The 71,109-nt window shown below is 49.3% G+C and overlaps 3 protein-coding genes and 1 long non-coding RNA gene across 6 annotated transcripts in view; 2 read left to right on the forward strand and 2 right to left on the reverse strand.

The window, feature by feature from the left end:
• The first annotated feature begins 22,082 nt into the window (after nt 1-22,082).
• On the forward strand, nt 22,083-35,205 carry LOC119100930 (cyclin-dependent kinase 8). Of its 2 annotated transcripts, none has more exons than XM_037224137.1 (12): nt 22,083-22,209; nt 26,625-26,751; nt 27,152-27,303; nt 27,905-28,091; nt 28,600-28,770; nt 29,568-29,727; nt 30,118-30,331; nt 31,134-31,206; nt 31,447-31,544; nt 31,826-31,919; nt 33,412-33,525; nt 34,165-35,205. In XM_037224137.1, exons 3-12 carry the CDS (start codon nt 27,176-27,178, stop codon nt 34,303-34,305), a joined length of 1,380 nt encoding a protein of 459 aa, XP_037080032.1. In that variant the 5' UTR covers nt 22,083-22,209; nt 26,625-26,751; nt 27,152-27,175; the 3' UTR covers nt 34,306-35,205. The 2 variants fall into 2 exon arrangements, with proteins under 2 accessions (XP_037080032.1, XP_037080033.1); XM_037224138.1 differs by having other exon boundaries at nt 31,826-31,910.
• A 278-nt stretch (nt 35,206-35,483) lies between these two features.
• LOC119100932 (uncharacterized) lies at nt 35,484-36,557 on the reverse strand. The gene is made up of 2 exons (XR_005094481.1): nt 36,515-36,557; nt 35,484-36,257 (listed from the first exon to the last, which is right to left on the reverse strand). It is a non-coding gene; the product is annotated as an uncharacterized LOC119100932 (long non-coding RNA).
• Nucleotides 36,558-36,674: 117 nt separating this feature from the next.
• Nucleotides 36,675-55,332, reverse strand: LOC119100489 (transcription factor SOX-1). Its single transcript, XM_037223580.1, has 10 exons — nt 55,227-55,332; nt 52,813-52,964; nt 48,206-48,313; nt 45,764-45,918; nt 42,434-42,496; nt 41,842-42,328; nt 40,883-40,999; nt 40,203-40,339; nt 36,999-37,055; nt 36,675-36,695 (listed from the first exon to the last, which is right to left on the reverse strand). Exons 1-10 carry the CDS (start codon nt 55,247-55,249, stop codon nt 36,675-36,677), a joined length of 1,320 nt encoding a protein of 439 aa, XP_037079475.1. The 5' UTR covers nt 55,250-55,332.
• Nucleotides 55,333-71,105: 15,773 nt separating this feature from the next.
• The window catches only part of LOC119100931 (uncharacterized), a 4,737-nt gene continuing 4,733 nt past the window's right edge, over nt 71,106-71,109 (forward strand). For both annotated transcript variants that reach the window (XM_037224139.1, XM_037224140.1), the window contains exon 1: nt 71,106-71,109. This exon is cut by the window's right edge and continues 159 nt beyond it. The gene's annotated coding sequence lies outside the window, so the exon portion shown is untranslated.

The following is a 71,109-nucleotide window of genomic DNA, read 5'->3' on the forward strand; positions in this document are numbered from 1 at the left end:
TGGTGCTTTCGTCATAAATGCGAACCATTCTTGAATCCACACAAAATGCGTATTTCTTTGTTTTGCCGTCAGTAGCAAACCAATCAAACAACGCACCGGAGTTGCGTCCTCACGTGACGTTTTCATCGCTATGGACACCAGCTCCGGCCCGTGCAGCTGTCTGGCGGGCCCGCGGGCGCGCTGGCCGCTGTCTGGCCCGGCTGGAAGTTCCCGGCCACCAGGCGGGGGCGGCAGCTCGCGGCTCACCTGACCGTGCCTCGCCCTCAAGCCGAGAAACAGCGCGCTGCCGACCTGGCCAATGAGAATGTCTTGCGGTCAGGAGTGGCTGACAGCGAGTTGGCTGGTGTGGGCGCTGCCGGCCGCGGCGATAGCGCGATGCCGTTTCGTGTTGCAGGAGAGCCTGCGCGCCGTGGCAGGGGCAGGATTGTGCCATGCACTCCTGACACGATGTCTGGGCCGACGTTTCTTGCTTTAGTCAGTTCAAGCCTCTATGTCAAATGGACGCGTGTCATCGCCCCGAATGCCTGCAGGAAAGTAGCTCACTTCATGCCGCTCCTTATGCTCACATATACAGGATGTCAATCCTTAAATGGTGAGATATGCCGTGAAGGCAATTATACAGGGTGTAAAAGAAATGTTTTGACCGATATTATCGTAATCTGAACGGGTGTGTGCATTGGAGCGCCTCAGAAAGTGGAAGATATTGCCAATTGCGAAGTCAATTGTTTCCATGTATCGCTACAGGGTTAATATAAAGCACTCTATAAGCGGTCGAGCTCTGACCTCACCGCCCCATTCCCCTGTTTTATGCCTATGTAAGCAGATCAGGTTAGATTAAGCAGTCTTCGTACTAATGGTGTATAGCAGGACCACTTATGGCGAAGACCTCCGTCCGATCGCTGAGGACATAACCCGCGGAGGGACCCCTGTGCGGGCAAAGCCTCGCCGGATGGGTCTCAAGGTGTGTGTAGTTTTGCCACACCGCTTCCCATTCTCCCTGATCCCATAGCCCCAAAACGTTTGATGACTGACCGAAAGGCCTCTTATTTTGCCAAATCAAACCAAATCGGGATAGGCCCTGCGGCTTAAGTGTGCACAAGTCACACCTGGGCGTCCTGCCAGCGAGCATGCGGTCAAAACTCACAAAGGTGCCGAAAACCCCAGACCCATACCGTGTATAGAGTGTGCGTTTGCAGGTAACTGTGTGAGTGTGCATCTCACACGAAAAGCCCCTGTGCAGCTCAAACATTGCTTGACACGCGCTCGGGTGGGGGGTTAAATTGACCTTCACGAAGGTTTTTCTAGAATGTTTTCGAGCGTCGCGGCGCAGCCGCGCCACATTTTGCAGAGCTGTAGACAGTTGAATGGCGGATCGTCTGACATCAAAAATTTAGATGTACCTTTTAAGGTCGCTGACCTACGGCAGGTCAAAGTCAGGCCATGGTTTCAGCGAAGTCAATTTCTAGGGAATCGTTCAATCTGATGCAACAACAGATTGCTGCACGAAGCCATACATATCTGTGCTGCTTTCTTAAGAAACACAAATATCGAATGAGTAAATTACGTTGACCTAAGGTCAGGTATGAACGTCCGTCCGACCAAGTTCAAAACTAGCCTGTTTTATTACTTTAGGACATGAAGGTCAGACCAAGGTCAAAACCAACCTGTTTTACTACTTAAAGGATTGCTGTATGGGATAGTTTCTGGTGCTCATTTCGAATTTATTGATAACATGAACCGCGTTATGCATATCCCGTGGACTTCTTAGAGGTCAGAATAGGTCATTGACCTAAAATGACCCAGGTCAACATTTTGTTTTTAGAAACATACTGCCTAGCGTAATCTTTGTCGCTTATTGAAATCTAAAACTCTGAGTAGTCTTGCATGATTTTGGCCACCATGACCTTCAAAAGGTCAAACAAGGGCACTGACCCTACATGAGGACGTGACCTTTTGCTTAGAAACAGTTGGTTAGGTTCTGGGGGCACTTTGGAGACCAGCCTGAGACCTTGTTTGACCTTATTTAACCCAAAGATCACGACCTAGGAACCGCAAAAAATAGACATCAGTGAGTTCACGTACAGGTCAACACACCCTGTAAATTTGGTGGCTCTTACTCTCTTAGTTCCCGAGATCTCAGGGGGGTCAGATTTACCCCCCACCCCCCACCCCGCCCGAACGAAGGGTATCTGGCCGGCCACCCGGGCGCGTGTTAAACCTGCATAGACAGTTTTACACCTCCACTCTGATTGTGCCGAGGACAATCAATCGACTGCATCTATCCGTCATATTAATTTTCGGGCAAATGGTGCACTTTCAACATCGACCAGCTTAGACAACACCCAACTGAACGCTCGGCGATTTGACCACCTGAGCCTGCGCCTGCGGAGCGTGACGCCTCACAGTGCGAGAGGCGCGACGTCTCACAGCGGAAGATGCGTGACGCCTCACAGTGGGAGAGACGTGACGCCATCGGCTCGCCGTGGCGTGGCGATCGTGACGTGCAGAGGCGTCACCTGCGACCGACTCTGCTTCCGAGCCTGTTAAGTCCCATGTTGTGACGATCTGTCTGTGAAGAGCTTGTTCATCCCCGATGCGGCCTCGGTGAACTGGACTGTATGTCCATGCAGTGCGCATGGTCACTCTCTCCCGGTCAAGGCCTCAACATGTTGTATGCAAAACCGGTTTTAAAAATGGTGGCGCGAGCCGATTTACTTTCTATTGCTGGCTCGTCGATGGATCAGACTGTGTTAAGAGCGCTTAGTGATTAAGACCGAGACCGCGAGCTGAGTGAGTCTCAATGCCAACTACTTGGAAATTTGGTCGTTTCAGCTGCCCGGTCCGGTTCGGTCCGACCGAGCCAGGCCGGGCCGGGCCGGACCGGGCCAGGTCGAGCAGACTAGACCCTGCCCGGCCAGTCATGCTGTTGACTGGCTCATATCTTCTCAATCTCTGATCACCGATGAAGCTTTCCGCGCCAAGCAGTACAACTCTGCATGGGCTGAGCTGGAATATTTCTAAGGCAAGCAGCTTTCGGGACGCATTTCTGCGACGTTAGAATATAACAACCATCTCACCTTCCCATGCGTCTCCATGGAAACGCCAAGTGTCGAACAAATTACGAAAAGGCTGACGATCACGGGTGACAAACCGGCCCATACTTCGGCACCCAGGCGTTGCAGCAACACTAGGCCCGGTAGTGCAGACGGAGGAAGGCGGGACAACTGTGCTGGCCGAGGCGTGGGCTGATGAGTGGAGAGTGGCAGGAGTGGTCGGGCGCAAGCCGTAGGTTCTCTCGTTCCGCGGCGTGCTTAAGGATTGTGCTGATCCTGGCCACCAGTTTAAGAAGAGGCGTAAAATTAGCTGTGTGGTGTTTTGTTGTCATTGTTGTTTTCCGTTGCCAACGAAGTGTCATTGTTCTTTTATGCATTGGTTATCATCATGAAAAACCATCAGCCGTCTAAAACCCGTCTACCACGTTGATTTCATGGCTGCTAGACCTCGGCTAGCCCAAAGTCGGGCAATATTCCAGCTACGTGATTTGACAACGTGCTTGCGAACACCAAAGATCGGTGTACTTCCGCCTGCTGAGTGAAGGGTGGATAATCCAATACTTTGGTAAGTCCTGCCTGTAAGCATCCCGATCATCAACACGACTGTGAACTCATCTAGCAACGGAGTGGAGAGTAAACGTTCTGAATTCGAAAATCCAGCAAGATGCCTTTTGTCCAACATTGGTGCATGATGCTTTCTTTCTTTTGATCTGAGTGCGGTTCTGGGTTTAGTGCAAATTTCCTGAAAGGTAGCAGCAGAACCCTAGAACTCTCCTGTTCAAAACTTGAATTTTTGATATTTCTCTATGTCATGAGCACTAGCAAGCATTCGCCTCATTACTGATGCAGTCATAGCCATTTACATCATTCGTCACACTCAGCCATCAAGGCAATACAATCGCATGTATACCTGAGAGTGCTGCCCAGAAGCTCCGGGAAATTGAATAACACGCGAACCGCACGCAGCAGGGGCTTCCGGTTCTAGATAAGGCGAGCAGTACCCTCTGTTAATCAGTGGGTCAGTTGCCGCCACGTTAAGTGCTCTCGTTGCTCAGCAACCTCGTTTTTGTAGCGGCCTGTTGAGGTGGTTAGGATGTTTCGCGAGGGCAGATCTCTCGGAGCACAACGCCTGCCCGCTTGTGAGACCCGAAAGGTCATCGCGTTTTCGTGTGCAAGGAGATCAAAGATCAAACCATAGATGACTTTAGCGAGGTTCCCAAGGTCATGACTGACAGTTTATTGTGGGATGTCGCTTATGACCCCGAGACAAACTAGCCCTCGTCGCGGCGAAAACTACTCCAATTCGACAAGAAATTCCTGTCCTTGGTGGAACTGGAAACCAAAAGTTTAACTGCGAGGCATAGAAACGGTTGAAGGGATGGCATCCACTGACGACGTCTAGAAAAGTCTGCGAACAACGATAAGTTTCTCCGTGACAACGCGTCCGTCCATTTATCACTTTTTCTGTGGCAGTGCTCGGCTTTCAAAACAGCCACAAACAGCCCAAAGCGATCCCAATCCTCTGGGTTTTCCCCCTGTAACTTTTTTGTTCGCCAATATTACATTCCGTTGATGGGGCGTCGTTTTGACAAAATTGGGTAGATCTAGAGAGAATCACAGGAAGAACCCAACACAGGCACACTTGAAGAATTCCAGCGAGGCGTGGAATGATGAAAAGCGATGGGCTCACTTTACATATGCCTCGAGGAGGCCACTTAGAGGGCGAATGTGCATTTAAAATCTCGGGTAGTTTATTGTCCAAAAATGATCAAATGCTTTTGCTTTTTGGAGCTTTTGTGTTGCATTTCGTGCGCTCCCGCCGGCGAGCACGGCCCATGACACATCGTATAAAAGCCTCCAAACCTCGCGCATAGTTCGGTACGTTTGTCTGGTGCGATAACGCGGTAGATGCAAAAATTTCACTCCGTAGTATGCATCTAAAAAACATCTCACAACCGGGAACGCGACAATAAACGCTTTGCTGGACGGTACTGATTCTGGCGCGTGGCACTGTCACAAGAGACAGAGCCCCGGTGACGCGCCCCGGAGCATTGGGTCCGGGGGCGTTTACGAACTCAGGTGCATCCAGTCGTTTCCGGGGAAGATTGTGTAAAGGGGCGCCACTTTGTAGGCTTTAGGAACCTGAGTTCCCCCCCCCCCAAATGCTAACTTGAGTCCCTCAATGCTAACCTGAACCCCCATCTCACAATGCATTTGTTCAAAACAGAGAATACTGGGCCAGTGAAATGTAGTATGGGTCTGTGTTGCCGGGACACTAGATCGTAAATATATCATCAGTTACATCATCTTCAGTATATGTCATCATGATCACTTTTACGCCGGCTTCAAATGAGAAGCCATTACTCAAAATCTGGAACAGTGTTGAAACCGGCCAAATATCTTTTTAGGTTTCAATTTTTAGTCGGTGCGCAAATCAAAATGGCCGAAATCGGGGCAGAAATAAGGATTTGAAGACAGGTTAAGCCAACTTTGTTGGCTCGGTCTCCCAAACGAGCTCCGATTTGGTTGTTAAGCCAACAACCAAGTGACACCCCTACATAAGATCATACTCAGCAAACCAGGACTTCATCGAACTCAGGCTAAAATGAGCTTGGAGATCGTCATAATCAATTCCTTGGTGTGGTTTGCCAGACCGTCAGACAGATAGACACGTCAAATCCTGATACACTCCAGGCGGTTCATGATGGCTGCAGCTGCTCCCGCCCATATTATACAATCATATTCCAGTGCAGATTGCGGGTTTGCGTTGTAGGCGCACACCACGCAGCTTTGATCAAGACGATAACTGCTTGGAGCTTGGGACAGCTGCACATTTCTTTTAAGTAAACCTTGTATGCGGCTTGCCATGGGGACGGTCACATCAATGCGGGGTAAAATGATGAGAGTAGTATGCATGATGACACCCAGGTCACGTGTCTCGGTGGGACGTTCCACATGAAAACTCCCTAGTGTATATGCGGCCTGCACTGACGGGGTCCGGAGGGAAAATGCAATGGCGTTACAAAAAATGTGAAGGATGGGTCTGACGCAATCATGTGCCGAGGCAATCCAAGCCACTGAAGGGCAGTGACGTCGACGATGTATCTGATCAGGTGACACAGGTTGATGTCGTCAGCGTGCATGGTGCAGTTTGTATGGATACAACGAGACAGATCAGCTGTAAAGCAGATGAGTGAGAGAGCCTTTGTGCGAGATCGAACCTGATCAATGATAGCGCCATCCCTGTCACGTTGAATGAAGTGGTTAGTTTAAAAAGTGAAGTGTGATCTATGTCAATACAGGCCAAAAAACATTCCGTCTGATCGTGTTCGTTTGCTCACCCTCCTGGACTGATCGAGTCTCATCTGTGCTTTAAGAAAGGTGAAGTATTGGAGACGTAGGAACGTTTGGACAGAAAGCTGCGCTCGCTGTGGCGCAGGAAACAGTGTGCAAAGGGACTATCAAATGTATTTCTAAAAAAAAGAAATGGAGCAAAGAGGCAGTAGCGAGATGCCACTGTACTTGCTGGGAGTCTTTTTTGGCCCCACCTTTGTGAGCCGGAACATCATTGGCCTAATTAGACATCTGTGGAAACACTACAATCCGGACATTAAGCCTTCATAAGCCAAATGTCAAGTAAGGGACACAGAAAGCTGGGTTTCAGGCTTTGTGCCAAAATAATTATGTGAAAACCTTGAACTGAATCATTTGTTGAACAAACATGCGCAATCGAGAGGACTGCAGTATGTGCATTAGAGTGTGTCATCAAGGGCGTGCATCTCTTGGAATCAACTGAGACAAAGTTTTTCCTTGGCGCATTGACTGATAATAAACTTTCAGGCCCGTCGCACCGCACCAATGTCGATAGGCATGAAACGACAGCAGTTTCAGCTCTCGTAGACCAAGAAAATCGTATTCGATACTAGGGCCAACTATTTTAAGCACTGGCGTCATCCTTGAACAAGCCTCAATCTTGCCGCTTTCCACACTACTGGTACCTGGTGGGTTAAACTTGGAGTAGACATCACGAAAAACACTACTAAAGCATTGCCAAACAGCTGTTTAGTTTACTTGTATTAAAAAAAACATAAATTTTTGGTAAAAACCAAAGCTGTGCAATTATTAAAATGCCCCAGCGAACCGGAGCAAGTCCAAGGTTACAATTAATTGTTCACGCATTAGTGCAATGTTGGTTTACAGTTTATATGCTTGATGTGCGGGCTATAACAGTTTGACGGATAACGGATAGCGGATAAGGGATAACGGATTCTGATACGGCTCCGTACATGGTAGAAGGTCTTGTCCATATCAACCATACTTCTGGAAATGTCGGGGACGGCATTGGAAGCACGCGATGACTTTTCTGTCTCCGCCCCTTTCCCCGTATATTAATAGGTACAGTGGTGTCAAATTTGGTAAATTATCGGAAGACCGAACCGAAGTCCCGACAGTGCACACTACCGTTTCTTATCACCGGATTTAGCATTCTTATCACCGGATTTAGCATTCTTTAACTTTTTTATTTTAAATTGTATTTTTAAAATTAAAAAGTCTTTAATTCAAGCAGCACAGTATAGTCATGCAGGGTATATCCAGGGAGCAGGCACTGGACGCACGTGCCTCTTCTAATCGGCACGTGTAGCCGCTCCTTTAGAAACCACCGCAGGGCACTCAAAGCGCTCCTCTATTCCGATCATGGGAGACGGCACATATTTCGGTTGTGGGGGACGAGGATTAGCCATGAGGGACTTAGGTCATCCCCATACTCCAGAGCTTTTCACTTTAACATTACAAAAACTTGCGTGTCTTATGGCCCCACGTGTGTAAAGTTCATTGCATCACTTATCCGCACAGCTGTTGCGAATTTATCTTGTGGCAAGAGCAGCCACGATCTTTTAGTTAGGACGGGAGAGGGGTCTAATGTTGAGGTAAGTGCACAACTATATGCGAGAAACAGACGTCTCAGTGGGGAGGTAAACATCAAGCTACATTACCGGATCCAGCTGTCTTTTCAAATGGTTTGGTGCCCAAGCCATCCCGCCAAATTACACAACTTTCTCCAATTGTATTGATGTCCTTGGTCACAGCGCCCCTTCCCTCCCTCCCTGCAAAACAGTGCTGCTTTATTCGAGCTAAAATTTTCTGACATGCAAGCGATGCGAGCAAATTTTGGTCTCAATTCAGTGCAGCTGCCATCTTTCAGCCCAACCTTTTTCATGGCGTCAACGAGTTACATTGATCAATGCTTGTATCGGACTTAGTCTAAAAGCAAACTGCTTATAGTAGACACTCAAAAATGCGCTGTAAAACCATGGAGATAAGTTCACTGTAGCTATGATGTAGAAAACGCGCACATTTTAAATAGGATCGCCACATGCCTACTTGTTATTAACACGCACTAGGGTCGAGGATCAGTCTGATCCTTTTACTCCCCCCCCCGTAAGGTCTAAGATTTTCCAAAATAACGTCCGACTAGCGCAGCATAGTCGTTCTAGTGTCGATATGTGCATATACAACAAACGTGCGCTTCTATAGGAACGTAAACGTCCGGTTACATTAACGACCATTCAGGCAAACTTTGTGTAGCAGTAGGCAACTGAATGACGGATTTCTAAGCCTAGAAAATGACAATGTACATGGTTAGGTCGTTGACCTATGGCAGGTCGAAGTTAGGACATAACTGTTAGCAAAGGAAATTCCTGGGGAATCGTTCAACCTGATGCGGCAACGGAATGTTAAACAAAGTCGTACATCTCCGAGATACTAACTTCTAGAGACGACTAACTTCACTGAACTTGGGTCAGGTATACAGGTCAAACGGAGTTCAAAATTAAGGTGCTTCGTTAATGAAGAAGGTGCTGTAAGCGGTTGTTTTTTACTGTTCCTTTCAAACTTCTTCATTGCTGGAGCATCGACAGCCATCTTATATGGACCTCCTGCAGGTTAGAAGAAGCCACCGACCTAAAATGATGCTTATCAACCGTTTGTTAGGAACACACCGACCAACGTATTCTTTCATGCCTATCTCAACAAAAAACAAAACGGCTCATAAGCGCGTATGGTTCTAGAGGTTCTCAATAGATTGTTGGTCACCGTGACCGTCCTAAGTTCAAATAAGGTCACTGTCCGAAATGAATTCGTGCGACCTTTGGTTTATAACAGGCCTTCATGGTTGAAGCGATTGGATGAGGATGTCTAGTCGCACTTCGAATAGTTCTAGTGGTACTTCAATCTGAAGTTTAAGCTTTTTTGGCGCCAAGATCAAACCGTATTTTGACCGCGTCTATCTAAAAAAATTGTCACAAGTTAGTTCATGTCATAAATGTCCGTGAAATGGATGCATATAATATTTTGCAAAATATGCTACTTTCATGTGGGTTAGCTCTCCCTCAGCATGATAAAGCTATAACAGATCATCCTACAAACTAATTTGTTTTTAATGCGCACGATTGTAATTTTTAAACGGTGCCATCTTCTGCTCCACACCGCAATATAGTTGCAGCCTGAAACATGAAGTTAAAATCGAATCGGTGAATACCATGGAAATGGAAAAGCACGTGGCCTAACATGTTAAAACACAAGGTTTACAGGATCCAGATGGAACTTACACTTTCGCGAGATTTTGCCGCCAAAAGTGTAGGACAAGTGCGAGTGTAAAAGTGCGTAGAGCATTGCTAGTCTAGATATTAGTGGTGACATGCATTTATACAAGTTAAGCATGGCTGGTTTCTTTCTAGATCAAAGGTGACATTTTCAAGCAAAAAGAGTTGGTGACGTGGCAGTTACTTGATGTTGCCTTTCTTCGAACCCGTGCAACGTGCGACGTGACTGCAACGTGCGGAACGTTCGCGAATACACTACATTGCCACGAAGCCACGCCAATTAGCGTTGCCGAAGCTGAACTTTAGAAGAGCGCTGAAGTTATGCTGACCACATTACTGATGCGGCGAAACGAGTGGTGGAGTCATGCAGTAATAAGCCGAGGGCCTTGTTACTGCATAACTCGGTAAAGGTCATCTCGTGCTATTTTGACAAGGGCTCAAAGAAGAAGCCGGCCGTTGAGCATTCATTACCAAAATGGGAGGGTGGTTTTGAGAGCAAGCAATAAGTTATTTTAAGCACGGGATCCGATCAGAAATCTGTCCCAGAAAAATTATCGTTTTGCCTTGTGTGCTGTATATCCCATTTCATAGCTGAACCTATATTTTGAACTCACCCTGACAATAACGGTCGGTTGCCCGATTTTGTTTTCTCATCAGACCATGCAACAAAGAGTTTCGAGTTTTAAGTAAAACATTATTAGGTTCGAAGACTTCCATTGGTAGCCGACAAAATGTCGTTTGGCATACAAATTTCCATGAGATCAGTGAATTAGTAGCGTCAATATCATGTTTAGGCTCCTGGAAAAAGCGTCTAGGGTGAAGTTTGATAGACAAAAAACGTTATATGTTAAAGAGCTAAGCCCCGTCACTACAAGTTATCCATCATTTGAAGAAATCATTTTGAGTTTGCGGAGATGAAGGCACCCCAACGCATCCTACCTCTTATCTTGCCTGAATCATCTTTGATTTGTATTGTGAGTGGATAATTGTAATTTGTTCTGTCACATCCACTTAACTACCAGGCACTGACCGTCATGTATTGTCGACACCTTGTGAACAGTGTATTTGTGCTATCGCGTATTGATTTGGACGCCATATAACCCATGGAACTTAGGTGCCTGATAAACGTATCTATATCTGGATCCTCCTTGGGCAACGCCACTGCGCAGAAGGATAAAACTATAGTTTTTGCGTGGTCAATTTTTCCAACGCTCATTCCAGCCGAAGACATTGGGCGGCGCTCAAGCCAACATTGGGGGAGGGGAGGAGTAGCTTAACATTGAGGGATCACGGCCCTCACAAAAGAGTGCAAATCGACACCGATGAGTGGGTGCCCGATGTCACAGGACTGGCTGCTCACCCTGCCACTTTTTATCAGCAGCGGTGGCGATACTAGCGCCACCTTAACCAGGAGCGCCACCTTCGTCACAACTCTCACGGACTGAGGCGACGGTCGGTTTTCGTGCCATTGCCTCTCAGCTCGCTCCTCGTGCTTATCGCCACTGTGAGGCTGTTCTGGCATCAGCAGGGCGCCGAGCCCGGCAATTCTGACTTCTCGCCCAGCTACCTCGGCCAGCAGTAGAACATGTGCACATTATATCACTCAATACCTACTATTTTTACAGCAATCCGCTTAGGGTACATACTAACACAAAAGACTACAGTTGCACCCTTCGCCGGGCAATTTCAAAATGTCAATATGAAGAGAACAATGGAAGTAAACTATGTCATCACAAGATAAACGTCGTGATGTCAACAAAACACCAATAGATAATGCCAATATCATTTAAATGTATTCAAATATTTGCCACGGCGTAAGCAATGGTAGATCTGAGAGCCAAGCCTCTTTAAGTCTGGAAGCCTTCATTGCTGGTCCATCTTACAGGCTATAAAGGAATATTGTCATGTAAAATCTGTGATGGAGTCTATCTTCATCCATAACTTTTTGTTCAGATGCTAAATGCTCCAACAGGTCTTGGATCTGGGCTAAGAGTTTGGCCGGGTTTGGAGGTGGTTTGGTTGTTTATGGAACGCATTCGTGTTCATGTTTCCTCTTAACAGACAACAGGACAGAGTTGCCGCCATCTGCTGTGTGGATATTATCTACACACAAGTGGTCTACATCTACCTCCAGCCTGCCTCCTGCACCTATAGGTGCTGGAGGTGAAACGTATATATATATATATATATATATATATATATATATATATATATATATATGCGCATGATGATGTATATATATACACTCACACACACGTTATATATATATATATATATATATATATATATATATATATATATGTTTGACTGAAAATAACTGCTGATTCAGCGTTTACGAGCTTTTGGAGGCATCATTCTAGTTTCCGGGCCTTTACCTTGGCATCATCCCTTAGATTAAAGATGGTTCGCACCAGACTACTCATATATTCATCGCTCCTTACATTCTAACGTTTTGATATCCTGTCTCATCGTTGGAGAAGACTGAATGGCACGAAAGATAAGTTTTCGGTTTTAAACGATAAAAAATTGTGCACTTTTATTGTAAACATCTTTCGGTACGGAGAACACAAATGAAGCATGACTAATTGAAGGAAGACAGAGTCCTATTTTCACTTTGATGCATATAAGAAACACTCATACTGGGAACACTACAAAGACACAATGAGAACACTTTTGCCAAAATCACATCAATAGTGCTCACCGCCTACCAACTAGTAGTTCAAAGGCTGTGCAATTTTTTTTTTTGTCTGTTTAGGGCCGAAGAAAGCTCGATATGAATATGTTCCCCCAAATTTGGAGGCTTCTTTTGTCATTGCACGTCCGTAAAATGTCAGTGTTGTCTGTCAGTTGTTGTGTAAATGTCATGTGTTCGTGTCGCATGTGGTCCAAAGGTGCCCCGTCACGTAATTGCATTGTCAGACGTCGTGAGAGTGTCGTTGTGGTCGCACCAATGCAGTGTATGGAACGAAGTTTGCAGCGTTCGTTGTTGCATTTGAATTGATACACTACATTGGTGCATTTTAGTTTGTCTGGTTTATCTGGGCTGTTTCTCATAAGAAAGTTTGAAATTTTCTTATGATAATAAATGATGTCTATGTTGTGGTCGTTTTTGCCTTTAACATGTCGAGAGATAATTCCCCGTAAAGTTTTTCGTCTTGTTTGTGGGCAGATGTCATTTCATTTTGATAATGCAGTTTGACGGTTGGTTGGATGTCTTGTCTGTGTTTGCTGTCAAATTGCCTTGTCATGTGTCGTTTTGTTTCGTTTTCAACGTCAGAATTTGAAAAACCGTTGTTCACCAAGATCTGTCTCATTCTTTCTTATCAGTTCTGAATGTAGTCTTGTCCAGTCAGAGCAGTGCTTACTTAAATGCACGTCTAATGAAGGACCTTATGACGCTAGTTTTGTAGCATCGAGAACATTCACTGTCAGCATTTAAGCACCGTCCGTTGTATCTGTTTTCAGTTCACAGTCGTTTTGAATCGTTGTCCTTGTCCATCGACAGTCACGTCAAGAAAGGGTATTATGTTTTACTCACTTTTTTGTGAATTTTAAACCAGACTGTTCTTCAAAGGTGTTTTTGAGACGTCCTAGTTGATGTCAATGTCAATGCTGAGTCAGCAGTTATTTTTAATCAAACAGGTATGAAAGAAAGCATTCCGCTAAAATATTGCTATATATATATATATATATATATATATATATATATAATTGTTTCCACAGGAAACTTCATCATTAGATAGGTTCGCGCTGGGGTACTGCAGATTTGAACGTGTTTATTATATATGTAAGTATTCATGTGCGTGAATGTATATATGAGGTATGTATGTATGCATGTATGTATGTACGTATGTATATATGTATGCATGTATGTGCGTGTATATGCATCCGTGAAAACCTCCGCAGCATGGTTCTTCCCATTTTCCGAGTCAGTACACTCACCAAACATGGCGACGAACTTATCAGTTAGTTCATATGGAATTTACGTACGCATATGTAATTTTTATGAAGAGAAGCATCTAAGCTGCACGTTACGGACAATCAGCCTGTAACCAGTTCGACACACCTGCTCCAAAAGGCCTCGCCGATGCTAGGGCCCTAACATCTGGTAGTAGACGATTCCACTTGCAAGTGGCGCGGTGCACAAGTGACCGGCCGGCGAGTTCAGGTCGGACACGCGGAGTCTGTAATAAAGGGCTTTCAGAACCTCGAGACCGGACAGACACACAAGTTCGTTAATTGTGAGCCACCCGAGCGCTTCAGGGCGAGATATGTGTTCGGTTTCTTGGTTCCACTGATAATCTCTGCGCAAAACTTTAACGTTTTTTTGGATCCCATGCTTTTACGTTGGAAAGCGACTACCCCACGCTGTGAGGCAGTACCTTATGTGAGGACGAACGAGCTCTTCATTCACAATCTTTTTAGTTTCAAGTGGCGGCTAATGGCTGGATTTGATAGAACCTATTTAAGTGCTATAAAATCGTTTCATAGTGGCAAATACCTGATGCTCCCAATTAAAGTTGGCATGAAAACAATTCCGAGAGTCTTTACTGAAGGTAGGGGTTTTATTTTTTATTCTTCATTTTTACCTGGAGCTTACCACCAAATTTCCTTCTAAGTTAATTCGAAGAGATGTTACGAGCAGATCAGCTTTACGAAGATTGATTTTGAGACGATATTGCCTAAGCAAATTTAGTGCGGTTCTAATTGTTGTCTCCACGCTCCCACGAAGGTCACCGATATTGGCTGGATAATTAGTATCAAAAGACTGTACGCCGTCATCATACGTGATAACTTATCCACAGTGCTTAATAAAAGCGGCCCTAAACTTTTCCTTTAATTACGCCATGCGTGCCAGGAAGTTAAGTTTTAGCACTTAAAACACGCCGCAAACAACCCTCAAGCCAGCCACAGAACCAGTGGCTTACCAGCCCCGTGGCAACCAAGCCTCTCCAGCAGCCGGCAATGCTTGCAATGCAACTGTTAAAAGCTTTCAACGTGTCGGTCGTCCTCAACGTTGTGAAGCCACGTGCCATGTTACTGGCTGGCAAATCGATGATGCTGAGTATCACCATGTACATTTGACTTCATCATATCTCCACAACGAAAATTTACTTGAGTGCAAAAAAATGGAGTGAAACTGAATGGGCTTTTATAAAATTGAACAGAAATTTTCAGGCAACAATGAAAGCATTGCCTCATGCCGGTGCGTAGCTTCATGAAATGAGCGGGGAGGTGGAGGGAGGGACTGAGCAGTGAACAGTGACTGATCCTACCCCAAAAGTTAAGTTCAAGTTTCTCTCCGGATTCGGCCTACTTTGCTGTTTATGTTCGGGTGGGCTGGAGCTGAAATGACCGAAAACTATGTTTGAAATGTACATGGGAAACTGGGCATTGCAAACTGGGCAAACATGGGCATTTCGCGATAAATCGGAAAGCACCTTACACCCTCGTCCCTCTAATTTTGATTAGATGGGTCGTATGGTTTTTCATCAGCGCTGAAGTCGCCTGTGACATTTAAAAAAAAAATATTTCGATTAAGCCATTTCAGAGTCCAAGCCTTCAGCAATCTCGAATTGCATAGCTGCAAGACTACCTTCGGTGGCATTTTTCCACTTGCTTGAAAAACACTTTGGCAAAGTCAAAAGCTTAAGTGACCAGAAATCTGTTTCGAATGTTTGTATGCCCGTCTTGATATCGTCATTGCGAAATGAATGCAAATAAGGGCTTAAGATGTTCAGGGCATTCGCGAGGAACATTATTCACCCAGATTAAGACAGTAGTAACAGCCTTATTCCTCGAAGAAAACTCAGGAGAATGGAGAAATAGACTGGTCGATATTTCGGCAACATGCCTTTATCAAAGCAATACCAGAAGCAAATTCAAAATTGCCTGCAAATGATCCTACTCGGGTTTTCCGGTTTTTTAAACATCAAGTCACAGTTTTTACAGGACGCCAACATTCCGGGATTAAACAAAGAGCGATCGCCAGCCAGTACCACGATACAGTGCATATCTTAAAATTCAAATAAGCGAACATATGTGTACATACAAACGAATTCAAGCAAACAGGCATCACGCATCACGCTTCACTCAAGCATGCAAGCGAGTTAAAGTAAACAGGTATCAAACATCGTGCATCAATTATATATGCAAGCGATTTCAATTGAGCAGGCATCGCACATCACGCGCCAAGCACGTCTTACACATGTCAGCAGTTTAAGCTACCAAACATCACACATAAAGGCGCATGTCACGTTCACATAATCAGCCATGATGAGCCCTGTACGTTAATATTTGCTCGCATTACTTTTATAAGAATAGTTTCACTTATTTCCCTGTCTTGATGGTCCTGTGCTCTGTAGATGACTTTGAGCTCAAAAAGGGGCAAAGGGTCCACACTTCCCTCGATTTCAGCCTGAGCGTGCCTTTGCCTAAAAAATGGTCCCCGAAAGGGGTACTCCCTGTTTTGTTTTTGGCTTCTCGCAGGTGTTCATTATATGTCAAACGAATATGGCGCATGGATTCCCTGACATAGAATATACTCCTCTCATGTTTTTCACACAGTAGATTTCATAAACCACGTTTTTGCATGAAGGCCCCGTGAAACCCAGACCTGCACAAATAACACTTATTGCTTTTTTAAAATCTGTTGACATCTTTTTTCACCAGGCCACTTAGGCTTCGAGATGGAAGATTTCACTGTAGACTTTTTTCAGCTTATTGTCGTTCTTCCAAACTATGCGTACGCGCAGTTTCGATTTTTTAGCGGCGTGTTTGATTTTCCAAAGCAAATACTCGTTTATGGAAGAAAGTGTTAAGAATCAGTCTCCGATAGGACGTGTTCTCGCCTCCTAACACCCCTCCCTCCATGCGCTCTAGATTTTTTTTTTATTCCATTCGACATTCTGCCTAGGTCATCGGAGAATACCCATTGTCGTGAATATCGCGGTCGCGGAAAATATCCATTGCCGAACAGCAAAGTCAATATTTTGTTTGCGCTCTTTCTTTCCTTTTCACTACTTGATGAGTTGTTTAGAGCCATATGGAACATGTAGCGAACTATGTTGTGCTTAGTGGAAGTTGGATGTGCAGACTTGCAATGCCGAATTATACCAGAATTGGTGGGCTTGCTAAAGGGCTCCGTTTCCAACGTTGTGCAGTTGTTCCTCCTTTCCATCGTCACTAATATATCCAAACAGGGGGCCCCTTTCCGCCCCTTGTGTGCTCCGTCGTAAAAGCTAAATTTGGGTGCTGGTTTTTCATAAACTCTAAAAACTCTTCAATGGCGCGCTGTCCGTGCGTCCATACCCCCGCATTATCACCGCTGTATCTAGCTAGGAAAGGTGGTTTGATGGGTTAGCGGCCAGGGCCTTCGTTTCAAATTGGCCTAAAAATGTTGTCGCCAAAAGAGGAACGCATGGGCTTCCCGTTGCTATTCCCAATTTTTGTCAGTAGAAGGCATCTCCGAACGTGAAAGCATTATCCTAGGGACACCGTTCTAAAAGACCGCAGTGATGCTCTTTTGATAGACCGAAACCATCAATTTCAATGAAATGTTTGTCTGCCTGAGCTTTCACGGCAGCGATAGCCTCATTAACTGGTGTATTGCCATGTAAACTGACATCTGCACTGAATATAGTGCTGCCCTCTGGTAACCATTCTACCTTCGAATGATTAGAAGCCTCTTTAAAAAGCATCTGGTGTCAAACAAACAAACCTCAAAAACTGGCTGAGCATTTTCTCTAAGACACGAAGTTTTTTCTGTAGAACCACCGCACGCAGATATTTTGTCCGAAAGCTTTCCGCGAGCTGTGCTCTTTAGTGTCTTTTTGTTTAAGCCTCTACATGAAGGACTGGGTTCCTTTTCAGTTTTTCATATCTGCCGTTGTTATTAAGTACAGCCTGAACCTTGTTAACATAAGTTAGTCTATCTAAGATTACACACCCTCGCACTTATCGCCCTGTTTAGTATGAGATCATCATTTTTGCTAAGGTCTCTGATAAAGCTCCGCCGGTCCGCAGTGGCATTTAGTTTGCCTACTTCACGGTTTCTGAACATGTGTGGTACGTCATCCTTCCATTTCTGTAAGCTGATTCCTACTCCATCACTGGAAGGTTCCGGAAAACTCTTGCCGGTGTCTGGAAATCTTAACGTACACGGGTCATCATGGCCGATTATGCGAACGTGCTATGTGCTTTCATGTGTAATGTTCGCAAGCTTAAATTGTTTACATGTGTAAGTGATGCCTAATGCGTGATGTGTGATGCCTGTTCAATTGAAATCACTTGCATGTTAATTGATGCGCGATGTGTCATGCCTGTTTTCTTAAACTCGCTTGCATGTTTAAATGAAGCGTGATGGGTGATGCCTGTTGCTTGAATTCGTTTGCATACACACATATTTTTGCGTATTCTTATTCTTAGATATGCACTGTATCGCTTTTTGTTTGATCCCTGGAATGTTGATGTACTGTAAAAACTGCGACTAGCTGTTTGCAAAGAAAATAACTGAAAAATCGAATAGAATCATCAAGCAATTTTGAATTCACTTCTGCTGCTGTTTCGATATAGGCATGTTGCCGAAATATCAATCAATCTATTTCTCCATTATCCTGTTTTTTCCTCCAAGGAATGAGGCTATTACTTCTGTTTTAAAATAAAGGCTTTATGAGGTTTTTCGATGCACGAAAAACAATTTTCCTATGTCATGTTATATTTATTTATTTGCACGTAAAAGGGTGTAGCCTGGTCGCCTAGGTTCGAAAATAAAAGGTTGGTTGTCTGCTTCGAAAGACATAGTCGATGCACCGACGAACCATGCGTAACACATGAAGGACGGCACTCGGCACGCCGCCGCAGACGGCTGCTCCCCCACCCCCTCTTGTGTACTGCCGGGGCCGGGGTAGTTGGAGCAAGGGAAAGGGGGGGGGGGAGGTGAATGCGAATTGTGAGGGTGGCGCTGTCTTTTGTTCATGTCGGACGACTCGGAAGTCAGAAAAGGTTCAGTAACAGGGTTTTGGGGTGATACCTGTTGTTGCTTTGGAGCGCCTGCTTAGATTGACAGTGTCTTGCGACAATAAAACGCTTAAGTAACGCTAGTTACGCCGCTCCATTTGGGAAACACAAAATGAGATCACAGCGAAGTTTAAAGGGAGTATGCCACTTTTTGTACCTTCACTTATTGCTTAGATCAAACACGTCTGATTTCATCAGTAATGCCAATGTTCTCGAAGTGCTCTGTATAGCTTAGAATTTCTATTTGAAATAGCCACTCCCGCAGGCAGATCTCATTGGCCTCCCTACTCACCGCTATGAAAAAATACGTTCATTTGCCTTGCTTTTCCAACGGGTGTGTTGTGTAGTGTTTGCAACACACTAGCTCGCCAAAATGCTTGCAAAATAAGTGCTACGAAAGCTTGAAACACTCTGCTTAAAAAATATATGCAAGCATGGGGCTGCCATCCCACTAACGCTGCGTCTTGATGAGAAGCAGCGGCACTCACGCGGTTTGCGTGCGCTGTTCTCACCAGATCGCGAAGCTGGGGATCTTGTGGCCTGCGAGATGTCACTTAAAGGGAGCGTTCCACGTTTGTGTGGGGCTTTGAGATCATAAGGCCATTTTTAAGATCATTTGGTGCAGTTCAGTCCTGCCAATCTTAGGACCTAAACTCCTCTAGTTTCTGAGCTACGCCGCCGCGAGCGTGTGCAGAGTATTTCAAGGAGAATATTCCAAGACCACCCAGGCATCCATGATGTCATAATAACACCATTTAAATTGTGTCATTCCATTATCAAAGCGACAATCGAGGCCAAGAAAAGGGTTATTGTCGAGTCGGTCATGTCTGGCGTTCGTGAGCACGTTTTCCAGATAAAACGGTTCCAGGGTTGGCGTCTTGGAATTAATTGAGTATATATATATATATATATATATATATATATATATATATATATATATATATATATATGCACATCACATCATCTCATGCATACGATGCTCGCTTAAATATCTTATATCTTCGAATGTGGAACATTCCCTTTCAAAGGACCTACTGAGTCACGCCGCGTGTGACGTTTATTGAGAATCCTGCATGATGCGGAAGTGTGAGAATCGTCCGCGTTTAGGATGGCGTGCAATCATTTTTTATTTACACCATCAATGCGCAACCGAGGACACGTTGGGTTCGGTCGATGAAATTACATTTCGCCAGTGGGTGAGCACCGACCGCTGTCATTTAACTGAACTTGCTCTGTCAGTAGGTGACTTTTTGACCAACTTGTCAGAAGCTGTAGTTGCAGTGACTAGACATCACTTTATGGCCAACACCATAGTAATTTCTTCAATGACATTTAAAACGACTGCCCGAGAACAAAACTTTCACCACCTCAGATTTTTCAGAAAATTGCACTTTAGTCGTCCAAGAGGAAATGTAGCAGTTTCATTAGGATGTACCACAATGTACGCTGCATCCTCTTGTGGTAAAATGCCTAGAACCTGGACACATTACGTAAGTGTAAAGCCTCGTTTCAGATATGAAAAGTATTAGCTTTCAGACGGATCAGCTGCGCAGTGCACGAACAGTTTCGATTTTTTTAACATTGGCTTTCATTAGGACTTTGGCGTGAAGTGCGAGTGGCATTATGTTGCCATATTCCACGGTAAGAACTCTTGCGACCTTCAAGAGGGTTACTGCTAGTGCATGCCTGTCACGCCTCTCTTCCGAGCATATCTTCTTTGTTTAGAAGTTATGCCAGTTCTTGCAGGGCAAGGCTAATGTGCACACAGTATGTTTATTCGTACCAAAAGGAGAAGTCCCTCGGGCAGACTATGGGCTTAGCATCAGATTGGCTTAGGCTAAGACTGTCAAAGGGACACTTAAGGTTCACAAAGTAAGCAGTGAGTGTTTAGACCATCAGGCCCCCACTAATTATTCATCATGCATGCAAGCGCACTGTGTGAATGAAAAAACATGCATTTTGTATTGTATTTGTCGCACTTGCAAAGTTTCCTTTCAGGCAAACCACTGGGAAGAAGGTTGTTTCTGTTTAAAGTACGTCTTGTAGAGTAAGCACCAAAGGCCATTAACCGCGTATGTAGAAAAAAAAATCATGTTTTTCTCAACGATGCAGCACTGCGTGTCTGAGGCCATTCAGGATTTTCCACGAAATGCCACGATATCAGTCAGTCAGTCAGGCTCCAGTCACCTTCCCTTGGGTTGGCGTCTTAGAATTAATTGGAAATAAATTGTAGCCTTCAGTCACGTTAGAAGGGGTGGCGTGGTGCAAACAACATTTTAAGGCCACATAGGCCACTGAGTTTCAGGCAATATTCGTGGTGTCTGATGATCGTGGCAACTAATTTTCTCATATAATGTTCAGTGTAGGCCATTGTAAAGTTCCGTCTTAGCCACTCGTGTGCGTTTGCGTGTGTGTGCGTGCGTGTGTGTGTGCGCGCGCGTGTGTTTCAGGTTAACGTAGAACTGTAGGTATTTGGGGTGTTGAATGCTTGGATGATGTCATTTTTGGTATCTGTTAAGTGGCAGTGGCTGCACAGATTAGGAACATGCTATGGATTTACGTATTTTACTTTTCAATTGTAATGTTTTGCTTTTTCTGATGTTGTTGTTGTTGATGATGATGATCGTAATGTTGGGTACTGCTGGGCATAATGTTTCCTGACTATTAATCGACTGACCTCGTTCCTGCTACCCCTGAACCCTTGCCTTTCAGGCAGAGGTCCGCGGGTCTTGTCACTTTACCCTAAGCTTTGCGCATGCGTGATGTGTGATTTTACCGCTACCTGGCCGTGAGCACTCGTCAGGTCACCGAGGTTCCGAGGGCTCTTCCTGTAGACCAGACATTCCAGGTGCCCTATAGATAAAGGCATAAAGGACTCAGGTCCGGGAAATCAACGGGTTGCCCTTATGTCAACTGATGGAACGTTTATAGTACGTAAGTTATACTCCAACCACGTTAGGGTCAGTGCGTTATTTGAGCGAGGCTTGAAAGTCGCCCATTTCAAGTTTTGTTTTTGTTTTTACGTCTGTGTCATTCGATGCAAACGATGTCAAATTCCTTGTCCAACTCTGTGCAAGTTTCCTTTCAAATGGGCTCAGGGTCTTTTGATGCCGAGGTCAAATGGTAATGCCATTTGAATTGACACAGACGGTGGCAGTTGGGACAGCATTTAATTTTTCATTCCTTTTTGGCCAACAGCAACGCTCAAAAGCGATACTAGGCTTACGACTGCAAAAAATTACGCCGCCGCAAGCACACAAGTGGATCACATTAGAATCAACTACGCGTAGTTCTCGACGCAGCGGCCAGGTGCAAAAACGACAGTAAAATAGTCTTTTTACAACTGCTCATTGCGTCGCAAATGTCTCGGCTCTGAGCCACATAAAGATTGCGGACAAATTTTGTGAATTGGTACGTTCATAGCGGCTGCGCGGTGTGGGGTAGCTACGGGACCAAGGGCGAAACCATATAAGTGTGAGGGCTAATTGCGAGGTTTCTGAAGCCTCCTGAAGATTGTGGTCGATTCCGTGTAAGAGGTATGGTTCTTCATCATGAAATTCACCTTTTTAAGTAAAGTGTAGACCTCATGGTCAGACTTGTGACACTTGTCCCCTGTGACCACTGACCAGCGCGGCATTTATTTGGCACTCAGCTGTCTGCCTATCTGTCTTTTCAACCAACACCCACGTGTAATTTGCAGTTGGTTGCAAGCCCTTGGCCTTCACAGTGGACATGTGTAATATAGAATGTTTGTTTTGTATTATATGGTATATAGAGCCAGATGGTGACGGGTGACCATGTGATTGTTCATACAATCACATGCGCACATGATACACGTTTGCATGTAACATGTCATAGAGGTGGTCAAATGTATTTTTTTATCTGCTATCTTGTCTGGTCATTCTCTTGTACATATCAAAATTGGATGGGTTTCACACTAAATTATGTTGATTTAGATCACATTAGGAAATGTGGGGCCCGTGTTGGTGGTCAGTGTTGGAAATTCAAAACACTTTCCTGGTAGCGGAGTACAAATCTTCCATAGCTGAGTACAAAATTATCCAAGTGCTGTGGGTCTTTATGCCTTTATTTAGGTTATCTTTGAGAGATAATGGTGCAATAGGTGGCAATCAACAAAAGCACCACTTCTGATGCACAGCAATTCATGTAAAAGCACTTTGAATGAAAGAATACATCAGTGTTAAGCATAGCACACTGAAACAACACAGTCTTATACTCTGTACTGTGAAACACATGCAGGCCAGCCAAAAAGGGTCGGAGTCAGTCACTCAGCTGACTCCTGTGGATAATGCAATGTGTTGATGGATTTTTATGTGCTTTAACTGATATCATTGTGAAATATGACAATTTATGTTGCAATTAATTCATGTTTTTGTCCTAATAAACCCTTCTCCTTAATTTACTGGGCTGACATTACAGGTTTATGTTACTCTGGTGTCCTGGTGTTTTTGCTGCAGTTAGATGGTTGTCTCCAAACAGTTTCTTGGCTATTTATAGCATCGCTTATTACTTAAAAGCATATTTTTGTAAAGCTTGAATTATCAGCTTCAATTTTACACCCTCAAGTGGTGAATTTAACTTGGTTTAAATCCACAGCTGCCATAACATTTTTGTACTCCAGATACCAGGAAGTGGCAAAAAATCCAACCACAGTGCGGTTGTTTATGAGTACAAATAAGTCCTTCTTCATAATCATGATGCCCATCTCCATACAACTTCCCTCCAAATGTTTACAGATCTGTTCCAGGCATGAAGGCAAGCAGAATATTTATGCTCTTGTCAAATCAGTCACAAGGAGGCGAGTCATTAAAACCAATTGGAGAGTTTTGCTGTGTTCAATGTCCAACCTGAGCTGGGAGGCAGGCGCAAGCCGCTGAATAGTTGAGACGTTTCCGACGCTGAATGGCGAGTAATTCTCTTATTTGCATTGCGGGGTGACACAGTGGTAGCACGTGGGTAGGCGGCCATCTGCGGTAGGTGAATGGCGTGCAGTTTTCTATGAATGTTCGTTGCATCCGTGGCAATTAATGTGGTTCATTGTCAATGGTCGGTTAAGTCATGCTCAAGTTTGAGTTGGCCTGCATAGGACATGGGAAGTGAGAGCTCTGCTAATTTACACACTGGTGTGATTCTGGTACTCGTTTCTCATTTCCCGGTATTGTTTAAAGGCGATTCCATCCAACATTCACACACTTTATTGTTCACATTTCCACATATGGTTTATCATATACCTAGGTGGCAACACAGGCTACTTGCTTTTAGGCATCTTAGTGTGTGAGTGCGAGATTTGTGCTCTTGCAGATATCAATACATGGCTCCTGATGGAAGCAGCAAGTCTCAAGCTGTGGCACCTTCTGGTTTTATTTTTTTCTGACACAAAGAAGTAAAATGAGTTTTTCACAAATCTCTTCTTGTTGCATCATGATGGAGTACAAAATATTTCATTTTGCCTAGTCACAATCCTGGAGTACAAAATCTCCTGGTGTACATTATACCAGGAAACATCAAGTTTTCCAACACTGCTTCTAATGGCCTCCGGATCGACCAGGAGAACCTGGCCCTTGCCACCAAAATGGTAGCCAGAAGACATTCGCGATGGGACGAAATGACCCTTCAGCCCTTGACCGGGAACGGTAATGTGCCCATGGTGTTCTACTTGGCGGTGCTTTACAGGCCGATCTGTTCTTGTCATCAGTCTAAAAATTGCACACGTGAAATATGCGCTCAGACTTCGTTCTAAATGCAAGATCTGATGTCATGAAGTGTCCAAGGATACTTTTCAGAAGCGTCGTGATTTCGTCGATTTGTTGGATGCAACTTAATATTAACTGCTAAGCCGACGCTGCGCGGCCTACAGAGACTGCAGCGCCTGGGGTCGAGGCACGTGTTTCTAAGATTTACGAATGCGCATGCTCAAAATTACACCACATAACTTGTGTTACCTGTCGATTGAAGTGTTTAAAGGTAATCATATCGGAGGTATCATTATTGTCGTCCAGCGGTGAGCCACGGCTAAATATTTTAGCTACTGGGCTAACGCTCCGCGGACTATGGACACTGCAGCGCCTGGTGTCGAAGTTTTTGTTGCGAAGATTTGCGAGCGTGCATGTCAAAAAACACGTTACATAAATTCTATCACTATTCGATTCTGACTGAGTGGTGAACATTTTCAGACAAGCATAGCTTGGTCATGTTAAGACGCATTGTTGACCACTCGATCTGCAATCAAATTTCCATCTTCAAATTTTTATCAAACATATCGATCTAGCATCTACCTCCGCAATGTTCCCAATGTCTTTAGAGGCCAGATACAAATTTTGACAAAGCATCTGAATTCTATCGGTTTAAAAAGAGCCTTCTAACCATTGTAAATGAAGAGTGTCGGTAATGGTTTTTTCCATGCAGTCGTTCAGCGCCTGATTTCTGCAGTTTATTGACCTCAAAATACAAACAGAATTGAGCTCACGGTGGCTCTTGGTTTCTGTTATGGTTACAAGGTAAAAATACCAATAATGCGAATAGAACCGTGTCGATTAATAACAAGTAAGATATATCCGGGAATTTTGGGGGGATCACCGTCAGATGGGCTTTTGTCAACCTTGTGTTCCCCCTTGGCAAGGCTCTGGCTGCGCCCCTGCCTACACACAAAGGCAGATCAAGTTGTATATGTTACATGATGGGCAATTAAATGTCCGTTGGGCCAATTCATACCTAAGGCAGACAGCTTCCCGCTGCGTATTTTTCTGCGATGGTGGTGTGAGGAAAGATAATTCGGAAAAAGATACTGTTGCAGGTGTCCAACACGTGTTTCATACACCATGCAGTGGTAACGCTGATCCAAAAGTATGCAGCAAAGCAGCCATGCGATCAGTTCGCAGTCAGCCATGCGGGAGACACAGGGCTAGGGCAATGGCCACCCAGGGCGGACAGGAGCAGGGCCCAGATAAGGAACATATGTCAGATGGGCCTTATTATGCGGCTTGATTTTTTAAAAAGGATCTCCAGTTTCATGGCTTTTGTCACATTGTTTCTAACAGTTTCAAGCTCCCGAATTTGCTTCCGCCTAAAATGCTGCGACAAGTCCTATCTCTTGAAAAGTAGCCAACGAAATGAAGGCGCATGAAAAATCTGTCACACCGTGATCCATCGATCCACTTTTAACATTCTCACCAGCCTTCATCCAGGCCGTATTTTGGGATCTACACTGTGGAAGCATATGCTTCCTCAAGGACCCAAAATGCCAACCCGCTCGTGGAATATCGCCTCCCCAGGGAAGACAATTTTAAAATGGACGAATAATCAAGGGAAGCTTGATATCCTTATTTGCTAAGTGACAGATGAGTCGAAAAGACAAGATTGTGCACCAGTGAGAAACAGCTCTAGATGCGTATCTAGCAAAGCAGCCATGGCATTTGAATAAAGAGCGGTAACAACCTCCATCCCCACCCCCCCCCCCTCAGTCATCGGGGTTGCTTTCCAGAAAAAGTTCCTGAAGTACACGCAGAGCTTGGCCCCCCTCCCCACTGTTTGAAACGTTCCTACACGTGTGCTTACAACCATCCCCTGACCCAGCATTTTATGCAATTTAACCTATCACTGGACAGCAATCATGCTAAACCCATTTCTGGCGTTTTGTTTTTTACTTTTGCTCATGTAAAAAAGTGAAGTAAAAAGCCAAGCTAGCATTGTCAATATTCTGGTTGACTCCCAGGTTCCGTCACAGTTCTGGTAGTGCATCACAGTTTATAAGAACATCACCCAAAATAACATCCGAGGTTCAAGAGCAGGAAATGTTAGCTCTGTAACAAGAATTGGTTTAAAACATCTGTTGGACAAGCTTGACAGCAGAAGTATGGTGCCAGACAGAATGGTGCCATGCTCTAGCCCACCATTCAAAACTGATGTGCAGCAGTGATACCTTTGTCCACAGGCAGCTGCACTGTTACACCTTTGTCACATATGGCAACATTGCTACCTGGCCTGCCAGCATCTTCCTGCGCTGCCTTAGGTGTACTCGGAGGCGCCACCTACTGCTGGAGCCGTCAGTCACGTGATAGGTACCGGCTTCATTTCACTACATGCTTGTTACTGATGTGTATGGTTCCTTTTGTATGTGGATATGTGTTTTGACACCATTCTGTGTCATTCTGTGTGACACCATTCTGACATCATTCTGTGTGATGCCATTCTGTGACTTTTTGTTTTTATCCAACTGGCGATGAACGGTGAATGGACGCAAGCTCATTGTGGATTGAGCAGTGCACCAGTGATGAAAATATGAGCAAAGGTTTTGTGTTCCAAACGTGCTTGTCGCCGTGATGCTTAAGGGTGAAACACGCTGGCTGGCTCACATAGAGGGACTGTAGTACAGCGCCAGATCGATGAGTTCAGAACGCTCACACTCATATATTTTATGACAACTTGCAATGATTGTATAACAGTGCTTTTGAATTTCAGGAGCAGTAATTTGATCCTTTAAGCATGGACTATGAGTTCAAGCAAAAAACCCAGGTGGAGCGAGCTAAAGTCGAAGAATATTTTGAGTTTGAAGGCTGCAAGGTTGGTCGTGGAACATATGGCCATGTCTACAAGGCCAAGCGAAAAGATGGGTAAGCAAGCAACACGTTTTTGTGCACAAAGGTTTGATCGTTTTAGTGATGATGTTGGCTGTAGTCTACTGCCAATTTTCCACTTTTTTTTACAAAGTAGCTTCCATGAGTCAAGTGTCTAGTGCCACCTGAAGTTCAGTATAATTAGACAGTTGTGTCAGTGTTATATGCAGGTGACGCATCTTGATTTGTCACACACTGCAGTGAGTCGTCATTTTAACTTTTTGCATGTGCATGGCTTGCATGGTCAGCTGGTCTGTAGACCAGCTGACCAAATAGGATTCAAGCAGTGACCGGTTTTGTGATGAAAGTAACTGACCTGGAATGGATCATGAGCACAGGGGAAACTTGTAGCAGTCACTGTAATGTCTTATAGATGCAGTTATAATGCATGTTCGGCGCGATAATTGAAAGCTGATGCCAAGGAAATGGGAGCTTGAGGCTCATTTTACTTACATTACGCTCATACCGTACTCTATGTGACTTCTTCGGAGTCAACGGGCTTGCTTGCATGACACGAACCAAGTATCCTGAAAACCAAACCGCGGTCGTGGCTCTGCAAATCAGTACTGTGCCGTAGCAGGGCGCGCGGTCGTTGCAGGAAGGACGTGCGCGAGTACGCGCTGAAGCAGATCGAGGGCACTGGCCTCTCGATGTCGGCCTGCCGCGAGATCGCGCTGCTGCGCGAACTTAAGCACCCCAACGTCATCAACCTGCAGCGTGTGTTCCTGTCGCAGCCGGACAGGAAGGTGTGGCTGCTGTTCGACTACGCCGAACACGACCTCTGGGTGAGCGGACCTGCGGGCGACGCCGCGCCAGCGGCTGGGGCTGGCCACCGGGCCCGATGGTTTGGTCGGTCCGGTCGTCCTGCCCTCTCGTGAAGGCAGATGTGGGCGAGAGCGGGGCGCCGCAGGTGTCTCGCGCTCGCATGTGACCGTTGCGAGAGAAGAGCGCTGTTCGAGGCACCCATTGTCTCCTTGTTGGCTCGCTCCGCATTTGCAGTTTGAAATGCCGAGTCAGATGTAGATCTGGGGGTAGTGCGTCTAGCTTTTCTTTGACATCAGTGATGTTTCTGATATGTCTCACTATGGTGGTTACGATATGTTTTCCGCTGGGGTTCTGCTGTCTTACAAATATTCCTCCCACGCCAAATTTTTCAGACTTGATAGTGCACTGGTGCCTATTTGGTGTTGTATTATGACTGTGTAATGCTGTGTTTGTTTGTTTCTGCATCTTTATTTCAGTGGAAAGGGGATGTTCTACCAGCAGATCTTCTGTATGTTATTTTCGTTGCAGCATATCATCAAGTACCATCGTGCTGCCAAGGCCAACAAGAAATCAGTAATGGTTTCGCGAGGCATGGTGAAGTCGCTGCTGTACCAGATATTGGATGGTATTCACTACCTCCATGCAAACTGGGTGCTCCACAGGGATTTGAAGCCAGCCAATATCCTAGTCATGGGAGAGGTCAGTCTTCCGCTAGTCTCGATGGTGAGGGGGGAGGGGTAGTTCATCAATCATGTAATCATTGGTGTTAGAATGGTCTAATGATGGTTTCATTTTCAGCGCCGCACGGACTGGTCGTGTTCTAGTTCTGTTGCCGTTTGCAGTCCGGCTTTAGTGCCCCCCCCCCCTCCGCATCTCATTCGGAACGTTGCACTTCAATACTTTGTTCAAATGACTTTCCCTAGTCGCACTACGGATTCCAACGCTCGCACCTCCCCATCTGAATGGATACCAGCTCATGCTGGTGTGTGTATTGCTTCTGCCGTCGCTGCGGCCTGTGTGGGTCCTACTGTGCTGAGTGTCCGCCATCCGGGCGAGGCGGCCCCGACGAGCCGCCGGCCGGCCTGATCCTCACCTGATCCCCCCTGACCTCTGCCTGACCTCCGCCTGACCTCCGCCTGATACCCGCCTGACCTCCCCCCGATGCTCGGCTCACCACCTCCCCCTGATACCCGCCTGACCTCCGCCTGATACCCGCCTGACCTCCCCCTGATGCTCGGCGGACCTCTGCCTGATACCCGCCTGACCTCCGTCTGATCTCCGCCTGATCCCCACCTGATCCCCGCCTGACCTCCGCCTGCTCCCCGCCTCACCTCCGCCTGATCCCCGCCTGATTTCCGCTCGATCCCCGCCTGGTCCCTGCCTGACCTCCGCCTGATTCCCGCCTGACTTCCGCCTGACCTCCGCCTGATCTCTGCCTGATCTGTGCCTGTCGTTCGCTTGACGCCCGCCTGACCTCCGCCTGACCTCTGCTGCAGGGGCCCGAGCGGGGTAGGGTGAAGATCGCCGACATGGGTTTCGCGCGCCTCTTCAATTCACCACTGAAGCCGCTGGCCGATCTGGACCCGGTGGTGGTGACCTTCTGGTACCGGGCCCCGGAGCTGCTGCTGGGCGCGCGGCACTACACTAAGGCCATTGGTACGCCCCTCTCCCCAGCCCCCCCCCCCCCCCACCTCTATCACCGTCCGGGGGCCGCAGCGACACACATGGCCTCGTTTGGACAGACCGTGTCAACCGTCCGGCCTGCCTGGTCCCCAGCCTCTTGCCGGGCACACACTCGCCTGTTTCCCGTGACGTTCGGCCGGTCAGGTGCTGCGGAATTTGTAGTTCTCATGACATGGAAATCAGTGGCTGCATACTTTGTTCGAGCTGTGCTGTTGTTATTAGGAGGGCCACAGACAAAGCGCGTAATCGTTTGCCAGACTGCTGACGTACTGCTGGGCGCTCGCCTTGGCCAAGTTCTCGTGTGCGCGTGTGAGTTTGGTCTTCTGGTGGCATTGCTGAGTCGCCTCCGTGACCCGTCGGCAGATATATGGGCGATAGGCTGTATTTTTGCTGAGCTGCTCACCTCCGAGCCGATCTTCCACTGCCGGCAAGAAGATATCAAAACATCCAACCCCTACCACCACGACCAGTTAGACCGCATCTTCAACGTGATGGGATTTCCGCAAGAGAAGGACTGGGAGGACATTCGGAAGATGCCGGAACACAGCACCTTACTCAAGGACTTTAAGCGGTCCAGGTGGGTGCCGCAGTGGGTCCGCCAGACCTCTGGAGATGGGGAAGGTCGCGCGTCTAGTGCTTAGGGTGGACGCGGTCGATGTTTTACTTGTGTGCTATGCGGGAGTACCGGGATCGTATGACGACTTGCGTGCGGTCTCAGAAATGTTTCAAGGACTAGAAATTACTGGGATAGGTGCTAAGCTTCATTTTCCTTACCATAGACGTTCTAACTTGGTAGCCACTGTGTAAAGTCAGTGTGCGGCGAAATAGGAGGCCGTCGGTGACTTTAAGTGGCAGATTTGTTCCCACGCGTCACGCATCAGCAAACGCGTATGACTTTGACCCAAAGGCGATTGGAAGTCTATGGTGAGGTTGTGTAGCGGTTTGGTGCGCGCATGATAGTCGCTTTAGATATTTTATAAGTTGGGCCTGAGCAGTTACTCGGGCCGAATTAGGCCATTAGAGGTCAGGCGTACCGAACATCGCTTTGAGTCGATCATGTAAACAGTCGCGTCATCTTGTTGCGGTTCGTTGGGTATATTCCGTTTGTAGGGGGATTTTCTTGTATGCCGTAACACATTTGCCGAGTTTCGGCTGTACCGCGCACGCTGTCCGGGCCGAGTTCCACAGAGTGGTCCGTGTTCGGGACGTTCCGTTTGAGGCCCCTTCTTCGGTCTGTACTCTCCCCAATCGTGGTGCTCTATGACCGCGTAGCAGCCCCGTCTGTCTCCCGCCTCTTGCATAGTTTGGTTATCTTTTTCGCATTGAAGGCGTGCTTCGCCTCATTGTCGTCGTCTAATCTGAGAGGTTGTGCCCCCCAGTTACGCTAACTACTCACTGGTCAAGTACATGGAGCGGCACAAGGTGAAGCCCGACAGCAAATCGTTTCATCTGGTAAGCAAGACAAGGAGATCAGCTGCTGTTGTTCGCCTGTGTGATGTAAACAATGCCCACTGTAAACTTAGCTGGAGCGGTGTAGAGGGGGCTTCAAGTTCAGGGGTACCTATTGTCCACTGGATTCTGCCTTCAGTGCAGGTACAGCTCGTCGTGTTGCCCTGCATTTCCTGGCCTCGTTTCTGCGTGAGCACGTCCGTGGCGTGTTGGCACTCTTGACATGATTGTTGTCTCCTCCAGCTGCAGAAGCTGCTGATCATGGACCCGACCAAGCGTATCACCTCTGAGCAGGCCATGCTGGACGATTACTTCAAGGAGGACCCTCTGCCGACGTCCGAGTACGGTGCTGCCGTTCAGCTCGGGGGAGGGGGGAGCGGTAGCGGGACGGATCGCGTCGGCGCAAGTCAGTGCCGTAGAGCCTGCGGAGACATGTTTTGGTCACGGTCGTCTGTTAAAGGTGTCTCTCACTTTTAGCCGCGTTTGTGTTCGCCGCCGGGTTCGGGTGGCTACATCCACTGCAATTATCACAGCGTCCTAGAGATCCAGAGGAAGGGCACGCGTCAATGCGCGTGGCGTGGCTCCTGAGCAACAACATCCTACGGTCATAAACGTGTTGCAGCGTTTTCGAGGGGCACAGCATTCCATACCCGAAGCGCGAGTTCCTCACGGAGGAAGACCAGGAGGACAAGTCCTCCGCCAACAAGGTGAGAAAGGTACTCTGGCGGAAGGTGGCTGGACGCCCTGTGGCGCTCCTGGCTGTAGGGACGGTGGTACGCGCTGTGATGGCGACGGACCTGCTTTTGTCTGGGGGCGCGGCTGATCGTGCGCCGTGTGGGGTGGACGGACGGGGCTGTGGGCTGGGCGGGCCGGCGGAGGCTGTGGAGCGGACGGGCGGGGCTGTGGGCTGGGCGGACGGGCGGGGCTGTGGGTTGGGCGGACGGGCGGGGCTGTGGGCTGGGCGGACGGGCGGGGCTGTGGACTGGGCGGACGGGCGGGGCTGTGGGCTGGGCGGGCCGGCGGAGGCTGTGGAGCGGACCGGCGGGGCTGTGGGCTGGGCGGGCCGGCGGAGGCTGTGGAGCGGACCGGCGGCCGCTGTGGACCGGGTCAGCTGGCAGGGGCGGTGGTCGCGCATGCTCCGACAGGCCGAGCAGGGGCTGTCTGTTGCCACCCTGCACTTGGAGCACGTCACAGAGCTCGGCCGCCAATGAGGCGACGGAACCGCGCTGTGTTCTGGACGCCATACACGCGTGCTTTCTGAAGAGCCGCGGGCGTGCTCTATCGGACAGCGTGTCGGTGTGTGTCATCCGTCACACATCGCTGCTGAACGCAGCTTTTTGGCCGCACCTCGTGGGCCATCGCGAGTGAGCTGTTTTCTAAAATGTGCGAGGCGCGATGAGGTCAATACGGTATTCCGTTGACGGACGTACATTTCGGCGCATCTGCCGCTCCAGCTGCGACCACCAAGCGTTCGCAGGGCGGACGCGTGGGCAAAACCGCTGAAGGATAGGTAAATTGTAATATACCTCTTGTGAGGAAATGGTGGTACGGCACTGGATATACTAGAGATATACTGGACAGTGCCAGGTCATGACACCGGCGTTAGAGTTCGTTTATTTTCTTTGCCACGCCATTCTTCAGCAGGGTCCAATTCCGCATGGACGTCCATTGCTCAGTCTGCGCTCGCGCGCGTCACGTTCACGCTAGGAGTCTTGTGACCGTTTAACCTCTGTATGCACCATGTCCCCTCGCCGTGTCTCCCAAATAATACAGCCGGCCCTCGAGAAAAGCGAGGGAGCACCGGCGCCACGAGCTCGACCTCCGGGACCTCGACCTCTGAGCACGAGCAGCGGCCGACCCGACCCGGCCCGACGTCCACCGCCGCCGCCGCCGCCGCCGCCGCCGCCCCCGGCCACCGTCAGCTGAGTCGAGGCCGTCACGTGACCGTTGCCTTCGTGTGTTGCGGCGTCGCCGCCGCTCTGCGCCGAAATCGTCGCCCGTCGTGGCGCCGGCGAATCGCCGGGTCGTAACGGCACGGCTCGGGCCTCGCCGCTGGAGCCGCGCCAGTCCGCGGCTTCGCTCGAACCGAGGCTCATTCTGGCGGCGCGTGTGTGACACGTATCCGAGATTGTGGCGTGTGTGGCCGGCCCGCCGCGCGCCGCGTGTGGGCGCACGAGCCGCCGCTAACGCCACGCCCTGTGCGGCCAGGGCGCCGAGTCGCACGGTCAGGCGGCCAAGCGGGTGCGGCTGGGTCACGGCGGACCGCACCAGGTGACCTCGCAGGCCAGCGACAACCACAGCCACCAGATGGCGCGCCAGCAAGTGAGCACAGACGCGACGCCGCCGTCGCCGCCGACCCCCGGGGGGGGGGGGGGGGGGGAGGGTTAATGGCAAAGGCCCTCACAAAATCAAATCGCGCTACGTGCGACATTAGATATGCATTTCACTGTCGGTGATATTGCGAAAACATTAGTGGTGAACACTGTTAGGTGTCCTGTAGACAGAAACTTTGCGCTATGTTTTCGCGAACGAAGCCAGAACCAGTACCAGCACTACTTCTCGAACCGTAAATGGAGATCTAAATTGAGCTATGGAGAAGCCAGATCCGCTCGGCCACCAGGCTGGCGGCAACCTCGGATGCTGGAATGTCACCTTTTCATGCTGAAAAAGATCGTTACCGCGGTGTGGCATTGTTTGTCGCCCCGAGGCAGACCATCACACGTGCGCTGGGTGATTTCGTTGAGGTGAATGTCCGCATGGCCGGGCAGACTGTCCGCTGGGGCTGAGCAGCTGAGTTTTTTTTAGGACCGAAGACGTAACAAAGCTCCGCGGGTGCATAGTAAGACAGGCATGCGAGTTTACAATGGACTGGTGGCTCGCAGTTGATGTTCAGACTGACTGTGGGCGCCGCGATGCGCTACGCTGACCGAGCGCTGACCCGTGACCCGGCTGCGGGCGCAGCACTCCAGCCACATGGGCCAGCAGCAGCAGCAGCAACAACAACAGCAACAGCAGCAGCAACAGCAGCAGCAGCCGGGCAGCATGAGCTTCGGCCAGTCGAGCGGCGGGCCCAATCCAAGCCAGTACAGTCAGCGCTACTGAGGCGCGCTGCTGACGCGTACTGCCGCGCGCGCCGCCGACCGAGCCCGGCGGGGCGGACGGCCGCCGGCCGAGACCACCGCCGCTGCCGCCGTCGGCCCTTCAGGTCCGCCTGCGCAGCTGACGCTGTCGCCGGCTGGTCGCTCTGGGGCGACGCGCACCCGAGTGTGCGCTGTCTGGGTGTCCGCTGACCTGTGGCTCCCGTCCCGAAGGGTGGCGTCGATGTAGTGGCTCACGACGGCCGCTCGCGAGCCTGCAGTTAGGCGTCCGTTGTGCTCTGCGGACACTTGAGGCTTCGGTCAAGCGAAGGCACCATCGACAATATGTCACGCGACGAGAATGGAACGTAGCGGTCGCGCTCAGGACGTGCGGGACTCCGTCTGATCAGTTTTGATCCACGCTTTACATTAGCCCACCTTGTTTTGTACTCGTGTTCTGCGAACATCAAGGCTGATGGTGCCCTTTGTATTGGCTGCGTTCGTCGCGTAAGCCGCTCGGCGACCCGACGGCATCGGCGACCGGCTGCGTGACGGTGGACCTTGTTGCGCCCCGGCTCCGTGTTTGATATCGGGTCACTCGAGCCTCACGGGCAGCGTGTGTTATGGTGCGGGTCAGGTGACCCTCTCCCCCCGCTTTCCCCGTGAGCGGGGCTCGTTATTGGTTCTGTCCCTTCTAGCGGGAGGTGGAGCGCCGTTAGGACCTGACCCCCCCCCCCTACCAGCCCCCGCCCGCACCCGAGGGGGATGGGCACGAAGCGCGGCTGCCACTTGTGGAATGCTGCTCAGGACTTGGGCTTTGTACTGCAGTATCGGCTCAATTGATCTTCCTCATGAGTTAGGTCGTCAACCCCGCGGCTCTGTCCCGAGATGGATTTTTCTATAAAATACATGTTCATTCACAGTCCGTTTGCGATATTCGAGAATGCCCCATTAATGGGAGGTCAGCAGTTCGTGACGTAGCCGTGAGCTGCAGCCCGCACAGGCGAACAGGAGCTGATGACCGACAGCGGCAGCGTACAGTGCGGCCGATAGCGGACGGGGACCACCAGTCTGCGGCCGGCGCTACGCGTGCTTCAGTTGGGGCCGCGGGGTAGCACCGAGGGCAGCGGCATGCACAAGGCAGCGACGACTGGCCGCGCGCCGTCTCCGTCGCAGTCGGTTTGCTCAGTACAGCCCGCAATCTCGAAGTAACCTAGTCGTCTGCTTTATTCCGGTGTCGTGCTTAAACGAAAAGATAAAGCATTCATTGCAAGCCGGCGAACGAACTGGCAACTGGAACATGAACTAGAAAACGCGCGTAAAAAGGGATTACTTGGCGCTGCCCGCGGACGAGCTGAGCGGTAACGCATTAAACACGAACAGAGGCAACGGAAACTGACCAGCCGGCGACCGGCGCGGCCTTTTGGTCGTAAAACGTGGCGCGTCGCAGGCGCGGGTGAATGGAACGAACGAGGTCGGGCAACCCCTGCCCTTCTTTGCCCAATGACGAAAGCTGGAGCACTTTGGACTTCTCATTGTCGGGTCTCACACGCTATATTAACTGGGAGGAACTCAATACGTAATGGTGGCAGTGGGACGGCCGTCGAGCGGCGACGAGTCCTTAAAACCATGCCGCCATCCGATCAGACGTCTGGAACGGAAGATGCTCCCGGCTGCTTTCTCCGCCCCGGAGGTGAGCCACCGCTGATAAAGGACACCATGAGACGCGCGTGCTGGTGACTTGCCACACTGTCACCGGTCAGAGATACAGCGAGGCGACGCCGACTGCGTGACAGTGAGCCGGTAACCTTTCAAAGGTACAGCGAGTCGGCGCCGGCGCTGACCAGGTCCTCGATGTTGGGACTGCGGGCGGCGCGCAGGTAGTCTGTTGGCAGGGCCCACAGGGCGCCGGTTGGCGGCCGCTGGACGGAGGGCGCTGCTCCTCGCTGAGCGACCGACTCGGCCCTCCAGGCGACCCTGCGCACACGACACCCGTCAGCCGTCGCGCCAGCCATGCCACAACAGGCCAACGTCTCGGCTGGCCGTGTTGGCGATGGTTTGACTAGCGCAGTTTCAGTTTGGTGGTCACGACAAGGTACTGCGTTTTCCACTTGGTTTGTCTCGCTGTGCACGTTGCAGATGTTACAATGCCGACGCTGCAACCAACAACTGGCACAACGCACACACACACGCACACGCACGCGAGAGCGCGGACGGGCGGGCGGACAGCTGACCTGCCGTCCAGAGGCGGAGCTCGGTGGCCGGCGGGAGGCGTCCGGGCGCGGCCGGCCAAGCCGAGCCGTGCCGGCAGGCGGCACCAGTCGGCCGCCGGGGCCGGGCTCGGGCCGCCGCCCGCCGCCGGCTGGTACAGCGTCGCCTGGCCGCGCAGTGACGTCACGACCAGCACGTTTCGGGCTGTCGGTGGACGCCGAGCGTCCGACTTGGCACCGCCGGTTGAGACGCCGAACTAACGGTACATTCGGACGGGCGGGCGCACGCGCGATCACCCAAGCACGCAAGCGCGCACGGTCGCGGCCGCGCGAGTAGTGTTGGCAGACGTACACGCAGAGACTGGGATGCGCACACTCGCTCAGTCACCGCGTCGACGTGATGGCGAGTAGTGAAGTCACGCGTCTCCGCTACACTAGGAACACTCACCTGCAGAGCGTACGAGGGGAGGGCGGCGGCGGCGGCGGCGGTGGCCGGGCCGTGGCGGGCGGGCAGCAGCTGCGGCGAGCCGTTCTCCGGGGGACCGAACACGGCCGGGCCGCACCACTGCAGCCGACGGCCGCGCCTGTCAGCCGCCGGCAGCGGAGCGCCACTGCCGCTCGCAACCGGGCAGTGCCAGCAGGAAAACGCAGCTGGCGGGGGCCTACTTTGGCAGTATGGCAGTTTGTCATGGGCGTAGTTTCACAGAATGGGTGGGGAGCGCTGAACGATGAAAAATTATGTGTACCACCTCCAAATACGTTAACAAACGTGTTTTTTCCAGATTTGGTCCACTGACTTCTCGAAGATGGGGAGGGGGGGGGAGGGGGGCGGCTAGAACCACAAGTTCGGGGAGGAAACTCAACCCTTCCCAAGTGAACAGGAAACTACATCCCTAAGTCGTTTAGTTTCATGCATCTCGTGTCATCGGCGTGTGCACCGTCCTGGCCGTAGTGCTTTCCTTGTGGAGTCACGCTGCAAACTTAAGAGGAAGTGTTCCACATTTGAAGATATTGAATCGGTTATCAGATATGATGAAAATATCACTTATATCTGTTGGTGTGCTTTTAAGTGGAAAAGACTGCTCCGGACAATACAATATCTTTATTTAGTATATAGGCTCCTCAATGCGTTGTTTGATTGTGCCATCGCACCATGCATAGCATTGACCGAGAGCCAGTTGACAGCCATTATGTCTGGAAATTGCGCCCACGAACGCCATACATGAATAGCCTGACAATGCTACTTTTCTTGGTCGCGATCCGCGCGTGGATAATGGAATGGCAGGGTTTGGATGACGTTATTATGACGTAATGCGGCCTAAGGTTACCTTGAAATGCTGTACCACGATTACCCTCCAACATTTTTGCGACCTTTAGGCTCACGAACCAGAGGGTTTTAGGTCTTACAAAGGGCATGGCCGTGAGCTGCATCGAAAGGTATTTAATATAGCTATTTCAGTTCAAAACCCCAATGAAATGTGGAATACTTCCTATAAGCCTTCGGCCATCAGTTGTGTTCATTACGACGTACAATTTCCAGCAAAGGACACCTTTAGCCCTTCAGATGCCTGCAATCCTGTTAACACGCGCCCGGGTGGCCACCTAGACAACCTTCGCTCGAGTGGGGGAGGGTCAATTTGACCCCCCCCCCCTCCCTGTCAATTCCCCTGAGATCTCGGGAACTAAGAAAGCTAGACACCAAATTTACCGGGTGTCTTGACCTGTACGTTAACTCACTCAAGTCAAAGTTTCAGGCTCCTAGGGCATGACCTTCGGGTCAAAAAAGGTCAAACAAGGTAAAGTTTCAGGTTGGTCTCGAAAAATGCCCCCAGAACGTAGATAACCGTTAATAAGCAAAAGGTCACATTCTCGTCTAAGGTCAGTGACCTTTTTTGACCTTTTGAAGGTCAAGACGACAAAAATCACACAAGATTGCTTTGCGTTTTGCATTTGACTAAGCGACAAAGATTACGCTAGGCAGTATGTTCCTAAAACAAAATGTTGACCTGGGTCATTCTAGGTCAATGTCTTATTTTGACCTCTAAGAAGTCAATGGAAGATGTATAATGCGGTTCCTGCCATCAGTTAACTCAAAACGAGCGCCAGAAACGATTTCATACAGCAAGCCCTAGAGTAGTAAAACAGATTGGTTTTGACCTTGGTGTGACCTTCATACCTGACCTTAGTTCAATTCAATTTTCTCATCAACTGTTGTGTTGCCTAAGAAAGCATCTCAGAGATGTATGGCCTCGTCTAACACTCCGTTGTTGGATCAGGGTGAAGAATTCCCTAGAAATTTCCGTCGCTGAAACCGTGGCCTGACTTTGACCTGCCATACGTCAGCGACCTTACAAGGGACATCTAAATTTTTAATGCAAAACGATCTGTTAGTCGATTGTTTACAGCTATGAAAAAATTGGCACGGCTACGCCGCGCCGTTCGGAAATCATTCTGGAGAAACCTTCGGAGGCGGGGGTCAATGTGACCTCCACCCCACCCGAGCGCGTGTTAAAGTTGCGTGCCGCAGAGGTTAGCACAACGCAGCCTTCAAACCAGGGCAACGACCTGACTTGGGCGAGGCGTTCGTCTGTTCCAGACGCTCGCGAGGACATTTTCTCGCCACTGACGCCTCGCTGAGTGCGAGTGTACGCTCTGTCACGCTGGCCAAGTGTGAGACCTCCCCCCCCCCCCCCGTCCACACTTGACCTCCTGACAATCTTCCCACGGCGGTGCGCGTGCCGTGCGCCCACAACGGTGGCTTTAGCCGGCACTACAGCCCTCTAAGATAGAAGTTGCCCTGTCACGCGTGAACGGCTCCACTTGCTGGCGACCATTCCGGCGTGACATGCTAGAAAGTTGACCTGCTTTTTCGTGCACGGACGCGGAGGCCAGTCAGCAGATTAGCATCAAAGCAGTGATGTGCTCTGGATTTGCTGTTTGGCTTCCGCGCGCCGCTACGGATGGTGACCGAAGTTTCCCCAGCATGCGCCGGCACCCATGTTCGGGTGGCTTTGGGTTACCGGCACTAATTCTTCCGTTCGTATTCAAGCGCAATTTAACAGGTATGTGGAGGCGATACAAACATTTCATCTGTTTCTACGTGAATCGCAACATCGCAGTGACCCGCTTATCGATAAATTAGCCGGCCGATGCGTTAGACGAAACGCTTGGAAAGAGCGTAGCATAGTTTGGTGCATGCTAAATCCATGCTTCTCCGGCAGTACATTGACACACCAAAATCAATAGGCAAGATGGGGACCGCAAAATTAAGGACCACTAGATATCAACCCTCAAAAACTTACTACGCAAAATGTTGACACCATAAAATACTGACACGGAAAATATCGACGTCCAATATATTGGTTCCATAGCTGAATACCAATGAGCACGGATAATTCCAAAAAAGTTTGTTCCAGGGCATGAAATACAATGAAAACTTGACCGTTAAACCATCGCATAAATGCGAAAGTTTGTTTTGTTTTGTGGCTTATACCAAGTGAATTGCATTGAGAAAGCCACAGGTCTCCAGAAAGCATCAGAGTATTTTCTGCCGTCCAAATCTAACCAAACGTCTGAGAATCGAACGAGTGGTCAGGTAAGTCAGCTGCCGGTAAGACCTACAGCCGGGTCCAGAAGGGCCCACCTGACACACACGGTCGGCCTCGTAGGTCATCGGCCGGTAAGACGTACAAGCGGGTCGGGGCGGGCTCACCTGATACGCAGCCGTTTCGCAGCAGGCGGCGACCCTGCAGCGGGACCCTGACTCGTGTGAGTAGACCGGCTGCGGCCGCGGCAGCCGGCCGCCGGAGAAGACGGGGCTTTGCAACAGGGCCCCGGGTGCCGAGGCCGCTACCGACGCCGTCGTAAAGAACGCGTCACACGATGCGTCAAGCTGGCGTGTCACGTGGCATGTGACACTGACACGTGACGCGAGGGCAGCTCCATCCGGGGCCACCGTTCATTTCCGTGAGCCCTGGCTCTACTCGTAGTTGTTGGCGGCAGGCCTCAGCCGGCGGCCCCGTCTCTGGCCAGGCTGGCCGGCCCCAGCACCATCAGAGGGGGTCGCCACAGGCGACGGCAGGGCTGCACGGCGCGACATTGTCTCTCGCGGCTGACACGGGTGCTGGTGTGCACGGGTACAGCATGGCAATCACGGCCAGTATGTACTACTGAAAGAGGGTTAGCCCTGTATGATATGTACGTAGCCTTCTCTTATTTTTTGGAGTACTCAGGCAGAAAGACAGGTGGGACAGTAGTTTTGGAGTACTCAGGCAGAAAGGCAGAAAGACATTGTAAAGATAAAGAACAAGCGGGGGAGAGATGCAGTATAATCACACATCAGATGTCCATCGCCGGCGCCATGTGCCGGTGCCGGTGCCGCCCGGTGCTGACCTGCGATCGGCAGCGTCCTATCGCAGGGCGCTCCGGTGTTCTGGGCCCAGACGCCGGCCGGCCGGCAGCAGCCGCCGGCGTGCCGGTGCGAGGCGGCCAGCAGCAGGCCGGAGCGCACTGCGGGAGAGCCGCCTGCCGCTCCGGTCACCGCCGCGCGGGCTGACGCGCGGCTCTGGCAGCGCTCCTGGCGCCGTCACAGCCGCTGCCACTGATCTCATCCAACTCTGGGTCACAGTGCGAGGTGCGAACAGTCGGCTGACTCGTACTCGATGCAGGTCTACCGCCATCGTGGTCACCAGGCATTACCTGTAGCCGTGAACAATAGCTGCAGCACGGTCTAAGCCATGCTCCCAGTGTTCAGCCGGTATGCTTAACTCTGGCAGTGTGCCGAATCCATTCGTGCTCGGAAAACTGGCAACAGTTCGACAGGCTGCCAATGTTTTAAAAGTTCTAAACATCACCCTGCTGGAATATTTAAACAATATGGAACGAGTGTTTGTTTCTATTACACCGCTTTTCAGTCGTGTTGTTAGCGCTTTTGTAACGCGTGTATATCTTGGCATGGCAACATGATAGCTGAGTTGACAATACGCTGGTGCAAAGCTGGCAGTATTCTAGCTGCTAGGCTTTAACACAAAGTCCATTTGATGGAGTTGAATTGCTATCAACCTTTGGTAATAGAAAAGAAGGCAGTTTTGCAAGTCAGCCTGGCTGCCTAAGTGAGCTGTCTTTGGTGCGACATTATAGGACTAGACATATATTATAAGGCTAGAAATACAGCGTCTATTTCAAATGGTAAAGATTGGCAAACTACGATTTGCAAATTGAAAAGTCAGCAATTTTAGATAGGCAATGTCTCCGACTCTAAACTGGCCAGGCATAAGGCACGCATTAAATCGAAATATTGCTCGGCACGGAACGGCTTCCGATGAGGATGTATCGCTGTCAAACTGACCCACCTGCTGTCCAATGCTGGGACTCGAGCCGGTTATCTGCGCACCAGTGCGCAGCGTCGGTCACGTGACCACCGCCGCTGACAGGGCCTTGTGCCAGTGGGTTGCCGTGACCAGCAGGGTAGAGCACCACGTGATTGGCCAGGCTCACGGGCCCGCGCAGCGCGTGCTCGCCATAGTCAAGCGAGGCGTGCGTGAGGGGGTCGTACTGGGCCGGCTGGCCGTGGACGAGGCCGTCCCCCTGCATGGACTGACCGATGGCGAGACCTTCTCCTTGAGTGACGCCATACATGAAGCTGTCTCCATGGACGGCTTGGCCACACGCACTATCTTCGTAAGCGGCCTGGCCGTGCGCGACGTCTCCGTGGATGACGAGACCTTGAGGGAAGCTTCCGTGGAAGGTCGGGCCCTGCGCGGCGTTCGCGTGGAAGGGCTGGCCGTGCGCGGGGCTCAGCGGGCCGCCGTACATGCCGTCGTGCCGTGCGCTCGCGGCCTGAGGCGGCGCCGGCCCCGCGCGCCCGCCGTGCGCCCGCGGCGCCGCCGCCCGCACCTGGAGCGGCGCCGCGGCCGGCGGGTCGGTCAGGTCGGCGCCGCCTGCCGGCGGCGGTCCGGCGCCGGAGGTTTCTGACCGGCTCACGGGCGCTGACAGTCGTCGCTGGGTCTGGCGGCAGCATTCAACATAGCGGCGTTCGTCACTGTGCGCTGGTCGGCTGTGGTCTACACGACAGCTGCCTTCCCACCGCGTAATTTGACGCATGTCCCAGAGGTTGGCGCCATGGGGCGACAGCTCAGTCTCGTTCTCATGGTTCATTATGCAAAACATGACACGATTGGCGCACAGATACGCACACGTTGCTGGCTTTCCACGCAGCCGTAGCTAAAGAATATTGCACTCATTAAGCAGCAGTTCTTAGCAGAATAACAATGAATATTCTGAGACGGCAAGTTCAGTGAACTTAAAAAATATGAAAACTAAGGCATACCCACTGCTGAAGTTCTATTACCCCTGGTTCATAGGCTTGCTATCTGCAGTGGATTTGGGCGCTTTTAAAAACGGTTTGATGACGCTGAGGTACAATACAAAATAAAGGCGCAATGGGCACGCAAATGCGTACACGTCAGACCTTACACGCAAACTTGATGAGATGCTTACCAGTGGTATAGTTTCCCAGTCAGCTGGGGGAGGGACGGGGTCTCCAGGCTCACCAACTTCGAATCCAGCCCCCACCCGCTCTTAGTTTTGGGAAGTATGTGGGCCAAATCCCGGAGGAAATGGTTTGCGTTTTAGGTAGGCGTTATTTGTTTGCAGTTTATTCCGCTGAACTGCTTTTGCGAACCTGCGCCCCGAGTCCTTGCACTCATCAAGCATCGATTTTGAGTACGACGTTCTACCGTCATTATGTTTGTGCATTTGCAGAATGTAAACATTATCACATACCCGTTGTCGGTGTGCTGTAACCCTGGTTGATGGGAGCTCAATTTTCAGTGGATTTGTACGGGTTTCAAGACGGTTTATCTTCCGAGTACTAATTCCAACGAAACTCATGTATTACAGGCAAAGGAATGTTTTAAAAATTATGACTGGTAGGGTCGGGGTAAACCAAGTAAGTTTTCCTGGGAGGCCAGCGCGACGACCAGATTGCGGGGGTGGTGATAAAGTACTTTGTTCCCTCTTTATTCACATAGCACCTTCTGGAGATAAGGAAATGTCCTGGCTACTGTGCTAGATTTACACGTATTACTGTTTTCTACTGGTGCACAATTTTACTAAACGACTCATCTGCCGTGTAGCTCACTCTTGAGCTACACGGCAACACTGCAAGAGCTACACTCCCGAGACCACCTAGCTAGAGCTACACTGCCGAGACTGCCTAGCTTCCTAACACTAGTTATCGTTTTCAACGTTTTTTCTCCTAGGGAAGCCAAGTTACAATAGTCACAAAATTACGAAAATAGCGGTTAGGCATTTTGTTTAATTGCCAGAATATCTGCCTCCACACTTAACAGATCAAAACATGGCGTGGGCATAGGCTGTTCAGAACTTTGAATTCTAGTCCATGGCTATAATGTACCAAAGTTTTCACATGCCTGGATTTCACCAACTGCTGTTAAAAGATAACTTTTTGCCACGGCATTTTAGACAGAAACCAATTCTGAAGCTTCAAATCATGCCTGCCAAAAGCAGTGTGGCAAAAACCATGATACTGGGTTTTGTTCTGTAAAAAAGAAGTGGCGGAATAAAGGACCTTCTTTCGGATGTTCCTTGTCTGAGCCCACCTTGATGACCACCGCCTGGGACCGGATGTCCACCATATGACTGACCGCGAACTGACCGCATGACAGCTTGTCTGTGTGTTTGTGAATCAACATCAGTACTTATTGGCGTTTCAACCTTATTCCATTCCTTGGACGTAGCCGGCTTGATCCGCTTTTGTACGTTAGAGGACGGTAAGCACTTTTCTCAAATAAGTTGCATGCTTCTGTAATGTCTTCGGAGTCTAGGGTAACCCGGCATTTTAGGAAAAAGAACGTGTTTTACATATTGCCGGCTTCCCTGCATCGTCCCTCAAATCACCAGCATTACGCTGTCTAACTGAAATTTTAGTCGTTATTTGAAATATCCACCCGGCTTCAAGCACCTTTTGTAATCGCCATTATTTACATTATTTGCCTGACGAATGTATGCAGTTTTTAGGCAGTTCAAGAAACGCTCTAAATAAGACTGACTAACCATGCGTGGTACGTTTGTCCCACGTTTTGTGAGTTGTCATCTCATGTTTGATTTTCGATTAAATGACGCCGCTTCTCAGTGAGGTTTCACTTTACATGGGGAAAAACTAAAGAACAGAAAGACTAGAATCTACATAGAACGTATGGGACTGTCATGTCATGGCTCATATTCAATTAAATGATGGAAACTGTCCATTGAACTTTCGCCTTATAGGACGGAACTACTTGCGCGAAGTGCCCAGGCATTGACCATGAGGCTCTCAGTCATAGCGAGCTTGTGATTCGGTGGTCGATCATTGTGGAATATATTACTCGCGCTGGACTTTACACTAATTGTTATATGTATATATATATATATATATATATATATATATATATATATATATATATATATATATATATATATATAACAGTAACATAGGTTTACGCTGGGCCCAGGCGATTGGTGGGGGTGGCGGTGACGGCTGTTTTTGTGGCTGACTGACGCGGCCGAGGTCGCGGTGCCTGCGATGACATGGCCGGGGGTGATCCCTCTGCTGATATCGGGCGTCGGGCAGCGTCTGGCGCCGCCGCCGTCTGCGCGTATTCTCCGCGACCGCATGGCGCGGTCCGGTGGAGTAGGCCCGAGGCTGGTCCATCCGCGTTCTAAGCCTCGCCACCTGCTGTTTGCGACGGCCCGCCTGTGCACCGCGCCGGATGTCGTGCACATCCGCTCTGGTGGCATCGAGGTCGTGGTCGCGCTGAGCGCAGGGATGTCGTCCGCTTCCGGCGCCGCCGACCGACGGCCCGGCGGGTCGGGCGCTGTGCCGGCCGACCTCCCCAGTGCCTGGGCGTGCCGGATGACGGCCCACGCCCGGGCGCCTGCGTGCCCCTGCCGCCACCACGCCCGGGCACCTGCCTGCCCCTGCCGCCACCACGCCCGGGTGCCTGCCTATCCCTGCCGCCAGCCGTGACCCACACTCACCGCAGCGCACTGCTGTGTAGTCATTAACGCTCTGTCCCGTTGTGTGATTTTTTGTGTATGTCATGAAGATAGTGAGGGGAAATGAGGACGACAACGGCCACGACAAAGACGGCCTTTAAGAGGCGATGCATACGTGATAGAAGCCCAGGAACGACACGGAGTCTTAAAACTACCATAAGAAGACAGAGTTATTCTCTCGTTCTCCTGCTGATAAAACCATCCGTTTCGACCCACCTCCGGCAACAGCCCGTTGGCTGAGAACGACTCCAGCAGTTGGGCCACCTCCATCAGCTTGGCCCTGGTCTCCGTGCTGGGTCGGCCGTCTCCGCCGCAGCGGGTGCCCCCTTCAGCCATGCCGCTCGCGGTCGCGCGCGCTACATCAGTCACTCCTGCAGCGGACAGTCAGCGTGACGGCACTGGTGGTGGCGGCAGCGTCACCCACGGCGGCGCGCGTTCCCATCGTAAGCCGTCCGCCAGCTGCTATCCTAACAGCACACATTCTACGTTTAGTTGACATGCTCCCGAGTACGTCATTTTTATTGCATCATGGAATGTTTTCATGACGTTCAGACGCTGCCAAGCCATGTGAAATTGCCACCCTAGCAATTTCACAGTCAAATCTGGCAATCCTAGTCAAATCCGGCATTTCAACACGCCGAGGGGTGGCAGGAGCGGTGTTCAAAGTATCCGCTGATTCAAAAATCGCTACGTGCTGGTGTTTTGGCTTTGTTTCGTGGTCGTCTTGCAAATTCATTCTTGAGTTCCAAAATTTAACTTGCATTCACATACCTGGTTATGACACAACATGTTTTTCAACATTCCGTTCCCTATAATAACTAGCAACCATGTTCAGGTATTATATTATGCAGCAGAAAACATGATTCGTGATTGGAGCTTGCGCGGCTTGCTCAACATTGATTGGAGACCAACTGACGTCCACTGCATTTGGAACCCACGTTTGTTAACGCTAGATCTGAACGGTTTGACCACAGATGTATTGGCCTCTAGCACTGCGTGGCCTATGGGGTGGCAGGATTTAAATGGCGTTCCTTTTTTTAAAGATTTGATCCGAACCCTTTGAACGGATGGATTTCCGGGATCAGAGCTCACGCTAAGCAGTGCTTGTTGTGTGAGCCCTGACCCCTACCATCCGATCGCGCAATTCCAGGCAACGGCAGAATTTGGTGGCGAAAGCTTAACGTGCCGCAATGCTCGGCACGGTCCGTCCTGCCCTCTGACATCAACTGACCTTTAGCGGGACCGCTGCCACCGGCCGCAGGCCATACCTGTCAAGGGCAAATAGCGAACTTACATCACACCTTTGGTGTGATGTAAGCCTTGAAATAGTTTGCACGAAATAGTCTGCACATATCTGCAGGCCTTTAGCTCAGAAATTGGAGGGCTTTAGGTTCAAAGAACGGCAAGAATGGTGAACTGCACCGAATGATTCTCAAAAGGCTGTTTCGGTTCAAATTCCCAGACAAATGTAGAACTTTCTCTTATCCTGCTCGTTTAAAAGATAATTTCGTTCTTGAACATAAGCAATTTATTGATCAAGCACACCAAAAAACACACTTCTTGAAACATGGGATAGAAACACTCAACGAACATGCCGGCACGCATGTCTTAGGCTATGCGGCTTGCTGAGATGGGACCGCGAGCACCGATTTTCGTAACATTCGCAGTTCGCACGACTTTTGGATCTCCGTTTTACAGCTGTTGCTTTTGTGACAACAGATCGATTTTTTCAAATTGGAAATTTTGTGACACGCCGATTTTTGGGACACTTCTCGACTGGACAGCTGATCCATCCTTGGACTTTCGATTGGACTTTGGACGAGAACTTCCAGAAAACAACACCTCTGCTCGGGACGGTGCGAAACAACCCAGGGTGAGACAAAAATCGAAGACCTGTTGAGCCGCGGTGCGGTTTGAAGCTGGTTGTCATAAGCCCTTTATATCAGGGGCGTCAATCTTTATAAAGTAGTGGAGGCGGGGGGGGGGGGGGGGTGAACCGAAGGCCCGATAACCTTCCCCCCATTTTTCTCCCCACCGGATTTAGGCCATAATCTTTGTGTAATTTATAAGTCTTTAATTCAAGCAGTATAGAAGTAATGCAGGATTGGATCCAGGGCGCTGGCACTGGACGCACGCGTCCCTTCTGATCGGCACGCGAAGGCGCCCCTTTAGACGCCACCTTAGAGCGCCGATGGCGCTCTTCTGTGGCGGTCATGGGAGGCGGCACGCAAGTTGGCTGTGGGGGCGGGGGCGGGGTTATCCATTAAGGACTTCGGTCGTCCCCATATTCCAGAGCCTTTCACTTTAACCTCACAAACCATTGCGTGTCTTATGGCGCTAGGTATGTGAAGTTTATTGCATTGTTTATTTGCTCAGCTGTTACGATTTGTATCTTGTGGTGAGAATAACGATGGGTTTTTGTTATAAGAGTGGTGCAAGACGCAAATACGCAGCAAAATAAAAAAAGACAGTCTTTGTGTTATGAGCATCCTTTACACACGAGCTTTGTAATATTCCAGCGAAAGGCATTGGGGGGGGGGGGGGGGGGTAAGCCAATATTAGTGCGGGCAGGCCCAACTCAACATTGGGGGAGGAGGAGGCAGGGACCTCACAAAAGAAAACAAATCGACACCCGCGTTTTACACACATCGCCCGTACCGGACTCGGCGACCGGACTGGCTGGCGACGGCCTCGCTGTCTTCTCGCGGCGCACCAGCTCGCGCGCCTGCTTCCGCATGCGCGCTTCCTTCGGGCTGTACACGTACGCTGAAAAGACAGCGGTCGGCCCTTAGTGCGCGTGTCAGGGAGGTTGGGGGAGCCTGACGATATGTACCGCCGGGTGCGGGTCAGCGATGCCACCTGGTCTTGACGGCGCGCCTTCAGCGTGTCATCTCGAACTTCGCGGGCGCATCCGTGACCACGGCTCAAATACTGCTGAAACATTGAGCAACGAAGCGTGCTCGGCATGTAATTGTTTGCTGTAACGGGATTGCATTGGTGGAAAGCATTTATGCTACCATTCTTTTCGATGATGTGTGGGATAAACAAATGTGTGGCAGTAAGAGCTTTTGCTGACGCTGAGTGGTTGTCTATAACGCTACTCCGTCATGCAATGTCGAAAACCTAATGCTGCTGTTTCAAATTCGTGCTAGAAGCGAAGTGACTGATTATTCCGTTCCCATCTACATCAAGTACATTTCAAGGTGCAGATCACAAACCTGCCACTCGAAACTTTGTGCAAGGTCAAGTCCGAGAAACGTGCGCATCAAAAGACTTAATTGGGCTGAAACCACGCCCAAGACGCTGTGGCGTCACCAACCACCAGCGATCTGACGCCGCGCGACGGAGTTTTACACGCCAACAGGGTTTTCTATCTTTCGACACGTAACTTCAAGTACATACTCCGCTCCGCTGCTCTGACTCGTCAATTTATCCTGAATCCTTACAACACCCCTGACTCTTGGGACGATCATCAGCAATGGGCCGGCTCAAGTGCTGTATTCCCAATAACCGGCCAACTCTTGTGCTGTGTCACATGCATGCCAATTCAATCAGTAGAGGTCGCCCGATCCGGTGGCACTAAAACAAAATTATGCTTACTGAGATTTTGTCTACTTCTGAGCATGCTTAGAAAATTAGATCGGTCGGATCTATTTTTTTGTATCATAGACGTTTTCTTCTTCTTCGCATTTAGTTAACAGGTAATTTTTAGCGATCGTATTTAATAAAATATTCGTCAAAGACCAAAAATAAACAGTGAGGCGATATACACAAGCACGCCTACATTTTACATAGCAGTTTACTAAATGGTTGTGAGAAAGGTGTGCAGAAATTGATAGTGAAATGTTCAACTGATTTTGCAACAAAACGTAACTGTTTTGATTTGAGATAAAAAGCAAGGGTTCGAAATGCATGAAAAACTTAATGACGTTTCCATATCCCTCATCCTGCGAGCACCGAATCGGACCTCGCGAGCGCAGGGTCCGCGGCGAGTACCCCAGAGTCCCCTTCCCTTGCGTCGTCTGAGGCTGTCTGAGGCGGCGAGCAGAGTGAGAGGAAGGGTTTGTGATGATTGGTTTGCTTTTAAGTGTTAAAGGGAATTTTCAACATTTGAAGGTACGAAAGGAAGCATCATATATGATGAAATAAGCTCACTTACAACTATTAATACACTTTCAAGTGCAAAATACTATTCTAGACAGCAAAAATGCCTTATCTGGTAAATATATCGTTCAAAAGGTCATTGATTGATTGTGCCATGAACAATTTGCACGGCGTTAGACGAGCTGCCAAACTGGCAGTGCGAAATTGCACCCTAGCAATCACTTGTAGTACCTCAGTCTCTCGAGTGATATCCGTGACGGTGTTGGAGATGTTTGCTGAACACAACATTGTCATGTGCTTGTGTTTTAGCCCGTTCTGGTGGCGCGCTTGTATACTTGTCCCTGAGCTTAAGCTAGCTACTTGTGTTCAAATACTTGGTTATGGTGCTATTCCAATTATTCGATTACAGGCCTGATTTTCGTATCAAATAGTACCCATGGTCAACTCCCTTTGTAACGCAACACAAAACGTGATTGGTGTTCGAAGCGTGCGCTGAGTGCATAACATCTGACTGAGAGACAATTTAGTCCGTTGTAACTGGAGACCATGCTCACACCGGGCATGAGCGACTCGACAATTTTGTTTGTCTTGGCCTTGAACGCTGCATAGCCAATGGGGTAGCAGCATTGGAGTGGCGTTTCTGTCGCGTCATGCATGCCGGAAAGACTTTGGAATGGTCTGCACGAGGCAGTCTGCACATTTCGCGGGCGAATAGCTCAGAAATTAGGGGGTTCTAAGTCTTAAGAAGGGCAGGACTGTAAACTGCACGATATGATGTTCAGAATGGTTATTTCAGTTCAAACCCTCTACAAGTAGGGAACACTCCCTCTTAACACTGTTCTAGAGAACATAATTCCACCATTTCGAAAATATGTTGCTGAACATGCCATCGTTTTATTGCATCATGCAACTTTCTTATGACGTCGAATCGCTGTCGGATTGACCACGTCAGAACTCCCGTTGCAGCAGAGGGGCTGACTCACTTGTAGTAGTAAAATTTGCTGAGAGATGGTACATGTTACTGGAGTGTGTTTGCGACACGAAATGTCGTTATGAGCTTGTGTTTTGGCCCCTTCTCGCGGTGTTCTTGCATATTGGTCCGTGCTTTTATATTACTTGCATTCACATGCTCGGATACGACGCCGCTGTAAATTATTCGATTCCCAGTCTTATTTCTATCATAACTCGTACCCTTTTCCGGCTTTCTGTATATTATCGCACAAAACGTGACTCATGTCCGAATTATCTGTCACTTCTATCCTGTCTCTCACTTCATCCTGCATCCTCGCGACACCCCGTCCATCCATGGCGGGCTGCATGCGCCAGTCACGAGTAGGCCGTGGAGCCCTCGTGGGGTGCTCGTCCGCGCGCTACTCACACACCTCACATAGCGGTCCCGGTGCGCGCTCAGTTCCAGCTGTTGGGTCCCCAGATGCATGCAAATCTGCCGCTATCCATATGATCATTACCTGCCAAAGAGCTCTAATCCATGATTTTAGCACTAAAAATTTGCCGTGGAATTACGGCGAAAATTTAACCTGCTTGGCCCTGCTCGTCCTGCAGGCCATCAGTGATCCCCTGACTTATGCCGCACCCGCCTCTGCTGGCCGCAGTTCATGCCAACAAGCCAAAACAATAAACGAATAAAGCGACTCGAACCCTCCCTACCACCAGCAGCCGAATCCGAGTGCAGGCGCTCCAAATAATTGACCTATTGTAACTGACTGAGAAAATGAAGGTAAATATCACTTGCTCTTTTTTAGGGTACGATTTGGGAAAAACATTGGCACCTCCGGAATAACAAAGCGACACAGTTGTTGGGAAGAAGAATAAACTATGCCACAATCAGATGACCCAAGTTTTTTGTAAGATTACGTGAGACTGCCATGTGGAAAGGGTGATCAGACCACCACAAATATATTTGAATACATTGTGTTTATCTAACCTAGAATTTGGACCTGGCATTAAAATCTTTCACTAGCAAGACCAGTCATGTATTTTGGTTGGCTGCAGCCAAATATTCAGATACACACCAAGTCTCAGACCCAAGGGTACGCCAGTTTTGTTTATCGATGCGTTTATTTAGGCCGTGTGTTTCCGTCCAAGGCCTCGCAAAATCGGTCCAATATGCTCAAATTTCAGCGTAACGTCACAATCGTCATTCCCAAATGAAAGTCAGATACAACCACCAACTTAAGCCCGGGTAACATGGTTTTGCTATGCTTTGCTGCTCTTGTTTTGCAATATTAATTACATATTTAACAATACGTTGTTTCGTTAATCCGGAGGTGTCGATGTTTCTTCCTGAAATGCTAAATTTGCCCGCGCCGGAACGCCTGCATTCAGATTCGCCTACTGGTGGCGGTGAGGGCTCGAGTCGCTTCATGCGCCCATTATTTGCCACTGGCTAGCATGCACTGCGGCCAGCAGCAGCGGGTGCGGCAAAAGACAGGTGACGTCAGAAGATTCTGCCCTCAGGGTAGGACGTGCGGGCCAAGCAATGCGACACGTTAAGCTTTGGCCGTAAAGTTCTCCTGTTGACCCGGGGTTTCACGATGGGATGGCGGTTTCAGGGCTCACGCAACAAGCACCACTTAGCGGGGAGGTAATCCCAGAAATGCGTCTTACAAAAGTGTTAGGGTTAAATGTTCAAAAAACAGGCAACAAAAGAAAACTGCCGCTGCGATTCCTTATTTTCTCTTCCGTACATTCTGCCGAATAAGGCGAAACATGGCGACGTATGCTTGCCACCCTTTTTTCTGACATGTGACAGAGCCGAGTGCAAAGCAACCGCTTTAGCTCACTTCAATTTCGGTCGAGCTTCACTACCAAATCGTCAAAATCCACCCTTCCATACCTCCATCACTGCACCCCTCTGATCTGTATGCTGCCGAGAGTTCGCTCCCGCATCAGGAGTGTTTCGCACAGCAGTTTTGTGCTACGTTACACTTCCAAAGGTTCCAAAATCGACCTCTGAGAAGTGAGGCGCACTGTAGCGCGAAGGGTCTTTATTTCGGCTGTAGCTGTACATATATGATATCTCGCAGACCTCATGCATGACGAAATGTGCGGCTCTGTGCATCCAGCTCCCAACTGAAGTGGCCGAACTAAACCCACATGGTTACTGGCATGAATACTCACACATGGGTACCTCAACTCACATGGATACATGCGCTTGTGTTCCGCCGCTGCGTCCTTGGCCATTTGGTAATAGACGCTCTTGTAGTCTTGGCCCATGGCCTTCCACATGCAGCCCAGCCGTACGGATATAGCCTGGTTATTCTCGTTGGGGAAGGCGCGGGCCAGCAGCTTTCTGTTGGGGCAAGCATGCTTGTCACATGACACCGTTCAGCCCACAGTAACGGTGTCAGCAGACGCGGCCAACACATGATGCGGGTCACACTGACGGGCGTGGCACAGGTAGAACACAGCGCGGACACACTCAGTGGGACAAAGAGCCCGATAAGTGACCTTTAAGCAAAAGTCTACCTACCTCGAAATATTTTGTGTTTGTGACTTACAACATCTCGGCCGTTGCTATGTGCGGTCGTGTCACCATTTACCTCCATGGGGTGACTTAACGTCATATGAGGTTCTCACATTATCTGCCACGACAATGACCGCGAATGACCCCGACGTTACGAATCTGCATGAGCATTGCTGATATTCGCATGATGTAAAAAGTCTAAGAGCGTCATCGGAGCCGATTTTTTAACGCTTGACGTGATAGGAACTAAGTTTGAGCGAACCGTTGGCATCATAGCGTCAATATCGATGCATGACTGATGGCAGTTATTATTTTTTATTGTATAGTGGTCGCAGGGTGCGAAGTTAAGTCAACTTCAGCATTGCATTGGACAAGTCCATCACTTCGGATGACCTCACCAATGGCCAGGGTCTCAAATGACGGTTCCCAAGCGAAAACGTACTCTTGTGCGTTAATAACTGCGAAGAAGCAGTATGGTAAAGCTGATACTAAAAGGAATGCAAGCAGTAACAATGTGATGCATTGTTACTGCTTAAAGTATCTACTCGATAGTTTGTTGAAGGGAGTGTTCCACACTTGTATGGGGGCTTAAGCTGAAATGGTTATCTTGAAGAGCATTCGGTGCAGTTGACAGCCCTGCACTTCTTTAGATCCAAACCCCGCTAATTTCTGAGCTACACGCCCGCTAGAATACGCAGACTTTTTCGGGAAACTATGCCAAGGTCACCCGGACATCCACCACGCAATAATAACGCCACTCAAATCTTGCCATTCTATTGGCCATGAAGCAAGGCTAACAATTATATTCGCTGAGTCGTTCACATTTGGCGTTCGAGAGCATGATTTCCATGTACAACGGCCGTCAGTTGACTCTCGATGTTGTGCAAGGAACGATAAGGTAATCAAACAGTGACGTACTGAGGGACACATTAAATAAACAGATAAATGGGTTGTCTAGAGCAGTCTTTTCCACTCAAAGGTGTAGCGATAGTTATAACTGAGCTTACGTCATATCTGATCTTGCCTCAACATCTTCAGGTGTGAACATTCCCTTCATCGTCTTACCCAGAGCCGTACCATACTGGTACTTTCACAAAATATGCACCTAACTGAGCGTACAAAGGTTGAATCAAAAAAACGTCTTCGATAACAATTTAGATCGTTAGAATGCCGGCTTGTAACGCTGTGACGGAGAAAGGACATAAACGACCTCCATCACATACATCTCGACAATATTTCAATACTCCCAGCTACAAAACTTAAAATGTCCTAGAAAACGGCCAGAACTTCGCCAACCGTTGCAAAAAAAAACTTTCGATTCGGTGCTTGTCCTATTATCAAAATGACAATCCGGGCTAGACATCGTGGATAACAATAACACGCGTAACACACTGCACGACCTGAGCAACGCGGGCAATAACAGCACACCCCAAATAATTGAGTTCCGAGTGCCGTTATAGTAAGCTTAAAGTGCCGTTACAGTTAGTTTATAGTGTCGTGATAATAAGTTTATGGTGGCGTCATGGTAGATTTATAGTACCGTTATAGCTGGATTATAGTGCCGCCATAGCTAGTTTATAGTGTCATAATAGTTAATTTATAGTGCTGTCATAGTTGGTTTATAGTGCCTGCATAGTAATAGTTTTATATAACATGCATGCGTGTCGATTCGATGCTTGTTTTGCAATCGAAATTACGATCCGGACGACGATGAGTAACACGGCACGGGCAGCTCGTAAGACACGTAACGCATTGTACGACCCGGGTAACACGAGCATCAATAGCAGCACGCCCCAAGTGATTGAGTTCTGCGGGCCGTCATTTGGGTACCATGTGGCTTGGGGCATTCTGAGAAGCGTGAGTCTTGCAGCGAACGTGGCCTCTAGGCTGGCATAGTTTGGTTAAGTAATGAATATCTCATACGACTTTTAAGAGCTTATAATGGGGCGGCTTACCCCCTACACGATTGGTCAACAAAAATTCGTGAAATATTATTACAACACTAGACGAAGAAACAGCACAGCACTTCTCTCGTTAGAATCTCGACAGTAGGCGACCTCAGTTGAACCCGGGCGCGCAAGAGCTCACCTGTGCTCGTTGGCAAACACCATGAAGGCGTTGGGAGGGCGCCTGATCTTGGAGGTGGCGAGCTGGGCGGGCGGCTCGGCGGCCCGCTGGTGGCCGGGCACCGCACCTAGGTCCGGTGCGACGGCGTGCGCGCAGCCCGGGCTCTCGCTGCCGGCCAGCCGCGCCGCGGATGCCGCCGCCGCGCCGCCGCGCAGCGCGCACAGCGTGCCGGCCGCACAAGGCACCAGTTGGGCTGCAATGGCGCGTCACGCCCACACAGGATGACAGCGAGGCTATACGCATGGTATGATATGTGTGGTATGACAACTTGGTTTTTATCCCGCAAGCAGGAGCTCTCCCTAGAGGGAAAGAGCTCCCGCTGGAATTTTCGCAAATGTTTCTTATCGAATAAGAGACGTAAGAATATGTCTTGGAGTACGTCTTGTCAAATGTGAATATAAAAAATGTCTAATCCCGCGCCAAGATGGTGGGTGCTAAATGATGGCGTGTTAAAGAAAAACGTTAGGTTGAGCCAAGTGAAACGCCTTTTGCACGTTATCACATTAGACAGCCCGTAATTTAGCGCGTCTTTTTTGCAAGCTTTTCACCTTTTTGCATGCCGCCTTTGCCAACCAGCATCTTTTAAATGATATCGTCATGTTTACATTTCGCCCTTTTGCCCTCGCACCACACCTGTCGTGACAAGCCGGCCGTGCGTAGTGTATTTCACCTAGCGCGCTTCATTCGGCTTTATCGCGCGCCCGAGTGGCCTCCTGAATACCCTTCGTTCGGTTGGGAGTCAATCTGCCCGCCTCTGGGATCTCGAAAACTCAAAGCTAGAGGCACCAGACTCGTAGGATAGATTGACCTGTACGTGAACTTACTTGTGTCAAAATTTGAGGTTTCAGATTATGACCTTTAGGTCAAATAAGTGCAAACAAGATAAAACTCCAGATTGGTGTCTGAAGTGTCCACAGACCTGATGTAACGGCCGCGAAGCTAGATGTCAAAAGCAACATTTCCATGAATTTAGTGACATTGTTTGCCCTTTATAAGCTCAAGATGACCAAATATCTACGAAATTGCTCCCATTTCGTCATTTGAATAAGCGTCAAGGATTGCGCTAGGCGGCATGTTATTTAAAACAAAATGTTGACTTGGTCATTTTAAGTCTGTGGCATACTCTGGTTCTTAAAAAGCCCATTGAACATGCCTGTTGAGGTCATTAACAGATTTATTAGATTTGATAGGTTCGTTAACACACCTGTCATTAATGTATTCCAAATGAGCACCAGAAGCTCCCCGAAAAACACAAGGTCTCGGGTAAAAAAGCAGGTCAGTTTTGCCCTCCTTCTGACCTCTATACCTGATCCTAGGCCAATGGATTTTGTTGCAATTCAAATTTCAATTGGTTTCTTCCCTATGAAACTATCTCAGATAGGCATGGCTTCGTCTAACACTCCGCTGTTGCATCACCTTGGGCGATTCCCTGGAGATGCCTTTCGCTGACAGCCAAGGCCTGACTTTGATATGCTATGGGTAAGCGACCTTACAAGGTACATCTTATTTTTTTACGTGAATAGATTCGCTATTCACTGTAGCTATGTGTAGCTTGGCTCGGCTACGCCGCACCGTTCGGAAACCATAAATATGGTTCTACTCACGTTTTCGATAGAAAAAGAGAGGAGAGAGAGAGAGGAGAGAGAGAGAGATGTAGAGAGAGAGAGAGAGAAGAGAGAGAGAGAGAGAGAGGAGTAGAGGAGAGAGAGAGAGAGAGAGAGAGAGAGACGATGAGAGAGATGAGATCGAGAGAGAGCCTAGAGAGAGAGAGTAGAGGCGCAGAGAGAGAGAGAGATGATAGAGAGGATAGAGCGCTAGAGAGGAGAGGAGAGAGAGAAAGAGAGAGAGAGACCTCTGCCCGGTGACTAAAAAAGAACGCACTGGACTTGCATGCATCAGAAGACCCTGGTTCGTATTCCAGCAATTCTGACGGATCAAATCACTGAATGTCAAACGCCATCCAGTTCTTTTTAGGAATCAAAAAGAACTTATGGCGGCCGGGGACTTAACTGGCCGAAACGCTGCGTACATACTAGCACACTAGACGACAGCCGGAGAGACGATAGTCCGAACAATAGATAGTCTAGTCCACATATCTAAAATGATCAGGAGAGGGGGACGTTCATGTTCATCTTGACGCTCTGATCCCCAGTCATGTAAGCTAAGTTGTGTAAGTTCAATAGAGACCTTGGAGACGCACGTTTATGCAAAAACGCACGTTTTAGAGCCTCTTAGTAAACACATGGCAGCCTGATACAAATGAAGGTAGACATGCTAACAACAGCAAAGCGTAACGCAATTCCCAGGATATCAGGATCGCGCACATTTGTAGCTTCCTCCAATACTGAGCACTCAAACATCGTTTTGAAACATGGTTTGCACAGCGCTATCAGCGTTTAGAAAAAGTTCCCGCCTGGTCGTTGTGGTAACACTGTCGCCGTAAACAAGTTTGCCTATACCATCCTATCCATTTACATATCGCCGTTGCATTTTGCGTGGCTAACAAATTGCGCGCTGTGAAAATGGTGACCTTGGTCACTGGACCAAGTCCTGGGCCTAGTGGGACCGATGCGCGTTGCGGCCAGAAAAATCAGTTGTTGAACGGCATATCTTGGACGCACGGACGTGTTAAAGAGGGCATCCGTTTAGAGGCTGTGACAAAACACTTTTCAAACAAAATTATGCGCATGCTCTACGGTGTAATGGGGTAATGTGCGACTTTCAAAAGTGTGTGGGACATGACAGTGCCCTTCCCCTTCTCCCGCCGCCACGCCGGTGCTAAGGCCTCAAGCGAGACAATAGTCTGGATTTATGGACATGATCCCAGCGTCTTCATCTACATTACGAATTGCACCACAGCTGATTAACTTTTGTGTTGAAACATGGTTTTCTTAGGTAAGAATGCATCGTTCTAGTTATCAGCACACCGCTGGCTGTGCAGGGTGCTTTGTCACCACCAGCCGTAATAGATCCCGGTGGATAGAGCACTTCTATTCACGCGCGGGTCAGGAGGGTGGCATGCCCCGCCCATTGATCCGTGGGCGAGCTAGCTACGCGAGAGAAAACACGGCGGCTTGATGCGCGTGCTATCCAAATAAATACATGCAGTATGAGCCTTCTCATCAACTAAAGGCTTTCGATTAGTGGTCAGTTAAATTCGTGCAAAAAACAGAAAACGTAGTAATATTATATACCAAGGCGAGCTTTCTTAAGGTACAATCGTCAGCTTTGGCAAAGTGAATATACAGTTGATGATGCCATTGGCTTCGAACAAGATTAGTGGAAACCGCTGCTGTAGAACCGATCTCAGGTCAAAGCCAGGTCATCAGACGTCGATAGTCCCCCTCCAAAGGTACTGGCACCGACTGACCGACTAGTGCTGACGTAGTTACTGACATGTAAACAGTTTGCTGGTTTGCTTGGGCCAATGACTCAGCATTCCACACTGATTTATTCTCATAAGCACTCATTTACTGAGATACAACAGCAGCAAACTGGTTTGGTGCAATGACCGCGCAAAACATTTTATATATAGATATAGCTGTATAGATAACAGATATAGATATGATAAAGCTGTATAACTATAGATATAGCTGATATAGCTGATATCATTATAGATATAATATAGCTGTATGGATAACAGTGATCTGACATGAGAGGAACAATTTCATTTAATTCTTAGGTCTGACCTCAGGTCAAATCAGGTCATCAATCCTTGATAGAACCCTTCCAAAGGTATTAACGTATGAAGAGTTTGGTGGTTGGCTTGAGACTATCATCCAGCATTCTACATCAATTAAGTATCATACAGTGGCGCAGGCAGAGCGCACTGGGCCCCTCGCAACCTACGATTAAGGGCCCGAAAAAACCAGCCAGATGTCTTATTCAGGGGCCCGGCCAGCAGGGCCGGGCACTCAAATGCCAGCCAGAGGTCCCTGCGCACTGATCAGAGGCCCACTGAGTCAATAAGGGTCTATATTCGGTCACGCGCGACCAGTGACGCGATGTCGCCTGTGTGGCGGCATGGGCCTAAGAGCCCATTTCCCAAGCAGGGACAAAACCGGAGCCAACGATTTACATTGCTCGGGGCCCCACAGCGCTTAACAGGGGCACTGTGCCAGAGACCTGTGTCAGGGCCCCCTTAGACCCCGGTTGGGGGTCTAAGAATATAAAGGAATGGTCGGAGTCTTATTCAGGGGCCGAGACCTGCAAAGACGGACCCTCAAATAATGGTCGGAGGACCCTTTGCGCCGATCAGGGACCATCTAAGTCGATATGGGCCTATATGTCGGTCAGGTACCAACGCACCATTTGCACGGATGGTCGGCTCAGTGTCGGTATGGGCCCGAGGGCCCACTTCCCAATCAGCTATAAAGCCAGGGCCAGTGATTTACGCTGATTGGGAAACTTGTATCTGTCAGGGACCAACAGGGCCAAACTGAGGGCCCTGTGCTCGCAAGGGCTCCGAGCTGACCAAGGGAAGTGTTCGATGAGGCCCGAAGAGGGGCCCGGGAGGCTCACCGGAACCGACCATCAAAGACCCGGTTGGAGGGCATAATGGCCTGAAGGCCTGGCTGTAGATCACATAAAGAATTGTGGCCCGTAGGGTCGTGACCTGAAATATTGGTCAGAGGTCCCCTTGAACCGTTTTAGGAAACCCTGGGACGATGCGGGTGTCTAAGTCGATCAGAGACCACAAACACCGAGCGGTCGGTTCATGTCCGTCTGAGCCCTTGAGATCCATTGCGCGAGCAGAAACGAGGCCGGGGTCCGCGATTTGCAATGTTCGGGGTCCCTGACACAAAAGGGGCTCCTGCGTCGGTTAGGGGCACAGTGCCGACCAGGGATCCTGTGGCAGCAAGTGACTCCGAGTCGGCGCGGTGTTTGAGGGGGCCCGAAGAGGGACCGAAGGGTCTCTTGAGACCAAATATCAAGGAACCGATGGAAGGCTGAAGGGTCTGAAGGGCTGGTTGCAGGTCACATTAAGGACCCCCGCCCTTAATGTGATCTTAAATGTCACTAAGATGATCTCTTGCATTGATAGAGACCTCTGAGACAGAGCGTTCGTCTATTTCGGCCAGAGATCACGAACATCGAACAACTAGCTCCGTGTTGGTCTGAGCTCTGAGGCCCATTTCCCAAGCAGGGACGAGGCTAGGCCTGCGATTTACATCGGTGGGGCTCCTGTATCGTTCAGGGACCCATAGTGCCTAGCAAAACATTGTGTGTTAACGGGGGGGGTGGGGGGGGGGGGGGGGGGGCTTCGAATCGGTCAGAGGAAGATTTGTCCAGCAGTGACGGAGACGGGAGTCCGAATGACAGAGGGTCTCTTGCGTTGGTCGGCGCCCTCTGACAATTGAAGGGAACAAGAACTTATGATGAGTGATCACATTGAGGCAATAGAAGATCCTGGGCCAGTCAGGGCCTCCAGTGCCAAACGGTGGGCCCTCCAACCATTTTCCAGCATCGGCCCGTTAAGCCCAACTGGAGTCTATGTGCCAATCATTTGACCACCTACGGTGAGCAGAGATGTTGTTGCGTTAATGACGTCGATCCGGGTCAACTGCGCGGTTCAGAAGGCCTCCCGCGTCAGGGAGCGGACCAATGCGATATGATGTATCCTCCGGGGCCTCCGGATCGGCCAAGGGAGGCCTCCCCGTGTCGCCAGAATGACGGTCGGAAAAGACGCTGAGGTGGGACTGAAGGGTATTTCGGCTCTTTACCGAGAATAACAATGTGCGCCGTAGTGTTGTACTCAAGGGGGTCCCTTTGCCGGAAAGAGGGGGTCTCATTCCTGCTGAATGGAGCGGGTCGAAATGGGTTCGAAATACGCAAGGCCACCATGTGTTTGCCTGAGAACGTTCTTTATTTTTCAGAATCGATTAATGAACAAATACCACCAAAATGTTGAGCCAGCGCGCCGGGTGGCGATAGTGTATTGGTGAGCGCGCCTGCGTTAATCATTGCGTGTCTGAGAAACCACGGTTGCGGGTTTCTATTTCCCACGGTGCCCGCCCTTCCCGCCGGGGTGAGAGACTGGCGGTGCATAAAACCCCAGCAGCTGAGTGCGTCATAAAGCCCCAATGACACGACCGTAATCTCAGAGAGCAAGGATAGCGATGACATGGGCCGTAGTTTTAGTAAAACCGAATGGCGCTGGTCACTGCAGGTAGCGCCACGAGATAGGCGCTGAGCTCGCAACGATGATCGTAGTAAAATCATGTTTCTGCATGTCTTTCAAAACTAATTTAGCGATTCGACAAATAAAACTTTCACCTTTCCTCAGCTCCATGATCAGATTCCTGCACCACTTCGCGGTGTTGTGCAGACCAAGTACGTTATCGTCATGGATCTAAAAACCGCACAAGTGAAATATGCGCCCGGGATATCTCTAAATGTACGATTTGGTGTCCAAAGGCGTTCAAAGGTACTTCCTTCAGACGCATCACTACTTTTGTCCACCTGTTGGCCACGGCCTAGTGTGGGCTGCGGGGCCGATGCTGCGCCGCCTAAGGAGACCGCAGCGTCTGGTGTCGAGGTTTTTGTCTAAGATATGCGCGCGCGCATGCTCAAAACTATGTTATGTAGTTTGTACCACTAATTAATTCTGACTGAGTGTTGAAGATATCCAGACAAAGATGGACTGGCAATGTTAACAAATTGTACAAATGTACGAAGTGCTAAAAGGTATAAAGCGCTAAAATGTACAAATTGTAGCAACTAAATGTACAAATTGTTGACCCGTTTTGATCTTCAATCTACATTCGCGTAATCTTTGTGATATCTGTACAACTCAGGTAAAAATTCCGACAAAGGTTCTGAGTCCTATTGGTTTTAAAAAATAGTCCATCGGATCACTGTTTAATGAAGAGCGCCAGTTGTTCATTTAATACAGTCATCTAGCGCGTGATTTTGTCAGTTTATGTACAATCAACTCAAGGCAGAATTGATCTCGCGATAGCGTCTTGCCTATCTTCCAGATAAAGAATGAAGAAAGGGGTAATATATATATATATATATATATATATATATATATATATATATATATGTTTATATGGTCTATTGTCCTGGTCTGATAAGTACCAATCTATTGCAAACCTAACAGAAAAAAATACTTTGGCGCAGTGACGGCACAAAACATTCTGAGAAATCGTGTAGATGATAGCTTAAGGAGCTGCCATGAGCGGAACAATTTTCCTTTAGGTATTTGCCATTGATGTACCCATAGCGAACATACTAGAACTGCTACGCCAGTTGCCACCATGAACCCTCATAAGGATTGTAATGTTTCAGTGTTGAAATCACCAGGTTTAATGGATTAGAATATTCCCTGGAAAATGCTTGCACTTTTTTCAATAAAATAAAGCGAAAAATGGAAAATAAGGGAAGTTATAATACCTTTGTCCGTTGCGCGGCTGACAGAAGTGTTACACTTAGTGAATCTGAAGGAAATGTGAGCATGCATGATATTGAATACACACAACTATATTTTTTAATGATGGGCTGTGCTTCTAAATGTTTTGTTTTTTTGCTGGAATCCTCGCTCCATGTGTTTGAGGGCTCGCACAATTTGGAATCTATTTGGATGTATTCCAAACCCACAAATGCGACCTCTCAACTACAGTGCAAGCCCTGGTTTCCTCATGGTAAAGGTTTGCGTCATATCGCCAGCCGCTCATGATAAGTGTCCCAATGATCCACGATCCGTTAGCCTCTATCATCCGACCGTAAAACTTAGCGATTCAAACTCTGGTCACGTCTCATTGGCTGAACAGAGTGACATGCCAGTTGGACTAAGATAACAAAGGGGGTGTCACTTTATAAATCTCAGGGGACTGGGCTCCCCTCCCTACCCCAATACATATGAACAAAAAGGGTGCGATGGGCCAATGAAATCCAGCAAGTGTGTTGACTGCTGGTACACTAGGTATCGGAATGCATCATTATCAATATCATAGTCATCATCAAACACCATAATTGTATGTCAATATGCAATATGTCATTACGATGTTGTCATCACGCTATCACATCAGCTTCAAGTGGGAAGTCATGCTGCAGCATCAAAATAATTTTGAAACCGACCAAATAGCTCTTAGGTTTTAAATGTATCATCGGGGGTGCAGATTAAAGTGGCCGAAATCTGGGGAGAAATCAGGTTTTGGGGCAGGTCAGGTCACCCTTTTGGCTCAGTCCCCCCGCCGATTTTAGAAAGTGATACCCCTGATCACAGATCATTTCTTCTGGCTGCATTCATGCGTGTGATGAAATCATCCATTGTACATACTGGCCTGCTACGTGTAAACAACAATTGCAGGAAGCGTGCCTTACTTACGTTGATAGTCGAATCCAAAGTCTGGGAAGTTCATCTTCGAAATACGTGCACGTGCAATTTTGAATATCACGATCACATCCTGGCAATGCGGCTCGAGGCCGTGATACTTCGTGCAAGAATAGGCGCGCCCGAACAACGGTAGTAAGCTTGTGGACAACTGACGACAACGAAGCCCACACGAAGACGCTTTTGCGCGGGAGCGCCTTAGCAACAATGAGTTTGGCACGTGCCAGTCTCGCGCAGCCTCAGCGCGGATGAAAATCGGACTCAGTTTAAAGCCCAGCCACTCAAAATGAGAGCTGATGTATGCACCGTGTCGAAAGTATTACCAGCCAGACGACAGATTAGCAGGCGCAGGAAGTGACAGGAGGCAGTTCCATCAGCGGGCAACAATTACGTGTCTTCTTGCCGCCACACCTTACAATCGGCCGCGTTTGCTTTGCAATGCCAGCCCCATAAGTATTCAGTCTACCAGAAGGAACTGATGGTAGCGGGAATTGACAAAAGCGCTACATCTGGAGACGTGTCAATGCAGCTTGCTTCATCATGAACACATATTGTCACTTCAGTGTTCGCAAATCTGTTGTGCAGTTTGTGGAACAGTAGTCGAAGCGCTGAATCGATGAAAATGGTTTTAGGGAAACACCATAGATGCTGCTGATATTTCGGAGTGAAATTTTCACGTTTTTTGTTTGTTGACATTTCTAATGAAGCATAATGTCGGACACCCAATTTGACCTGAATGGGGACTGCCGCTGGATCGCGCCTAGCCTCTACCGTGAGATCGGCCCATCGTCGGGTCCGATGCAGCCTCGAGCCGGGTGGTGCGGATGCGGCCCGTCACCCACCTCAGCATAGCCTCGAGCATGTCAAATGACCTGCACTGCTGTACATGAAAAACTGCTATTCCTGTCCAATTCTGAGCCGGCCTTCCCTCATGATTCGCGCGTGGTTCACCCCTTAACATGCGCTCGGTTGGGGGTCAAATCGACATACCCCCCGAAGGTGTTCCAACAATGGTTTCCGAACGGCTCGGCGTAGCCACGCCAAATTTTGCATAGCTCTAGAAAATTGCATAGCGGATCGTCTGACATCAAAAATTTAGTTGCACTTTGTAAAATTGCTGACCTGTGGCAGGTCAAAGTCAAGCCATGGTCTCAGCGAAGGCACGTTCTAGGGAATCGTTCAATCCGATCAAACACCTGAGTGGTGGACAAAGTCATACATTTCTGAGACACTTTCTTTGGCGACACAACAACTAAATGAACAAATAGCATTGACCTAGGGTCAGTTATGAAAGTCAGACCAAGGTCAAAACCAATCTGTTTTTTACTTTCGGGCTTGCTGTATGGGCTGGTTTCTGGCGTTCATTTTGAATATATTGATAGCAGGAACAGCATTACACATCTTTCATAGACGTTTTATACGTCAGAATAGGTCACTGACGTAAAATGACCTAGGTCGGCATTTTCCTTTTAGGAGCATAATGCCTAGCATAATCTTTGTCGCTTATCTAAATGCGCAACTTAAAACAGTCTCGTATCATTTTGGTCATCATGACCTTTAAAATGTCAAACAATGTCACTGACGTTAACTGAACGTGTGGCATTTTGCTTAGAACAGCTGCCTAGCTTTTGGGGGCCCTTTGGAGACCAATCTGGACATTAACCTTGTTTGACCTTATCTGACCCGAAGGTCATGACGTAGGAACTCCAAACTTTGACCTAAGTGAGTTCACGTACAGTTCAACACACACTGTAAATTTTGTCTCTCTAGCTCTCCTAGCTATAGGAGCTATACCTAACGGAACCCATTAAGTTGCATCCCTTCGATGTTTCCCTTCTGCCGGGATTTCAAAACGGTTGCTGGTCTGAGTGAGCGGAGTCTAACAGTTAGGTATCGTCGGCATGTAGCACTAGACGTCCGTGAGGCAGGCAAGGTGGAAGGTCGTTCGCGAAGATGGTAGAGAGGATGGTGCCGACAGAGAATCCCTAATGCACGCTGTGAGTCAGCAGGAAAGAGGGACAACCGACTGCCATTGCCTGCCAACGGCCGGCAAGGTGGTTCGCAAGCCACCTTGAATCAGTGTCATACCACTGCAGATTTGTCAGAAAGGCGCCTTGGTCGACACTATCAAAGGCACGGCTGAGATCAGTGGAGGTGACCAACGTTAATCCCATGCACACCCACTCGGCGACGTTGACCAGGGCGTCCTCTGCTGAATGACACAAGTAACAAGTGCCACAGTGACACAAGTAACACAACAGCACAAGTGACTCAGTGACACAAGTAGCACAGTGGTATAAGTGACACGGTGACGCAAGTGATAAGTTACCCGTTACACAAGTGGCAAGTGACACAAGTGAGTGACACGGGTGGTACAGGAACATGCTGATATAACTGCCATGCTGCTACGCTGCATGATTTCGCGCATACTGGCAGGTTAGTCTGAATTTTTCCGATTTCCGGGACTCTTTATTTAAGATTTTTGGGATCTTCTCATTTCTGGCCTGACCTAGTACTGCCCCAGCACCACCAGACCTACAGCCGGTCGCGACGAGCGGTGGTTCGGCTGTTCGGGAGGAGACTACGGCCGGAGCGCGCTTCCCGCCCAGCGCTGCCCCGCGATACGGGTGACGGTCCCAGAGCCATCGATGCGTCCTGCCGAGGTGCTACCAAGCTGTCAATCCCCGCACCTCTGATCAGCCGCACTGCGCCTGCACTCGAGCGGAGACTCCGTTACAGAGAGAGCCACCGTTACAGATGTGCTACGGCCGTAGCACGACACATGTTACGGTAGCATAGAGTGTCCGCTCGACTGCTCGAGGATGTAACGTCATCGGCCCGCTCCCGTCGCTGCTTTGACGGCCGGCGCGGCTGGTGGCGCCACCCTCGGCGCGCTCGGCGTTGCCACTCAGTCCAGCAGAGCGCGGCGAATGCGCGGTCAGCTGGCGCCGGCGCACCACTCGGCACGGATCCACCGTAAGGCGGCCGTGCTGCAGACCGCGCTGGCGACCGCTGGCCAGTACGCTGAGTTACAGGTGAGCCCCGAAATCTCAGACAAGTGTTCAGTTGATATCAGCGCTCATGTGCTCGTAGCGGGCGCGTGAGGGCTGCTGTACGAAAGCTGTGGACATTACGTCGCGTGGGTAGTCCAAAGGAAGCTGCGCGTGCATGCCGCCGTGCGCTCCAGGCCACACACTCGCTGGGACTCGCTCCGGCGCATTTATGACCAGCTCTTGGCCGGGCAATCCGCTGACTCAGCCTCCGCGTTGATGTGGTTTCCGGCATTGGCTTTTCAAGACCGGTTAACAAGCAGACGCGTGCCTATGATCAAGAGCTATTGGGGTGAACGAAATGTACTGCCGGCCCTACACGCAAAACATGTTTGTCACCATGAATGTGCGACAAAGGGGGATCCGTGCGCACCGTGGCACGTGACTGGAGATCCTGTAGGGGTCGGGTGCCCCCCCCCCCTTCGTGACCCCGAAAAATCAGAAATCTTGGGGTCCGGGCGTCCAAGGGCCCTTCGGGTGAGTCACATTAAGCTCACAGCTCAAAAATGAGTGTGCTGAATGACAAACGCCCGAAAATAGTTTATTTGACAGAATAAAAGTACAGACAATACGAAATTGCTACTTTCAGATGATCAGTAGGCCCCATGTGGCAACTGCAGGCCCCTCTAGCCGTTCAGTGGACTCTTTCTGGCGACCAGGAGCGCATTGCCTTTCGTAGCCCCTTCAGAACACAAAGATGACCTCGGGAACTATTCAAGGGCTCTTTGGTCACTCAGGGGTCGCATTGCCGGCACAGGGCCCTGTGCCAAGAGCTTGTCGCCCATGGACCGTTTCAGTCGCTCGGGGACTTTTGGATCATTGAGGGCTTATTTGGGTTATTGAGGAACCTCTAGCTGGCGGCATTTTCCCCGACTGCTCACTGAGATAGAAACGGACCTCGAATGTCAGAAGACATCTTGGGTCGGTCGGACCTCAACAACAGCAAAAAGGGATATGACAGGGGCCACAGTGAGGCAAAGGTAGGGTCCCGTAGCAGTCAGGGGCTCAGCACCAGACAGGATCCCCCGCCCGTTTTATTTAGGGTCCAGATGCGTCGAACTGTGATCCCTGTGCCATTTCTTGAACCCGCCACCCCAGAGTCCTAGATGGGACCAAGGAACCTTATATGTCAGATGTCAGAGAGGGGCCCCTTCGTCGATCCAGGGTCAACAATCCCGGTTAGAGGGCCTTTGGCGTAAGGAGGAGACCCATGTACCATGTATCCATCTGGGGGCCTCCGGATCGACCATGGGCCCACTAGGCCCACGCGTCGTCAAAATGGCAGCCGGTAGGGGACCCGAAGTGGGACGGAAATGCCCCTCAGCCCCCAATCGAGGAATGTATCAGGTACGCTAGTCTTGGCTGAATATTCTATTCAGGTACATGAAATGGGTGGAGTAGCTCTTCGAACTCAAGTTGGTAATTTCCGGTGATGGTTGTTTAGAGAGGAGGCGGGGGGGGGGGGGGGTCACAGTCAGGGGTCCTTTGTCAACTCTGTGCATCCCCTTACCAAGACGGTGCTCAGGTCCCTTTTTCCCACAGAGGACTCTTCCTGCCAGTGAGGTGTTCCCGGTCGGCAGCGTTGCCGGTGGCTGTTCACGGGCAGCGCTGACCGCCCGCCTCCGGTCCCCAATGAGAGCCTCTGAGCGCTCAGTATCCCTTCTCGCTACCGAAGTGCTCATATGGCTACTCGGGGCCTACCTGGCCCGTTCCACGGCCCGTTTGGCCACCAGAGCCATCTAGCTGCGACCTTCTGGGCACTCGGTGTCTTGTTGCTGCTCAGGCAGTTTTGGACGCTCCTATCGCCTCCACGAGGAGACGGGACTGAGGGACTCCCAAGAGTCCTTAGGAGTCCTTTCTATCCATCCGTCCGTCGTTAGGACTCCCAGGAAAACCTCACGTGCCGTTCTTCTTGAGCCTGTGGTTCCGAGGAGTCCAAAGCGAGGCTCTGGGGAGTTCAAAGAGGGGTCAGGTGAGTTCAGGTTGCCCCCTAGGGAGGCTCTTTTTGGGGCGCCACAAAGAAAAGTGGCCGAATCGAATGGAAAAGTAAAAACAAAGTTTTGTCGTTAAAATAAAATTTAAGGCAGACCGATAGCCCCTCTGCTAAAAGGCACGACTACGACAAAGTGCAGCACTAGATCGACCAGGAGAATCCGGATACCCTCACTAGATCGCCCAGGAGAATTCGGATGCCTTCACATAAAACTCTGACATGATTTAAGCCCTCTGGAAATGCTAATGATACCCATCGACCATTCAACTCTAGTCTGAATAATTTTGACGGAATTTAGATTTTCAAAACAGTGCTGCTGATAAACACGTTTTACCCAAGTTTCTGCGCGTCTTAGGCGTAAAAAACGCTGGTGACTCGCTCTAGGCATCGTTGGGGAGGTTAATCATGCTAGTAGACGACCTTATTCCACTCTGAATAGGTTGGCGCTCAAGGAGGTGCAAAACGTGCTGAACTTGTTTTGACTGTAGAAATTCGCACCAGAACAAAAATGGATCCCAGTAACGTTTTAGGCGTAGTTACGCCGATGAAAAGCGGGTAAAATTTTAACAAATTAGAAACACGCACGGGCTATTATGCCAACGGCGGCAGACGCTGGAGCGTAACAGAAACGTGCGCTTTCGGTGCGCTAAAATGCACCACAAAAGACGAGTTGAGGTCTTGTATGAGAAGGGCGGCAGTGAGATGGAACCAGTGTTTTTTTTCGGCAGAGACACATTGGCTTAATTGATCACAGATTAGGTATGCATAAGCTTAAGCCGAAGTGTCATGCACCTCCAAAATGCGCATGGATGCACGTTATGCTCACGCCAGGCAAGCCAAAAAGTGTGACAAGCTCCCGCCCGCTACCTGTCCTTTTTTTAAAAAACTGGTTCTTTGGAAAATTGAGGTCATTTGGCCACTCCCAGAATAAAGCCGCCTAAAACAAAAGTGTTCTAAAGCTAGGAGAGGGAGACAAGCCCTTTTCCTGTTAACTGGTCCCCAATGGCTCGGGGCTCGTGGATACTGGACTTCCACTCTCCGAGGGCGATCTGCATTCCTGTCGTGGCACCCTTTGTTCATGAAGCAATTGCAACACGTTGGATGGCATGCTAGTGTTAGCGATGTCCGCTTGCATCGCTCCTGCAAAAATTGACTCAGGGGGAAAAGGTCAAGGTCAGGTAAAACGGGACACCCGGCATTTTTTGTTCGTGAGGTAATCGCAACGAAATAGGTATCAAATTGATGCTCGTGATGTCAACTTTCGTCACGCGCTGAAAACATTAACTCCTTTTTCCAAACGGACACTAACCATTAAAAAAACCTTTTCATGCCAGTTTGCCGCGATGGGTATACACACAAAGACATGCCGATGTACCTCGCTTTATTTTATCTTGACCTATGGCCTCAAGATACAATTTGTTGAGGTGTGACGAAAGTGGAGATTGTGGCCGTCAATATCACAACCGTTTTGTTGCAATGATTCTATAAACAAAGAAGCGTCAGGGTAACTCCCGTCCACGTGACTGTTTTTGGCATTGAAAGATAATTGTTTAGATGTGACGAAAGTTCACATCATGAGCGTCAATATTTTGATCTTGTGTTACACCTGTTTCGTAAACACAGAAATTCCAGGTTATCCCGTTTATGTGACCTTGGCCTTTAGCGTTGAGCGAACTTTCGCATGTGTTACAAAAGCGGGCATCACTATTATAACCAGAAACTCATTTTCTTACAATTTCTGATAATCGAAGTACTACCGGGATATCCCGTTTACGCGATTTTTGCTTTTGACCTTGAGAGCTATTTCTGTATGTGACGGAAGCAGATTTCCGTCACATATGATTTTGAATATGCTGCGTTTTTGTTGCAAATGGTTCATAAGCCAACAACTGCCAGGATACCCCGTTTTGTGTGACCTTGATCTTAGGACGTGATGAAGTTCTTGCAAGTGTGACAAAAGTTAAATGAAATAAACTTAACCAGTGTTAATATGATACTCATTTTGTTGGATGTCTTCGATAAACGAATGAAGGCTAGGATATTCCAATGCTCACCTTTCAGCAGCCTTTGCAGGCCAAAGTAAGTGACCTGGATAAAGAGTATGGCTCATGCGTGACAAGCTCAACGTGGTTTTCCCATGGGAGAGATCTGGTGCAAATCCGAACCGGACACTGAGTTCGAATAGGCTGACTTACTTCGCACTTACGTGACGGACAGGCTGCGGGCAGAGGACAGCGCTCGGCGGTGGCGATGAGCCAGCTGCAGCGTTGGCCGTCCTGGCGCCGGGCGCTGGCGCTGATGACAGGGTGCGCGGCGCTGCTGCTGCTGGGGCTGGCCGGACAGCTGCCCAGTGCGCCAGCCCCGGCCGCCGACGGGCCGGTCGGCACGCCGATGCTGGCTGGCGTGCCGCCGCCGCTGCCGGCCGCCGCCGCCGCCGCCGCCGCCGTCGTTGCCGACGACGAT

This window comes from Pollicipes pollicipes, unplaced genomic scaffold, assembly GCF_011947565.3.
Source record: "Pollicipes pollicipes isolate AB1234 unplaced genomic scaffold, Ppol_2.1 Scaffold_4881;HRSCAF=5763_pilon_pilon_pilon, whole genome shotgun sequence".
In the NCBI taxonomy this organism is placed as follows: Eukaryota; Metazoa; Arthropoda; class Thecostraca; order Pollicipedomorpha; family Pollicipedidae; genus Pollicipes; species Pollicipes pollicipes.

Coding starts and splice junctions, on each gene's coding strand:
- LOC119100489 (XM_037223580.1), bottom strand. CDS start 55,249: ATGGTGTTTGCCAACGAGCACAG. Junction 45,919..48,205: donor CAGTCCGGTCGCCGAGTCCG/GTACGGGCGATG, acceptor TGTCCGCTGCAG/GAGTGACTGATGTAGCGCGC. Junction 36,696..36,998: donor GCTCGCCGCAGCTGCTGCCC/GCCCGCCACGGC, acceptor GTCCACCGACAG/CCCGAAACGTGCTGGTCGTG.
- LOC119100930 (XM_037224137.1), top strand. CDS start 27,176: ATGGACTATGAGTTCAAGCAAAAAACCCAGGTGGAGCGAGCTAAAGTC. Junction 27,304..27,904: donor AAGGCCAAGCGAAAAGATGG/GTAAGCAAGCAA, acceptor CGGTCGTTGCAG/GAAGGACGTGCGCGAGTACG. Junction 28,092..28,599: donor ACGCCGAACACGACCTCTGG/GTGAGCGGACCT, acceptor TTTTCGTTGCAG/CATATCATCAAGTACCATCG.